The 72,089-nt window shown below is 37.3% G+C and overlaps 2 protein-coding genes across 2 annotated transcripts in view; both read right to left on the bottom strand.

The window, feature by feature from the left end:
• Nucleotides 1–658, bottom strand: part of LOC132279522 (stemmadenine O-acetyltransferase-like) — a 2,846-nt gene extending 2,188 nt beyond the window's left edge. Inside the window, exon 1 of the mRNA XM_059781517.1 lies at nucleotides 1–658. This exon is cut by the window's left edge and continues 2,188 nt beyond it. Coding sequence (XP_059637500.1) covers nucleotides 1–162 — 162 coding nt within the window. The 5' untranslated portion in view covers nucleotides 163–658.
• Nucleotides 659–28,680: 28,022 nt separating this feature from the next.
• On the bottom strand, nucleotides 28,681–42,473 carry LOC132275866 (uncharacterized). The gene is made up of 3 exons (XM_059777035.1): nucleotides 42,250–42,473; nucleotides 41,948–42,148; nucleotides 28,681–28,873 (listed from the first exon to the last, which is right to left on the bottom strand). The coding sequence occupies exons 1-3, from the start codon at nucleotides 42,471–42,473 to the stop codon at nucleotides 28,681–28,683; spliced, it is 618 nt and encodes a 205-aa protein (XP_059633018.1).
• Nucleotides 42,474–72,089: the final 29,616 nt, after the last annotated feature.

The following is a 72,089-nucleotide window of genomic DNA, read 5'->3' as shown; positions in this document are numbered from 1 at the left end:
ATTGGGATTGGGATTGGGATTGGGATTGGGATAGAATAGGAGAATTGGAGCATAGGGAGCAGGAATGAGGTGATCCAAGAGAGAGAGCTTCAAGGTTCTGAGGTGACAAGGTGTTGGGGAAGATGGTTTGATCCTCTCTTTCACTACTATTTTGACTTCCATCTATAATTTCAGTAGTATCTTAATTGGAAGTTGGTGGATGGTGCAAAAGAGGCTAAATGTTCAATGTCATTCACAAAGCTAGCTAATAACTGTGTAAGTATCAAAGCCTTGCATATATATATATATAACAATTAAGTGGGATAAAATCAAGATGGAGTACCTCTATAATTGGATGCTTTAAACCTCAGTCTTATTTGCAGTTTGTAACAAAAGGAATCTTAGGTAATAAACTGCCACTTGAATTGTCGCATGGGGAGCTGTCCTTTTCCAATTAATCATCAAAAACACCCATGCATCCTTTTATTCAGCTTAATATAATTTCGAGTATGTTTTTTTTTATTATGATTTTTATTATTATTTTTTTTATCAATAGTTATAATAATTTAATTAACTTCAACTTGGGTCATAATCATATATATATTACTATATGAGATAAGAAGGGATCGAAAAGTTGTTCAGCCGGCTGAAGCTTCTTTATGTTACAATAAGAAGCATGCTTTCATAGGTCTCTTAAACATGCAATTGCTTATGATAAGTTTTTGGATTTAGGTAAAGTACAACCATACCTTACCTAAGGTTTGGACACCTATACAAGTTGAATATTTTTTTTTTGGATAATGACACCCTTTTAAATAAAGACACTTCCATCCCACACATAATGAATTGATCTTATTGCCATTTGGCTTATAAATTTCCTAATTTAAATAATGAAATTACCTTTCTACCCTTGTATAATATTTATAAAAAAATAAAAAAAATCAAACATAAAAGCCCATAAATATACGTTTGTATATAAATATTATCAATGGACTATTTGTTGATCAAACATCAAACCCATCATAATTATCAATGAATGTTTCATCAAACTCATCCGCTGTGGAACTCTCACCCACTATCACAACCACCACTTCACCTCATCAAACTTGCTAACTGAGATGCGATTGGACTAGGCTACGATGAACTTCAAGCTGTCAACAACAATGTAATTAGGGCTAAAAGAAATCGAGGAGGATAAAATCAAACAGAAAGGATGATGCGAATTCAAAACCCAAATCTTCAAAAAACACACATACACACACAAATCTTCACACACACACACACACACACACACATATACCTCCAAGATCGTTGTGATGATCGTGTCATCTTTTTTTTTTTTTTTGGAATATTTTTTATTATTTATTATTTATTATTTATATTTATTTTATTATTTCTTTCTTTGTTGCCTTAGGGTTTTGAGAACTCGAGGTAGGGTTTTGGTGTCCGGGATTGGCTTCTGACACTTCATGCATACATGATAGTGTATTTCATTCTCATGGTATGACTCGTTTATATAGTAACACATACTTGTTCATTTTCATTTTCATAGGGGTATATGTGCTAACTTTGTTTTAGGACATTTTCATTTTTGTGGTCCTCTGTGTGATTATCTTTTGGAGATATTTTATTTTGGGGCATTAGTGCAATAATCTTGTTATATTTCAAGGAAGGACTTTTGTGCAACTAGGGAAAGGTTAGGACATGTGACGGCCCTAGTTTTTCAAGCCAGTGTATCCTGTGATGAACCGAAGATTGACCTGATAACGGATCCAAATGCGGAAGCGGAAACATAAAAACATTGAGAACAATGAGGAAACGAATGATCAAAAAGAAAAATTGAATAGGCCCCCAAGGGCAAAATAGTCTTTTCACATGGAAGCAATGTCTTTAGAATGTACATCATTCCTAAGACATGTCCATCACTTCCCATGAAGTCACAGGACTCAAAGAAAGTAGCGGAAACAAATAAAAAGAAATCCGGACAAATTTAGCCCTAAGGGCAAAATAGTCATTTTTGAAAATATAAAATCGGGTGCTACCGAGTACACCACCATGAAGACAGCAAAAAATGAACCAAGTTAGACCTAAGAATCACTTGATTCGGGGTTCGGATGAAGAAGATATGAAACTCCAAAGTTTCATAAAAATCAAACTTTGGGGTTCTGAAATTAGTGTGGCAAGGGTATTTTACAAGGGCTAAAATGGTCTTTTTAGACAAAACCAGATGCAAATGAGCATACTATTAGATATACAAGAAAAAAATAATGAATTTAGACTCAAAAATCACTTGATTCGGAGTTCAGATGAAGAAGATATGAAACGTCAAAGTTTCAAAAAAACTAACTTTTGGGTTTAAAATCAGTGCGGCAAGGGTATTTGACAAGGGGTAAAATGGTCTTTTAAAATATAATTGGATGCAACCATGCATAGCGTTGGATATACAAGCAAAAACTAATAAACTTAGACTCAAAAATCTCTTGATTTGGAGTCCGAATGAAGAAGATATGAAGCCTCAAAGTTTCAAAAAAATCAACTTATTTTCTAGGTAAAAATCTGGGCAGGAATAGTGTTTTGACAGAAAACATCGTTTGATTTTTTTCCCCACAACTGAGACTAAAGACGGACCCTTAAACGAACTTTTATGGAAAAACACGAAGAAGAAGAAACCCCCCTTAAAATCACATTTTCTACCTGGCCACATGGAAGAAAACAAAAAAAAAAACACACGGTAAAATCCCTAAAATTCCCCCTAGATCAGCATAGATCAAGAAGTCCAAAGAGCTGCTATAAGATTTTTTTTCAGAATCTATCCATAACTGAGAGCAAAAACGGGCTATCAAATGAATTTTTATGGCACTGTAAAATGCCTAAAATGCCCCTAGATCAGAAGATGGCTAAAAACTCAGAAAATGCAACTTTGCACCAAGTATGCATTTGACCCTAAATGCATTTCTAGGTTGAAACAAATGAGCACACAAGTGTAAATAGTGATTCCAAGCATGCGGGAATGGTCCGCGGCTTCCGAGAAGCCCCGACTCAAAATCTGACCCCCCGACGGCCAAAAATGAGAAAAATGGACTTGAAATGGAAAATTTGAAATCTAAAATTATAAAATGGAGTCAAATTACCATTTGGCCCTTTGCCACACTTGAAGCATGATTAATAAGATCCTATGAAAGAATAAAAATGGAATTCCCACACCCGATACAAACATGGTGAAGCAATGACTTGGCATTTTTCAATATTTTCATAATAAACCTTGAAAGTGAAAATGCATAGAATACAAATTAGATGTCATTGGTCTACAACCTCATCTCATACATGTCAAATACATTGTAAAGAGTGTACTTATATACACATTACATAAATATGATCAAATTTATACATTTTTGACATATAATGCTATAAATGGCATTTCAAGCCAACATTTACAAGAAATGAGAACTTCAAGTTTACAAATCATCCAAGAATGATGTGAATCCTGAACCTTGATCCCGGTACCTAAAAAATGTCCCCACTATGTGGATGAGTAACATAAAGCTACTCGTAGGAGATGAGCATGCAAGGACCTAACGTTTTACAAACCTATTAAGTTACTATAATTTAAGTCAAATGGTCATGCTACCTAGCGTCTATGTCAAATGTGAGACTCAGGGAGCATCGTAAGCTACTTTAGAGCATTTCTAGCATAAACCACATTATTCAAGCAATTTAAACAACATAGGAGCATGCGGTACAACGTAACAAAATAATTAATTTTCAAGTATACGTACACAAGTATACACTCGATATTGAAATGTATTTAAGACAAGTATACAAAACACAAGTATACTAGGTTAACTCAAAAGTAAATCATCAATATACAAGTATACACACTAAGTACGCTAAGCAATATTGAAATAGAAATGCAACATATATATTTAAGTATACATTTCTAAGTATACTAGGTAATGTTGACATACATGGCATACAAGTATACAAATTCAAGTATACTAAGCATTTTTGATATATAAGGCATACAAGTATACGAATCCTAGTATACTAAGTAAGAAATGAAGTATCATGCATCCAAGCACAAGTTAAAAGTAATCGACGATTATAACTAGAAATTGAATGCGAAATCAATAATTAGCGGAAAGACAAGGACATAAGGTCTCAATGACCAAGCAAGTGGTTTCGGGTTACTAGCCCGCAAGGTACTACCTAGTGCGCAACTAAACTCAGAATAAAACCGTTATATTGGTGATTTTGGGTTACCATCCCTCAGGGTACCACCCGGTGTGCACTATATGAAATAGAGGGAACTCTCATCTCCCGTACTAGAGCCATGCCCTAGCCGTAACAATTTTTAATGTCCATACAAGCCTTCCAAAAATCATCAAGTTGTGCAATAAGTGTATCACATATACATAATGCACCGAAATCAATCACCACGCACAACCAAGTCATGGACTACACACAAGCCATGCCCTAAGCATTCAAGCTACAATGACATATTAAATGTCATATAAGTAAAATGTGAATACTTACAAGTTAAATCATAACTTCAACTCATGGAATACTATCATGTAATCATATAACAAGTTCCAAACTACAAATTAAGCAAGAATACAACATCAATGCCTAATTACCTCAATGGAAGCAAAAAAGGGAATTTAATTCTCTTAAGTAATTAAATTCTCAAGATTTCAAAGCAACTCCAAATATTCTACAATTCAAATATGTTAAAGGTTCTATCAAGGCCTATTTCAATTTCATGATACAAGTTAATTCTACATTAGGCATCACTAGGTGAATTAAATTCCATACAAGGAAAATAATTAAACAAAGTATTAAAGGCTCATTCAAATATTCTCAATTTAGTATATATGATAGAACATGTCAAGCTCATCAACAATATCAAGTCAAAAATCCAATTAAGTGATTAGAACACTTTGAGTAAAATTAATTAATCTAATTAATTAATTTTCTCTAGATTTTAAAATAATTCCAAATGTCCTCAAATTCACATACGTTAAAGAACATACTAAGGCCTAATTTAATATCACATTACAAGTTGATTCCATACTAGTTACAACCATGTGAATTAAATTTTTATTCAAGTAAAGATTAATTAAAAGTTACATTACTTATTCAAATCCTCCCAATTTAATATATGTTAACAAGAATATCAAGATTTAATTTAATACCATGCCACAATTTAATTTAAAACTATATACAACAATAAGAATTAAATCTTAAATATAGAAAATAATTAAATTAAATTCTAGAATTAATACAAAGGCATGCTTACAAGTTGTATATGCTTATAAAACCATCAATACAATACATAATTAAACCTAAAACATCCCCTACCTCATTTTGTGATGAAATTACAAATCCCCACCGAAACGAAAACGCTCCGAATCTGACAATACTCCTAGGTTTTGTCGGGGACAACGCCGCGAACATTAAACTCCAAAGTGGACCTACCAAAATCCTAACTTGACCTCAAAACTGAACTCAAAAGCTGGCCAAAAACACGTTCTAATAAGGGGGAAAGATGCACGTCATCAAGGCCTTCGATAAACGCTAAGGCACTATGACATTTTACACGAGGGAAGAAGGTGGAAAAGAAGAAAAGAAGGTGGCAGCCATGGAAGGGCTGTGGAATCAGGTCCAGAACATGTGGAGAAGAAGAGGAAAATTATGTTTTAATTTTTAAAACCCCCTATTTATAGAAAATCTCAAAAAGTGCCCTGAACGGGTCTCGCCGGGCTTGGAAAAGTGGAATTTGAGTAGACGCACTCAAACGGCAAAACTCTATGAACAAAAAAGAACCAAAATAAGAAAAGATGAATAATGGAAGAAACGGTGTTGAAAGACGAGTCCCGAGCAGAGAGATATGCCCCAAACAAGTTTGGCACTAACTAGGGCCGAAAACCCGAAAACTGTTGGGGTTCGACCGCAAGACAATTCTAAGAGTATATGACTCGACGAAATTTGAAAATGAATCCTACATAAGGATTCAGGCTCAAAATGAGATATTTTGCAATAACTTTCGTTAATTGCACAATGGCCCCTGCAAAAAGGGATAATTACAAAATTGCCCAAATTGAAAATATTTTCCAAAATATATTTTCTTAAAAACCTTTGAATTAAAATATCTCCAAAAGATATTTACGAAAAACACCCCAAGAAACAAAAATGTTTCTGAAGAACTTTGCATCCATGCCCCTATGGACACCTAGAGCAACCAGAGTACTTTCCTACAAAAGTAAAGATACGTATTTTATGGAAACCACTTAGGATGAAGTTACATGAAGTCAAAACTCAACTCCGAACATGAAAAGTGAGGTTATGCCAACAAAGTGACAAACGGGAAAAAGGATGAAAAGTGCATAGTGTCAAAAAATGAAAAATGTGGAAATGACGCGGTCCTTTAAGAAAGTTGTCAATCCAAGGGAAAGAGTCTCAAAAACTATTTCCGAGGGCTCGCGACGACACTAATTTATGAGTAATCGTACTCAGAAAGGAAAAATCAACGGAAAAAATTTATTCGTAAAAATATGAGAAAAAGGAAAAGAAGGAAAATGATCGGGTCATTACAGGACAAGTGTCTCATTTTCAATAGACCATGTGTTAAGAGGGGATTAGTGGCATGTATAGGGCTTGGATGATACCAAGTGTGTGGTTGGATGTGTGTTTTGTGTGGAGGGTTTGGATGTTAGTGTGTGAGAAAGGTATTGTTAGGGTATGTGAAGTTGGTTTATATCATCACCTTTATACACTTTTTCTTCTTCCTTCTTCCCTTTTCTCTCTGCCTCCATTGATGCTTAACCTTAAGCTTAGTTTCCTCCACCTTCCTCTCACCTTTTGCTCACACCAAGGAAAGAGGAAGGCTTGGTAGCTCCTTGGTCTTTACCACCATTCTCTTGGATTTCTCATTACTCATCTTTCCTTTGGATTCTAGAGATGCTTTCTCTAATGAGGTATGGGTGTAGTATGATTGTAACCTAGGAGTTTTCATTGTGTTTTGTGATTTATTTTGAGTTATATGCATGTTGTGTGAGTTGTAGGAAGATTCATGAGATTTATCTTTCTTGACTTGAGCTTTTATATCGTTTCAAACCATGTACATATATATTGTCTTATAAGCTTGTTATTCACTTGGTAGAAGGATATGTTAATGCTAGTCTCATTGGGATATATTTATTATAGTCTTGTATTATTCTTGCCATTGTAACTTGCTAGAGAATTGTAAATTGCTTGTATAGTTGTGTAGTTAACATATTAGAGACCTTGAGATGCTATCATGAATTAATATTTTAAGTTGATTTCTTAATGTTAGCATATGCAATTATATACCTTGTTTGATATCATGCCATATTACCCTTGAGGACTTTGGACACGATATGCTTGATACTTGCATCTATAATGACTCGATCCCAGGGGTCTGAATCATTATTTGGGTCCTTACTCGAACCCGCAGTTATCTAAGAGCATAACAGTTATTTCGCATTAAATTAATACTTTAAGGCCCAATAAGGGCAGATTGGTCCTGTAACACACACACACACACACACACACACACACACACACACACACACACATAAAGTGGTTTTAAAGCCCAAAAAGGATAAAACGGTCCTTTACCAAGGTCTTCTAACGATTAGGATGAAGTCCAGGGATAATATGGTCATTCTCGTGGTAAAAAAATAATTAATGTGTTTTATTGGGCTTTATAGTGAATACTAGTAATGTTAAATGTGTAATAAAGGATAATAGAGGGAAATAAAACACAACCTTGAAAAAGCAGGAACAGGTCGACATATGAGAACTTCACGTCGACCAATTTGATATAATTGGTCGATATGTGGGTAATTCATGTCGACTAGTTTGGGTCATCTGGTTTGGGTTATCCATAGTGATATTGCTCACTGCCCAAAAAGAAGAGATATCGGTTGATGTGTGGGAAGCTACACGTCGACAAGTTCTCGCCAGTTATGTATTTATCCGTCTCTTTTTAGCCAAGCAATTCCACTCACCACCAAATTCACAATCACTAGAACTCCCACCAATACACTATAAATTGCTACTGAAACACTACATATATATTGTTGTGTCAGTTTTTACTTCAATAATAAACAACCACTCACAATATCACGAATCTTTGTAGGATAGTACTATAGAGAGGGTGTCGAACCCATAGGGAGATGAGTGTATTTTGTTTTGATATTAACTAATATTTATTGGTTTACAGGTAACTAGTTTAATTGATTGATTGGTCGTCACAATTATAAACTAAAATTAAACTGAAATTAAACTAAAATTATCAGAGAGAGAGGTCTTAGGGCTTTGACTTCACCACAACCTTCATACTATGGTTAACTATTTCAACTCTAGGGATTTAACAAATTATATTTCAAATGAATTAAACTCAATAACATTTGTCATTTGATTTTTTAAAGAAAGATATTTTATAAATTGCAATTAACTATAACTTATCTGCGGTTTGTCATTTGATTTTTTAAAGAAAGATATTTTATAAATTGTAGTTAACTATAACTTATCTATGGTTAGCATGGATTATCCACCTACCTACTCTAACTACTTTAACTAATTTTGTAAACAATCCATCTTTCCTAAGCATAGACTATGAAAATATTCATTTATAAAAAATAATAGAACACCATTACATGACCTCCATTCTTATGTTTGGCAGGGCTCTGCTAGATACCGTCCAACAAGATTGGGTTGAGAATAGAATACGAACAGTTATATCTAAGACAATGTAATAACAATTCGAAAACTATTTAAAATATTAAAATCCAATTGAGTCGTCTCAATTGCTCATAGGCATGTAATCTGAAACATAATATATATTAAAAATATCCCAGAGTTAAAACAATCAAACCATAGTACTAGATTGGGTTGCATCAGTGCCCTAATAGAGGAATTAGCTACTCATGACGATGCCAAATATCATCTGTGTTGTAGTCATCTTCATCATCACGGATGTCACTTCTTTTCTTAGGATCTTCACCTTTTAAGGTTATGAAAACCCTAAAAGCTGCCACCACAGTATCAGACTTCTGAATAATACAAGAAAAAGGGACTTCTTCTATCAAGGCATGTGCCTTATTTTATAGAAGAAAATAAAGGTTTGGTGGGCTTTTAGGTTTTCTGGCCCATTTGGAGTGAAATACGACTTAGAAAAGAATAATCCTGTAACTTTAAATCTGATCTGTCATGGAAGACTCGAGCTTAAGAAGTAGAGCTCGAGCTTTGGGGCTTAGGATTGAGCTTTGGGAACAAGGCTCGAGCTTCAATGATTTATTGCTCGAGCTTCAAAAGATGGTGCTCGATCTCCAATTTCATACTTCCTCAAATTTCTTCAACTATTTTTCGAAACGTCTTTTCCTTCAACACTTAGAATATTTTGGGATTCTCTTCATTTAACATTGCTTAATCCAAGCTTCATAGGGCTCGAGCTTTAGGTCCTAAGCTCGAGCTTTAGGTTCTTAAGGCTCGAGCTTTGAATGATGGTGCTCGATCCTTAAGGTCTTGCACGAGGCCTTGGGGGCTTGGTTTTTCCTTTAAAATCAAAACCTCAAATTCCGACGCCTAATGCTCGAGCTAGAGGGCCAAGGCTCGAGCATCCTGAGATTAGGCTCGAACACCACTGAGTAGGGCTCGAGCTTTAAAGGTACAAGGCTTGATCTTTAATGCCTTGTTGATTTTTCTTCTTTTTTTTTTTGGCAGGGCTCGAGCCTCAGGACTTAGGCTCAAGCTTTGGTACTTGAATTCTTTCAAACTTCACCATTTAAGCTTTTAACTTGCTTTGATTGACCGGCAACGAGTCAATAAGCTTCGATATCAGTCTTTTCATTATAAAGTCTTGGTTTTAACCTTTCATTGGGAAAGTACCTATAAACACACATTAAACATAAATTAGTCTAATAATGGATAGAAGTATCACTTTAGGCCTTAACATACGTATATTTAGGGGCTTGAATATGCAATATTCAGCGCTCATCACACCCCCAAACTTACATATTGCTAGTCCCGTAGCAATACAAAACTAAAGAGCCACTTTTGTGGGAATCACGGTTGTATGTAGCCTATGTGACAAGCCTTTAAACCCCTTGGTTACCCTTAGTGGACGAGTTGTAGCCTCATGAGGGTTTCCGGTGATGGTACCCACAAATTTCTAAATAGTGCCTTAATTGCACAATAGGCTCATTCAAGCCTGTTCTCAAATCATAATATCTCTGCAGTTCATCAATCAATCAAGTTTAGCAAGTACAACTAATTATGTTAATCAGAAAAACTTTCAACTTCCAATTTCAATTTAGCAGTCATAATCCCCATATGTCAGTTTAATTATTTATTCAGGAATCTCAATCTCCAAAACTTTTTAATAGTGAACTTAAAGTCAAACATGTGGCTTACTATCCATTCTTGTATTTATTCCTCGCTATTCCTTAACTTACTGGTAAACTTTTCAAATTCCAACTCTCAAGACATTATTATTTTTTTCTACTGTTATGCATTTTTTCAAAAAGGATACTGTGTAATGTTCAGGTCTATTAAGCTTTCTAAATCACCCATGTAATGAACTTTCGGCCAATCACTCCCAGACCAGACAGTCTTAGGGCATTAAGTGATAAAGCACCCCTCTGAACCTAATTGTTTAAGCAATCTAGGCAACCTAAACCCCTTATGTAACAAGGTTTTAGCCACTGACTCCCAGACCAAATGGTCTTAGGGCATTAGGTGTCAGAACACACCCCTAAAGACTTAATTGCTCCAGCAATCTAGGTACAGACCTAAACTTGATCCTTTTTTTTTTTTTTTTTTTTTTTTTGCTTCGGTTATCAAAATTATCAAATCCACCTGCTCATCTTATTTTAACTCAAAACAAAACAAGACTTCTAGTGTTTACCCCACAGAATTCATGCAAGTGTGAATATGTGCAAAGTGTAGCATTTCAGCGATTAATATCATCAACCAATAATCATCCTAGCAAAGTGGACCACAAGGCACCAACTGATTTCAAAAAATTTCAAGACTCCATTTTTACATTATATTGGCATACAAACCATTTCTAACCAACATCAGACTAGAAACAGAGTATATGAAAATCAACAGACTCAAAATCATACTTATAGCATCAAATTTCAGGATATTGTATTATTCCATAAATTTTTTTGAATTGAACCCTTACCCCCAAACATAGTGTGCACATTATCCTCAATATGTGAAAATAAAAGAGAGTTAGAAAGATATTACCATACAACCCAGACCAGCAAATATATACTAACATGAAGCATGGAAGGACAAATGAAAAGTCACGCCCAAACTTGATCTGTAGTACCTGGCAAAATCAGTAAACTCCAACACACATCAGAGTATCAAGTATAGGGAGTAATAATATAGATATATAACATGTAGCTCAAATATCAACACAAGGATAAGATAGGAAAAAAGTATGTATATAAATGATTATAATCAGTACAATGCTTTTAAATATCAGACTTAGGGCAGAAATACATCATAGAGAAATAAATACATTATAAATACTACCCTAGTCTCCAAAAGTGCCTACCTAATGAATCAAAATACAAAAAATCCCTAGACAGCTAATCTATATGAGGTGGAGGAAGATTGGTAGAAGTAGAAGCAGCAGACAGAATACGGCGTTAAAGCTCAATAAAAATTCTATATGGCTCCATCAGCATCTACCTTAGCACTGTCTATCCGTCTTGCAGCTCTGCCATTCGGCATGTAACTCTCTGATCTCAGCCTGAGAAGAACTCTTAGGCTGTGCTGTAGGAACTAGCCTCCAACTTAGTGGGGCCTGGCCATCAGAGGTATCCATCTCATCCTCTGTGGCCTCATCATCATCATCCTCCTCTTCCTTTGCAACCGCCGCATCTGTAGGATCGGTAGAAAGAATAGTAGGTGCAGGTGGATAAGGTGGTCCATTTAGCACATATGGCACCCCTCTAGCCTCAGTGTCCAATCACTAGGGATCTTCCCTGATATCATCATCCAGTCCCCACTCCCTGTATCTGGTCTTGGGTATATGGCCCCAAACATTGTTCCACTGAGTGAAACGATACTAAGTAAAGATTGTAATCGTCGCCTCATACGGGAGTAGTGGAACTCCCAAGATCTCCATCAGGCGAGTAATGAGTGTGACGGCCCTGGATTTTTACAAACCTAATGCGTCTTGTGATGACCCAAAACGGATCCAAAATAATGCGGAAGTAAGACATAAACAAGTCCATAGAGATATACTTCATCCCTAAGACATGAGGGTGGTCTTCCGAGGAGTACCGTGACTCAACGAAAGCGAGATCGAAGTTAGGGTTTCAAAACCCTCCAAGGAATGGACCAAGGGAAAATGGTCATTCTAAATTGAAATGGGTGCCATCGTGCACACCATTAGAAAAACAACGACAAATAAATGAAGTTAGACTCAAGAAGCACTTGATTCGGAGTCCGGACGAAGGAGATGATCAAAGAAAAAGAAAGAAAGGTTCTGAGGCATGGATGAGCGCATGCCAAAAGCCAAAGCACCGAGCGTCCAATTTGTACCCATCAGCACCGAGCGCTCATTCGGCACTCTTTAACACCAAGCACGCGTTCGGCACTCTTCGACACCGAGCGCTCGTTCGGCACTCTTCAACACTGAACGCTTGTTCGGCACTCTTCGACACTAAGTGCTTATTCGGCACTCTTCGACATTGAGCAGTCGTTTGGCACTCTTCGACACTGAGCGCTCGTTCAGCACTCTTTGACACTAAGCACTCGTTCGGCACTCTTCAACATTGAGTGCTCATTCGGCACCCTTCAACACTGAGCGCACGTTCGGCACTCTTACAAGGTCGGTAGTTCTGACCTACATGGTCAGGTGTTCTGACTTACTTGGTCAAGCGTTCAGACTTACATGGTTAGGCATTACCTATATGGTTAGGCGTTCTAACTTACTTGATCAAGCGTTCGGACTTACATAGTCAGGCATTCTGACTTACTTGGTCAAGCGTTCGGACTTACATGGTCAGGCGTTCTGACTTCTGAACAATGAAACAGAAAACAACAATCAGCCAAATGACGAAACAGAAAGAAAAAATCAGCCGAACGTCGAAACAGAAAGCAAGAATCAGTTGAACGACGAAACATAAAGCAAAAATCAGCCGAACGACGAAACAGAAAGCAACAAAAGCTACTGCTGCAATGCATGGTGAAGTACTAGGTCTAACCTTAAGGCTATATATGCATTCTAAATGATACGAAACAAGTTTAAAAACATTTTCTTGCCTCATACACAACATGTAAATCAAGAGGAAACTTTAAATCATTACCCAATGCATGAGTTTTGCATGAAATTCCAAAAACAACTATGAAAGTAAATTAGCATACATGTCATATAAATGTCTTAGGCCAGTGGCCTCATTACATACACAACCAATGAGTGACAAAAGGTGCACTTAAGCGAACATTACATAGTTTGAACAAAGCTTACAACTTTTGACATAATAAACCAAAATGAAGCATGATATGCTAACAAGTGCATATTCTAGAATAATAAAAATACTCTAAGTAGTCAAACAAGCCTAGGGGTGTTGTGCATCCCTTAATAATGTTTCTTTACCTAAAAAACAGCCCGATAACTTTGGGGTGAGTAAACAAGTTACTCGTAGGGAATGAGCATGCATAGACCTAACTTTATACAAACTTTATAATTCAATGTAAATCAATCCATAATGTTTAACCAACATTGGAACTTCCAACACACCGCAATAAGATATAAACTCACAAAGTTATCAACTTGTAATTTAAAATGCGAAACCAATCAAAAGTGGATACTCGGACATCACGCCGGATCAGACCGACAATGTGGTTACTTTAGGGTTACTAGCCCACGGGTAACCTCCCCATGTGCGCACTAGACTTATAGGGGGACAATCCCCCATACTAGAACCATGCCCTAGCCGTAGTCATAACAACAACATCCCAAGTTTCTAAAATCAACAAATTGTGCAAGTTGTTACACTTTATAACCGTATAATTCAATATTAAAAACATAATCTCACAACATAATACAAGTCTAAAATCCTAATTTAAACATGCAATCAATATAAAATACATACTCAAATCATTAATACAATAAGAATGGAAATTAATTAAATAAAATAATTAATTTCTCTAAATTTCATTTCTCATCCAAATGTCCTCAATTTAATATATGTTAAAGAACCTATCATGATCATTACATATATTACTTCAAAACTTGATTTAAATCATAGAAACATATAAATGAAAATTAATTAAATTAGTTAATTCATTTTCTCTAGATTTCAAAACAACCTTAAATGACTTCAAATTAATGTAAGTTATGAATCAAGTCAGGGCCTTTCCAAAAATCATGTCGTAGCTTAATTTCATTCAAGGTACCATTACTTACCAACTTAAAATTTAGATTAAAGGCATTTATTGAATTCAAACCAAGCTATAAAGTATACAAAACAACAAGAACATAAACTTAAATCATGCCTACCTCACAAGAGGATTGTTCCTCTTGAATTCAAGGAAATCAAAGAAATTTCAAGTTTTCCTTCTAGGATTATGAAGAGGAAAGTGAGGCAAAGCTTTTGTATTCCAAGCTTTATGGTCTAAGGTGAGTGGAAGGAGGCCAAAATGAAGTTAAGAGCTCTAAGCCAAGCTTTTCCTTCAATGGAGGCTAGGTTAAGATTTGAGAGCAAAGTGGTGAGGAAGATACAATAAAGTGAGGTGAGTAGAGGATTTAGCATTCCTCCACTCACTATGTGATCCTGCACCATGGTCTTCACACACACATAATGCAAGACCAAATATGAAGCCTACACTTGTCACAGATCCATGGCTCCTTCCTAAGCTAATCTTAAGCCTACACTTGTTAACTATCCAAGGCAACAAGTGCATCTATCCTAGGCCAACAAGTGGGTGAATCTCCACCCTCCATGTGTCATCATACTAAGCCTCCAATTGGTTCCACCACAATGTTAACAAGTGGCTCCATTGGAGTGTGACACTTGTCACATTTTCTGAAAATTGCAAAAAGGTCTTTGTCCAAAATATCTTCCAAATTAAATTACAAAGAGGTCCCTAAGATGAAAATTAATTACTTCATTTAATTACACTAAAACCCCAAATGTCATGAATATTATTAAAGAAACTATGCATCCATACCCTTCACAAGAAAAGTAAACATTTAGCATGCTTTTCTACAAAAGTAAAAATACACATATCATGGAAATTAAATATCATGGATGCATGCAAAGTTGGAATCAAATCCGACCACAAAAAGTGAGGTTATGCAAACTGTAATGACCAGGTCATTTTTCCTCATTTCCTTTTCTCAGATTTTCACAGATATTTTTTTTTTTTCCGTTAATATTTTCCTTTCTAAGTTCGGTTTCTCGTCACTTAGTGTCATCTTGAGTGCTCGGGAATGGTGCTACTTTTTGTGTTCGGATTTGATTCCGGATTTGCATGCATCCACGATATTTAAATTCCATGCCATGTGTATTTTTACTTTCTTAGAAAAGCATGTTAAGTGTTTACTTTTCTTGTAAAGGGTATGGATGCATAATTTTTTTGTAATATCTTTAACTTGTGGGGTTTTAGTGTAATTAAATAAAGTAATTATTTTTCATCTTAGGGACCATTTTGCAGTTTAATTTGGAAGATATTTTCAAAAAGGACTTTTTTGTAATTTTTGAAAAATGTGTCAAGTGTCACATTCTTATGGTGTTACTTGTTGGCTTTGGGGTGGAGTGACTTGGAAGCATGATCTCTTGACATTTGGAGGGTGGAGATTCACCTACTTGTTGGCCTAGGATTGGTGCACTTGTTGGCTTAGATGGTTGACAAGTGTAGGCTTGAGATTAAGCTTAGAAAGGAACCTTGGATTTATGACAAGTGTCGGTTCACAATTAAGTCTTGAAGTTATTTTTGGGCCACTTTGGGATTATGGTTTTAAAGAAGGGTTTCTTGTGTAATTGACCAAACTTGTGTGTGTTAACAATGGTGTAAGTTCACATAGTGAGTAGAGAATTTCTATTTCCTCCACTCACACTTCATTCATTGTTTTCATTATCTTCCTTACCAAAAACCCTAGCCTCCATGGATGAAGCTTAGAGCCTTAAGCTTTGACCTTGATTTTTGAGAGCCTTCCATTGATTTCCAAGCTTAACCTTGGGAATACTTTTTGTTCCCCTCATTCTCTTCTTCATAACCCTTGAAGGGTTTGCCATTTTGTGTTGATTTGACTTGGATTCAAGAGGAACAATCCTCTTGTGATGTAGGGGGTGTTATAATTTATTACCTAAGGGTATTCCTTGCTTTTGTAGTAATATATAAGTTGTATGCATATCTTTTGTTAAATTGAGAAATTAATGATGTATCATAACTTGCATATAACTTATTTTAGTCTTAGTATATGGCATGGCCATGACATGATTTTTGTTATATATTAAATTGGGATAATTTAAATGAGTTTTCAAATCTAGAGATTAAATGAATTTAATTTGATTTAAATTCTAGTTAATTGTGTTTTGCTTGTATTCCATTTTTGGCTTGATATATGGTATAACCATGACTTAGTGCTTGACATATATTAATTTGAGATCATTTGAACAACTTTTGAAATCTAGAGATTTAATTGATTTAAATTAATTAAATTCTATTTGATGATATCTTGCCCATTTTACACTTTTGATTTGAAATATGTAATGAGCATGCTATGTTGTTTAACATATATTAATTAGAGGTTATTTGAATTTGATTTGAAATTTAGAGAATTTAATTATTTTGTTTAATTAAATTCTATCTAGTGGCTCCATGGATCTATTTGTGTTTTAGAAGTTGTTTCTATATTCAAATCATGAATTTGGACTTGTTGTGTATTCACTTGGTTATGTTTTAAGTATTGGATAACATTGTTGTTATATTTATATTCATGAGAACATGTTTTCTTTATGGAATATATTGTTGCCTTGTGTAATGAATTGCACACTTTGTAATTAACATTATGTATGCCATTTTAGAATTGAAACTCTAAGGCATGGATTGTATGGTTTCAGCCTACTTGTGCATGAAAGGTGTTTTCGTGCATTATATAAATTATGTATAAGTTATGAACTTATTTGGTTTATTTTAGAGTCTTGGGACATTGTTGTTACAAGTGACATGGCTAGAGTTTGGCTCTAGTGCAGGAGGTATGAGTTTTTCCCAATTGGGATAGTGCGCATTAGGGTGGTCTTACCTACGGGTTAATGCCCGAAATAACTATTGAGGTCTCGACAGAATTCTGAGCTTGATGTCCAAGTCTTCCACTATTTGATTTCGCATTCAATTCCAAGTTGACAATTATGTTTAATTTTAACTTGTGGTTTTGGTTACTGGTAATTTTGATGTTGTTAAGTACATCTATGCTAAATTGTTATATTTAGTTGATCTCGCACTTTTAGATTTCAAGTTGATAACTTTGAGAATTTATGTCTTGATGCATTGTAATAGAAGTTCTAATTATGCTAAATGGTTATATTTAGTTGTTCTCGTACCTTAGATTTCAAGTTGATAACTTTGGGAACCTTTATCTTGTTGCTTGTATATCATGCTTTTATGTCATCTGGAATTGCATGAAGGATATGATATATGCTAGGAATGTTCTATGGTAGCTTAGGATGCTCTTTGAGTCTAACCTTTGACATAGACATTAGGTGGCATGACCCTTTTGAATTGTTTCATGTCAATGTAATAATCTCTAAAGAAATTAAGTCATGCATGCTCATTCTCTACGAGTAAACTTGTTTACTCACCCCGAAGTTACTGGGGGGGCTATTTTAGGTACTAAGATTTGGTTCGTGATGTTCATCATTACTTGGATGATTCTAGACTTGAAGGTTTTTAATTCTTGTAAAGGTTGGCTTGGAATGCCACTTATAGCCTTTTATGTCAAAATGTGTATATTTGATTCCAAATATGTAATGTGTACATGAGTACACTCTTTACAATGTATTTGACATGTATGAGATGAGGCCGGACGCCATTGACATGTAATTTGTATCCTATTCAATTTTTGACTTCACGGAATATTATAAAAATATTGAAAAATATTGAGTTATTACTTCACTATGTTTACATCGGGTGTGGGAATTCCATTTTGATTCTTCCATAGGGTCTCATTAATCATGTATGAAGTGTGGCCAAGGGCCAAATGGCATTTTGAGACCATTTCATAATTTTGGATTCCGAATTTTCATTCCAAGTTCCATTTTTGTCATTTTGGCCGTTGGGGGGTCGGATTTTGCATCAGTTGTATTTTTAAGCTGTGGACCATTGTAGCATATCCTATTAGGTAAGTTATGTCTGCATGCATGATCATTTCCGGGAAAAACTACTTCCTTTCTTGGTGAAATGAGCCTCTTATGGACTTACTTTGCGTCTTTATTATACAATTTTATTTAGGGGCATTCTAGACTTTACACTGTAGTTTTATTTTTCTTCTTTCAACATGGTTGAATAGAAAACATGATTTTGGGGGGGGGGGGGGGGGGGTTTCTTCATGTTTTTCCAGAAAATGTCGTCTTGGTACCGGAAATCATTCACGAAGTTCAGCTTTCAGTTTTGCATTTAGCAGCTTTTTGGACCCTCATGACCTGATTTCAAGGAGGGGCATTTTGGACATCTTAAGTGAGTTTTTCTTTATTCCTTCCAAGTTATCACGTAGAAAACGCAATTTTTAGGGGGTTTTCTTCTTTGTGTTTTTCCCAAAAATGTCATCTTGGCCCTCAAAAATCCAATTTTTGACAAAAAACCCCTTGCTGCCAGTTTTCTTTGTTGAACCTATTGTTTTTGCTTTCTAACCGGTTAGAAGGGGTCTCCTAAACGGTTAGATGTGCTTGGGCAGTGTTGTGGTCATGATTTTTGGCCCCCTAACCGGTTAGAAAGGTGTGGTAACCAGTTAGATGTTCTAGGGTTGGCTCATTTTGACCTTTTTGCCCCTTTTTCTTCCGTTAGCCATATCTTCTTCATCCGGACTCCAAATCAAGTGATTCTTGAGTCTAAGTTCACTAGTTTTTTGTTTTCTTTCTAATGATGTGCTTGGTAGAACTCACTTTCATGTTGGAAATGACCATTTTGGCCCTAGGTTCATTCTTGTCCATTTTTGAAATGCCGTTTCCGCATTTATTTCTTTTGGGTTTCGTGACCTCGTTGAGGGTCACATTAGTGTCTTAGAGACGTGCTGTATCTCTAGAGACCGTTATTTCATCTTTTGGTTCCACATTTTGGATCCAGTTTGGGTCATCACAGGATACACTGGGTTAAAAAATCTAGGGTCATTACACGAAAGAAAATGAGAACCGGGAAAAAGATGAAAATGGAAAAAAAAAAAAAAAAATGCCAAAAAAAGAAAGGAGTGAAATGATCGGGTCATTACAACCTCCTCACCTTAAAAGGATTTCATCCCCAAAATCAAGCTGTACCTGAAAGATAGAACAAATGGGGATACCGAGAGCGAACATCCTATTCGAGCTCCCAGGTAGCCTCCTCAATGCCATGATGTCTCCACAAGACCTTGACTAATGGAATGGTTTTGGTCTTCAAGACCTGCTCTTTTGAATCAAGAATCTGGACCGGACCTTCCTCGTAGGTCACGTTCTCATCAACAACCACATCAGTCCACCATAGAATATGCGATGGGTCCAGCTCGTACTTCCTTAGCATAGAAACATAAAAGACGTTGTGCACCCTACCTAGGTCTGGCGGAAATGCCAAACGATAAGTAACTTCATCGACGCGCTTCAAAATCTCAAATGGTCTAATGAACCTAAGGGACAACTTCCCTATCTATCGAAATCTTAGAAGTCCCTTGCGTGGAGAAATCTTAAGAAAGATATGGTCTACTACCTTAAAAGATAAGGATCGTTTCCTCCTACCAGCGTAACTCTTCTGTCTGCTTTGTGCGGTAGCTAACCGCTGTCGAATTAACTTAATTTTCTCTGTAGTCTCAATGACAATGTCAGGATCCAAGGGAACGGTATCACCGACCTTGGTCCAATAAACTGGAGATCTGCAAGGTTTGTCGTACAGTGCCTCAAAAGGTGTCATGCCAATACTACTGGTCTGGTAACTGTTGTTGTAGGCAAACTCAACCAAAGATAAGTAGTCCTCCTAACTACCCCTGAAATCCAAGATGCAAGCTCATAACATATCCTCCAATATCTGAATGGTATGTTCTGACTGACCATCGGTTAGAGGATGGAATGTCATACTGAAATGAAGCCCCGTATCAAGAGCCTCCTGAAAACTCTGCCAAAACTGAGATGTGAACCATGGATCCCTTTCCGAAACAATGGATATAAGAACTCCATGAAGCCTAACAATTTGCCTCACATATAGTTAACTCAGTCTCTCTACACTATCGGTCACTGCCATGGGCAAAAAGTGTACCGTCTTAGTCAACCTGTCAACTATGACCCAAATAGCATTATTTCTTTCTCGGGACCTCGGAAGTCCCGTTACAAAATCCATAGTGATATGGTCCCATTTCCACTCAGCCATTGGTAATGGTTCCAATAATCCTGTTGATCACTGATGCTCTGCCTTCACTTGCTGACAAGTAAATCATTGAGCCATAAACTGTGAGATGTCCTGTTTTATGCCCTGCCACCAAAACTATCGCCGCAAATTGTGATATATCTTAGTACCACCAGGATGAACAACGAGCCGAGAGTGGTGAAAATCCCTAAGAATGTCTTCACGATAACACAAAGGAACAAACATCATCCCCTTGTACCTGAGACCATCGTCTGAATGTAAGGTTTAACCCTCTACATTCTCACCGCCTAAAATCCGAATATAGATGGCCTTGATCTCCCCATCCTCAAACTATGCCTCAATAGCTCTATTAACAAGAACTGGTCAAGCCATAAGGCTAAAAAAAATAGCCAGTGAAACATCCTCATAAGACTATAAACCAAGATCTGCAAGCTCTTCTAGCATTTTCCATCTGTAAATGGAAATACTAGTAAGAGTTCCCCGTGACTTCTTACTCAATGCATCAGCCACCACATTGGCCTTACCTAGATGGTCCTGCAACTCAAAGTCATAATCCTCCATGAGAGAAGAGATACTTGAGACTCTTATGATCAGAAAAAACCTCAAACTTCTCACCGTACAAATAGTGTCTCCACCCTTTCAGCGCAAAGATAACTACTGCCAACTCCAAATCATTTGTCTGGTAGTTTAACTCGTAAGTCTTCAACTGTTGATACCCATAAGTAACCACTCACTTTGTCTGCATCAAGACACAACCTAAACCTTCCTACGAAGCATCGCAAAAGATCAGATAACCCAAACTACATTTAGGAATGATAAAAACTGGAGCCGATGTCAACCTGACCTTCAACTCCTGAAAAAAAAACTCACAAGCCTCGTTCCATACAAACTTGACCCCCTTGCAGGTAAGTTAAGTCATAGGTGCCGTTAAATGAGAGAAATCCCTAACAAATCTCCGGTTGTAGCCGCCTAGGCCAAGAAAATTCCGTATCTCAAACACAGTCTTTGGACACTCCCAATCCATCACTGATTCAATCTTCGACGGATCCATTGTAACACCACCCCTTGACACAACATATCCAAGGAACTTCACTTCCGGTAGCCAAAATTCGCATTTCTCGAACTTGGTGTACAACCGATTATCCCTAAGGATCTGCAACACTGTCCTCAAATAATACTTATGTTCCTCCACCGAAGCTGTGTACACGAGGATGTCATTGACAAAAACTATAATGAACTGATCAAGATAGTCACTGAATACACAGTTCATCAAGTCCATAAAAGCTGCTGGAGCATTGGTAAAACCAATGGCATCACCAGAAACTTATAATGGCTATACTGTGTCCGAAAGAGGTCTTGGATATATCCTCATCGTTAGCCCTCAACTGATACTAACCTGATCTCAAATCAATCTTCGAAAGACAAGTGGCTCCCTTCAACTGATCAAACAAGTCATCAATCCTAGGTAAATGATACCTGTTCTTGATCTTAACGTGGTTCAGCTTGCGATAATCGATGCAAAGTCTCAAAGACCCATCCTTCTTCTTTACAAAAAGAACCGGTCCTCCCCAAGATGAAGCACTAGGATGAACAAAGCATTTAGCTTTCAAATCATCCAATTGAGCTTTTAGCTCATCAAGCTTTGCCAGTGCCATGAGGTACGGTGCCATAGAGATGGGTGCAGTACCGGGAATGACATCAATGGCAAAAATAACTTCTCGAAGAGGAGGAAGCTCCGTTAACTCCTCTGAAAAGATGTCAAGAAACTCATCCAGAACTGCCAAAAAAACACAGCCCAAACTGTTATCCTCCTCAACTAAGAGACTGGCTAAGTAAGACCTATGGTGACTCCAATCACCAACACTAAAAGCAATCATCGGGTGGTTATCGCTCCGATTTCCCATGAAGTGAAAACAATCTCTCCTAGGAGTACAAACTGTGACGGCCCAAGTTTTTCAACCCGGTGCGTCAGTGATGAACCAAAAGTTGACCCAATAACGGATCCAAAATGCGGAAGTAAAAGATAAAACAATAGTCCCTAGAGGTACAACACGTCTCTAAGACCCTAATATGATCCTCAATGAGGTCACAAAACCAAATGAAAACAAGTGCGGAAATGACGCTTCAAAAATGCACTAAAAAGGGCCTAGGGGAAAAATGGTCATTTCCAACATAAAATTGAGTGTTACTGAGCATACCGTTCGAAAAACAATGAAAAATTAATCAATTTTAAAAAAAAATTCACTTGATTTGGATTCCGGATGAAGAAGTTATGGCTAACGGAAGAAGAAGGGGCAAAAAGGCCAAAAGTAGCTAACCCTAGGTCATCTAAACGTTTAGGAAGCCTTTCTAACCGGTTAGAAGGCTGAAAATCACATCCAACCCACTGCCCAAGCACATGTAACCATTTACATAGCCCCTTGTAACCGGTTACGAAGCAAAAAATAGAATAGGCAACAAGGAAAACTGGCAGCAAGGGTTTTTTGGTAAAAAATGTGATTTTGAGGGCAAAGATGACATTTTATGGAAAAATACAAAAAAGAAACCCCCCTCAAAATTGAGTTTTCTATGTGACAATAAAGAAAAAAAATGAAAAAAATGCATTTTGAAATACGCAAAATTCCCCTGGAACAGAATAGGGTCAAAACTAAAAAATATGCAACTTTAGGATTTTGTTTCATCAAGAAAGGTATTGTTTGCCAAAGTGAGTATGCAAGTGCATGCAATATGATAAAATAGATGTACCAACATAGCCTAAAGCCTCATTACATTCCATTAACAAGTTTTAGCATACAAACCTCAATTTCTCACAAACAAGCTACAATGGCAAAACTTGAGTTTTAAAGAAATATACTTGCAACCTTTCATGTTGATGGCTCTTGGCGTCATGTTATACATACAAAACAAGTATCAAAAAGAGTACTTAGATACACATTACACGAAGGAAGCCATCTTAGCTTCTAAAATACCATACATCCATGGTATGCAAAAGTATTACATCCAAAAGATAAAACATGCTAAACAAGTGCATGCTAATACACAAAAATACTTCAACTAGCTCAAAAGCTTCTAAGGATGATGGGCATCCATGAACATGGTTTCTTTACCTTAAAAATGACCCAAATCACTAGGGTGAGTAATCAAGTTACTCGTAGGAGAAGCATATGCGTATACCCTAAAGTTTCAATATCATTGCAAGATCAATATAGACGAATACAAGGGAGCATTCCACTTAACGTCTATGTTCAAGATGTTCTAAGGGATCATCTTAAACTTAATGCAATGATTCTATTGCAACACAATATCAAAAGGATGTACTTAACAACATCAAATCGCATGAAACAAAAATTACAAGTTACAACTTAAGCATTGATTGTCAACTTGGAATTGAATGCGAAATCAAAAGTGGAATCCTTGGACACCTAAGCTCGGAATTCTGCCAAGACCTCAACGGTTATTCCCGGCATCAACCCGCAGGGAAGACCACCCTAAGTGCGCACTATCTCAATTGGGGAGAACTCATACCTCCCGCACTAGAGCCAAACTCTAGCCATGTTACTAGTAGCTATGTCGCAAGAGATTCCAAAGTATATATCAAGTTCAAAACTTATATATAGATAACAAGGCATATAAACCACCTTCCATGCATAAGTACTTTCAAACCATACAAACCATGTCTTAGGGTTCCAAGTCTAGAATGGCATGCCAAATGACAATTCCTCATTATGGTACTATGCGCAATAAAATACCATTAACTTAACAACTTAGGTCATGCTTCAATAATAAGCTTCATATACTAAATATCAACATTATAGCAATAAGCTTCCAAATAATTACAATTAGTAATTCACAAGGACATAGAATTATTGTAACAACAAATATAGCAATTCATATCAATAGAAATTGCATATAACATCAATAATTCTACAAGTGTTCCATATCACTAACACATGTGAAATTTCTAGAATTTACATACTACTAAATTTAATAATCCTCTGCACATGGTTTATACATAACATACATGCTTAATCCAATAAACCATATGTCAAGAAGTGAGAGTTTCCTATAATATGCAAAACTGTCATATTAAAAACATGTACACAATATATATTAAACTCCAAGGATTATAAAACACTTAGAATATAAACATACTACCACCCCTACCTCAATAGAGAATTGTATCTCTATAATCCAAGCTACCAAGCACAAAATGGAAAATAAGTTTAGGGTTCTTAAAGTGGAGAATGAGAGGAAACTTTTCTCTCCCAAGGTTTTTAGTCTAAGGTGTATGGAAGTGAGCCAAATTGAAGGGGTAAGCTATGGACTAAGCTTTCCTCCAATGGTGGATTTGTTAGGGTTCATATGAGATAATGAAATGAAGAAGGTAAAGTGTAAAACATAGTGCGTGAAAGGGCTAGAGATCCTCCACTCACTATATGCTCTTAATCCTAAGCTTACATTTGTCACTAATCTAATGCCTCTTCCATGACTTAATCCTAAGCTTACACTTGTCAACAATCAATGGTTACATGTGCACCAATCCTAAGCCAACAAATGGATGACCCTTCACCTTCCAATTGTCAAGAAACTATGGTACCAAGTCTCTTCACCCAATTGCCAACAAGTGGCACCATGAGAATGTGACAGTTATCACATTTTCCAAAAATTGCAAAATAATCCTTTTCAAAATATCTTCCAAAATAAATTGCAAAAAGGTCCCTCAAACGAAAAATAATTATTTTACATAATTACACTAAAGTATGCATTCATGCCCTTTATGAAAAATAAAAGCAACTAGCATGCTTTTCAACAAAAATGAAAATACTAATGTCATGGAAATCAAGTATCATGAATGCATGCAAAACTGGAATCAAATCCGAACACTCGAAGTGAGGTTAAGCTAGGAAAAAAATGAAAAATGAGTAAAAGACGAAAAAAGAAAATCACAAAAATGAAAAAGGAGGAAAAATATCGGGTCATTACAACCTACCCTCCTTAAAAGGATTTCGTCCCCGAAATCAAGTCATACCTAAAAGACAGAACAAATGGGGATACCGAGAGCGAACCTCCTGCTCGAGCTCCCAGGTAGCCTCCTCAATGCCGTGGTGTCTTCACAAAACCTTAACCAATGGAATGGTTTTGGTCCGCAAGACTTGCTCCCGTGAATCAAGAATCTGGACTAGACCCTCCTCGTAGGTCACGTCCTCATCAACAACAACATCTGTCTACCGTAAAACATGCGATGGATCCGGCTCATACTTCCTCAACATAGATACATGAAAGATGTCATGAACTCTATCCAAGTCTGGCGGCAATGCCATACGATAAGCAACTTCACCGATGCGCTCCGAAATCTGAAATGGTCCTATGAACCTAGGTGACAACTTGCCCATCTGTCGAAATCTCAGAAGTCCTAGTCTACATCAGAACAAAACCCAAACCTTCTCGCGAAGAATCACAATAGACCACGTAACCCAAACCACGTTCAGGTCTGATTAAAACTGGAGCTGATGTCAACCTGACCTTCAACTCCTGAAAAACAAAATCACAAGCCTCATTCCATATGAACTTGACTCCCTTGCGAGTAAGTCGAGTCATAGGTGCCGCTAGACGAGAAAAATCCCGAACAAATCTCCTGTAATAGCCAGCTAGGCCAAGAAAGCTCCGAATCTCAAATACTGTTTTCGGACGCTCCCAATCCATCATAGACTCAATCTTTGATGGATCCACTGCAACACCGCCCCCTGACACGACGTGTCCAAGGAACTTTACCTCTGGTAGCCAAAATTCACATTTTTTGAACTTGGCATACAATTGGTTATACCTAAGGATCTGCAAAACTGCTCTTAAGTGATACTCATGCTCCTCCCTCGAAGCTGAGTACACGAGAATGTCATCAACAAACACCACCACAAACTTATCAAGATAGTCACTGAATACACGGTTCATTAAATCCATAAAAGCTGCTGGAGCATTGGTTAAATCAAATGGCATCACCAGAAACTCATAATGGCCATACCATGTGCGAAAAACGGTTTTGGATATATCCTCATCCTTAACTTGTAACTGATAGTAACCTGATCTCAAATCAATCTTCGAAAAGCATGTCGCTCCCTTCAACTAATCATATAAGTTATCAATCCTAGGCAAAGGATACCTGTTCTTGATCGTAGCTTGATTCAACTTGCGATAATCAACACAAAGTCTTAAAGACCCATCCTTCTTCTTTGCAAAAAGAACTGGTGCTCCCCATGGTGAAGCACTAGGACGAATAAAGCCCTTAGCTTTCAAATCATCCAACTGACTTTTCAGCTCGTCAAGCTCTGCTGGTGCCATACGGTATGGTACCATAGAGATGGGTGCTGTACCGGGAATGACATCGATGGCAAAAAAAACTTCCCTTAAAGGAGGTAACTCTGTCAGTTCCTCAAGAAAGACATCAACATAATCCTCAACAACTATCGGAAGAACATGGTCCGAACTGCTATCCTCGTCAACTATCAAACTAGCTAAGTAGGATCTGTGGCGACTCCAATCACCAATGCTGAAAACCATTGCCGGGTGGGAATCGTTCCAATCTCCCACAAAATGGAAACAATCTCCCTTGGGAGTGCAAACAGACACCCTCCCGCGGAAGCAATCGATCGTAGCCCGGAAGAATGACAACCAATCCATCCCAAGAATGACGTCAAAACCCGTCATGTCGAGAACAATAAAATCAAACTCCAAAGTCCATCTTGCTATCTCAATAGCGCAACCCCAACAAACACAATCCAAAGACACTGGACCCCCAACTGATGTGTCAACACAGAGAAAACTGTCTCGAAGTGTGACCTCTAGACCCAATGAATGTGCAAAAAATGCAGAAATAAAAGAATATGATGCACCCATGTCAACAAGAACTCGTGCCCAATAACTAAAAACTGGAAAGATACCTCAAACTAAAGAGGTGCCTGCGGAAGCAACCGCCTGTGGAAGAGCGTAGGCTTGTCCCTGAGTCCCTGAGCCTTGCTGTGAACTGCCCTGATAGCCTGACTGATGTGTAGAAGCAGTAGGTGTAGAACCTCTGGCTGGATAAGTGCCAACTGGCGCCACTGGCTGTGGTGCCTGAGGAACTCTGAAACCAGACTGAACCACTACAAACTGTGCCGGTACCGTCGGTGAATCTATGCCACTATGTGACTTATTCAACAATCCTTCCTGAGATGACCTGACCGTTTACAATAGAAGTAAGCTCCCTACCCTATCTTTATAGAAACTGAAGTCTGACTGGCCTGTGCTTGAAGCTGTGGGCAACGAGGCTTGATGTGCCCCGGCTGCTGATAATGGATAATAAACCATTCCTGGGGTTGATCCCGAAGATACAGGAACTATGGGTGCAGAACAATTCTGCTGTGATACCCCCTGTGAGTGAGTACCGTTCCCTGCCCTGGCCTTCTTCCACTGACTCCTAGAAGATGATGGATTATCTCCGCGAGGCTGCTTATGTGAACCCCTGATCCGTAACTGATCTCGTTCCTCTACCTCAGCTAGCATAGTCCTCTGGACCACTTCTCTGTAAGTCCTCAAATCAAGAATTGAGACTCGTGGCCTGATGTCAAGATGTAGCCCATCCTAAAACTTCATTGCCCTGGCCTCATTTGTTGCTACCATATCCTTGGCATAACGAGAAAGAGAAGTAAATCGTGTCTGATACTCAATAACACTCATAGTGCCCTGATAAAGACCTGCAAACTGTGTCCTCATCTCCTGCCTCATAGCTCTAGGAAAGAAACGCTCAAAGAACAAGCCACTGAACTCATCCCAAGTCATCAACTCAACATTTTGGATATTGGTCATAGACCTCCACCAAATATCTGCATCCCCCATGAACAAAGAAACAGTCAAGGAAATCCTCAACCTATCCGTGGGTACCACCATACTGTCTAACTTGCGAACCATAAGGTCCAACCAAGCTTCTGAGACTAGCGGATCTGAACTCCCCGCAAATGGATCAATCTTAACCCTCTGAAGTCGCATAAAGTACTCTAGTGCCTCATTGACTATCGGTGCCAGTGCCAGTGCTGGAATCTGTATCCCTGCCACCTGCCTGGGTATCCTCTCCTATAGGGATTCAGCAATTCCATAAGTTATACCCTGAGCCACTCGCTCCTCGTAAGTCGGTGCCTGTGGAGGATTAGCATCTACGCCACGAACTGGAATCCTGGGCCTTCCTGGACCCCATGTGAACTCGATTTCAGCCACCTGCTCCTTAGTGCCCTGACGTGAAGACTCTCCACGCGTAACAACCATGGTTCTAAACGTGTAAAAGAAAGGAGGTCAATAATAACACAAGTTATTATGACCAAGTGCAACTCACACTATGAATGCACAAGACACGAAGCAAGACAAGATATGCAACATACTGTCATGCTAAAGCAATCAAAGAAAGCTTTTAAAACAGTTAATCACTTAAAGCAAATAAGCAAACATGTCAAACTGAAATGCTCTTAACCACATAGGCATATAAGCACAAAGACATGTCATACTACCAAGCGTGTTATCAAGAAACACATAAACAGGTTATGATGCTGAAACATGTTATCAAGAGCATGTGAATGCATCAAAGTACATCAACAAAAGCTTGATATGCACCCAAAACCCATCGTCTAAAGGTGTTCAAACCTAGGAGCTCTGATAGCACTTGTGACGGCCCAAGTTTTTCAACCCGATGCGTCAGTGATGAATCGAAAGTTGACCAGATAACGGATCTGAAATGCGGAAGCAAAAGATAAAACAATAGTCCCTAGAGGTACAATACGTCTCTAAGACCCTAATATGATCCTCAATGAGGTCACAAAACCAAAAGAAAACAAGTGCGAAAGTGACGCTTCAAAAATGGACTAAAAGGGGCCTAGGGGTAAAATGGTCATTTACAACATAAAAGTGAGTGTTACCAAGCATACCGTTGGAAAGACAATGAAAAATTAATCAATTTCAAAAAAAAATTCACTTGATTTGGATTCCGGATGAAGCAGTTATGGGTAACGGAAGAAGAAGGGGCAAAAAGGTCAAAAGTAGCTAACCCCAGGTCATCTAAACATTTAGGAAGCCTTTCTAACCGGTTAAAAGGCTGAAAATCATATCCAACCCACTGCCCAAGCACATGTGACCATTTACATAGCCCCTTGTAACCGGTTACGAAGCAAAAAACAGAATAGGCAACAAGGAAAATTGGCAGAAAGGGTTTTTCGGCAAAAAATGTGATTTTGAGGGCAAAGATGACATTTTCTGGAAAAATACAAAAAAGAAACCCCCCTCAAAATTGAGTTTTCTATATGACTATAGAGAAAAAATAAAAAAAAACAAAATTTGAAATACCCAAAATTCCCCTGGAACAGAATAGGGTCAAAACTAAAGAATATGCTACTTTAGGATTTTGTTTCATCAAGAAACGTATTGTTTGCCAAAGTGAGTATGCAAGTGCATGCAATATGATAAAATAGATGTACCAACATGGCCTAAAGCCTCATTACATTCCATTAACAAGTTTTAGCATACAAACCTCAATTTCTCACAAACAAGCTACAATGGCAAAACTTGAGTTTTAAAGAAATATACTTGCAACCTTTCATGTTGATGGCTCTTGGCCTCATGTTATACATACAAAAAAAGTATCAAAAAGAGTACTTAGATACACATTACATGAAGGAAGCCATTGTAGCTTCTAAAATACCATACATCCATGCTATGCAAAAGTATTACATCCGAAAGATAAACCATGCTAAACAAGTGCATGCTAATACACAAAAATGCTTCAACTAGCTTAAAAGCTTCTAAGGATGATGAGCATCCATGAACATGGACTCTTTACCTGAAAACCAACCCAAACCACTAGGGTGAGTAATCAAGTTACTCGTAGGAGAAGTATATGCCTATACCCTAAAGTTTCAATATCATTGCAAGATCAATATAGACGAATACAAGGGAGCATTCCACTTAACGTCTATGTTCAAGGTGTTCTAAGGGATCATCTTAAACTTAATGCAATGATTTTGTTGCAACACAATATCAAAATGATGTACTTAATAACATCAAATCGCATGAAACAAAAATTACAAGTTACAACTTAAGCATTGATTGTCAACTTGGAATTGAATGCAAAATCAAAAGTGGAATCCTTCGACACCTAAGCTCGGAATTCTGTCGAGACCTCAACGGTTATTCCGGGCATTAACCCGCAGGAAAGACCACCATAAGTGCACACTATCTCAATTGGGGAGAACACATACCTCCCGCACTAGGGCCAAACTCTAGCCATGTTACAAGTAACCATGTCCCAAGAGAATCCAAAGTATATACCAAGTTCAAAACTTATATATAGATAACAAGGCATATAAACTGATGAGCACTGAAAAGTGCGCATTTAAACCCGTTAAGCTTAAGCATTCTACTATCTTTATCTATCTTACTTTGCCGTTTTAGACTTATTACGTGTTATTTATATTTTAAGGCACTAATCCAAAAATTGAGCTAACTCAGCCAAATAAGAGCTTAATTGAAGCAATCCCGAGATAAACCAAAGGAGGAGCAAAGTGGAGAAAGAACGGAGCAAAAAGGAATCAAGTTGTGCAGCTGAAAAGTTTGATCGATCCAACTTAGAGTTCGATTGATCGAACATCTATGATCGATCACAGTACTTCTCGATAGATCGAACCTTAGCCTTTGCTGAAATTCCAAGTTCGATCGATCGAACATCATCTATGATCGATCGAACCCTATTTTGTCCTATTCAAATGATTGATCTTATCCACAGCTGTACGCCTACCAACCACTTTTCTCTTTTTTCCCATAAATATCTTGAAAATATCTCAGCCTTGTCCTTATCTGGAGGAGTCAGACCACTTCGATCGATCCAAGATGCAGTTCGATCGATCAAACCCATTTTCGATCGATCCAAGTTAAGGTTCGATCGATCGAACTTCCTCCAGCGAGAAAAAGTTAAAGTCCAGCTCATTTATTCCGTCCTTCATCCAACGATTGGAGAATATGCCTTGCACGACCACAGCTCATCATGGGGTGTATTTGACCTACCTATATAAGGAATATGATATACTTTTGAGGGAGTCTCTAGAGTCTCTTGTCACACATTGAAAATCATCTTAGAGGCTATTCTTGGAGAGGAAGAAGGGAGGAAGCTAGAGCAACCTTTGGAGGAGATCTTCACCAACAAGGAGTAGCCATGGAGTTAGCCCTTGAGGGTTGGATCATCACTACCATGAGTGGCTAGACATCCTCTTGGGGCTAGAGTTAGCCCCAAGCATGCTTTCTATACTCTAATCTTGTGTATTATTGAGGGATTAGTGTTGTATGATACATCTTGATATTCATGTATATATAAATCTTGATTATTTCATGGTTTGTATGGTTTAATGCTTCCAATTGACTATTCTATTCTATCCATATGTCTATGTATACTAGAGTAGGATATTCATGTGCTTATCTCTAGATTTAGTATTTTTGATGCATGTCTATGTGTATTGATGCTATAGATCTAGAGATTATCAAGATGATATGCTTAATGGAATACTCTTGTTATGTCTTTTGATGGTTCATACTTATTCCTTGATGGATTGTACCTCTCCCTTAGTTTATTTTCATGCTAGTAGTGTAGTTGTAGTGTAGTGTTAGATGGGGGAGACAATTCATGCTTGTTCTTTGATGTTCCATGCTTTTGAATGCAAGAAGCATATGCTCTAATATTGTGGTGTATGTGGATTTTGAGCTTAATGAAGGATTAATGACTAGTTATAATATGTTGTATCTTTCACATGTGTTTAGACAATTTATTCCTCTCCCAATAGATATTTTGTACCTCTCACATGATGTTTAGATAATGCATGTTTAACTAAGTCATCCTTATGGATTGCTTGGACTATGAGCTTAATGAAAGGTTCAATGACTTGAATTGTTATTTTGTTATCTTCACATGATGTTTAGACAATATATTCCTCTACCAATAGATGTATTGTGGCGTCACACATGTTGATTGAGACAATTTGCACTTGTTGAGTCACCCTTACCAATTGAATGTCTTTTACACACACAACATTGTTGCAACACATTCATTTCCCTCATTAGTCACTTGATTATGGTTTGGAATAGTATTGCTTGGTGGTGATCTCTACACCCCAAGACCTCTCTCTCTCTCTTGTTTACTTCATATTATTTTATTTAGTTGAATTCAATTTAGCTTAATCAACCAACCCAACTCTCTTTTGCAATCATTTGGTACACTAGAGTCGAAGTTGAAATTCCAACACGTATGATCCCTTGGAACGATCCCTACTCACTCTTGCTACGTTAGTAGTGGTGCTGGTAGTGGTTTTTATAAATTTAAATTTGACATAAAAGGCTTTTCTTAAACCACACATTCACTACATTTAGTTTGGCGTATTGGAAGCGACCTCGTCATATTTTGGCGTCGTTGCCGGGGAGTAACGGTTTTGTTGGAATTAAACTAGACAATAGTGTTCATTAGATTGCTTCTATTTTTATTTTATTTTCCATTGTTTATTATTTTCTCTTGATTCTCATTATTATTTGTTCAATTAGGTACTTGACTACAAGGAAGGCGAACTTTGGAACTTAAAGCAATCATTGGAGCTTAAAAGCTAAATTTGGAGTTGAAGTGCTAAAGGACCGTTGTAAGCAATTCTTGGAACTCTTGTATTTTAATTGTTTCACTTCTTTGTATGCTTGTGATAGCCCTTGTTGAGGCTCATTTTATTGCTAAATTTTTGTCCAAGCATAGGCCCTTGTTGAGGCCAATTTTTTCTTGCATTTGGGTTTTAATTGTGAATGGAGGAATTGTTTGATCCAAGTTTGGGGGGGAATTACATCCCTTCACCTTATGCTCCTCCATCACATTTTAATCCTTATGAGATTAAGTCCAATTCATTTCATTCATCATCTTATTATGGACTTGATTACTCATTTAATCCTTCTTGTGACTATTACCCTCCCCTACCATTTTATGATGAATCAATTCCACCACCTTCTAAGTACTCACCCGGATTTGAAGAAAAAGTGTTAGCTTTACTTGATGTGCATATTTCACACACTTCACTTATTAATTCTCATTCTCAAGCTTTAGCCAACTTAGAAGCTCAAGTTGAGCAAATTGCAAGTACTCTTTCTCATCAAGAGGAGGAGGAAGAGGCAAATGAAAAAATGGCAAGAACTTCAATGTATATAGATGAGGATGATGAGAGTGAGGAGAATGAAACAAAGTGAGCTAATGCCTAGCACTCTATCTTCTATAGAGGAGGAAGTGGCAAGTGAGTTAGTGGCTAATCCAATAGAACATAACATGATTAATGAGGAATTTCCTTGTTTTGATTATGATTTTATCTCGGAGATGGCTACCCTAGAGAGTGAGGAGATGTTGACTACACTTGAGGTAGGAGAGAAGGAGGAGGAACTTGTTGAAGAGGGCCTTCCTTCTATTATCTCTAATGACCCTCTTGAGGAGTGTCTTTTGGAAATGTATAAAAATTGTGGTTTTGACTTTAAAAGCTCTAAAAATGAAATAAACTCTCTAATGGACTCCTTAGCTTACTTAGAATGTGAGGAAATGGTAATTTATGAGGAGGAGAAGAGGGATGAAGAGAGTGTGTTTCTTATTAATCCAAATGAGTCTTTGAAAGACAATGCCTCACCAATTATCAATATGGATGATCATTTGAATGTGTTTCAAGAACATAACAAAGAGGCAAGCCTAACCATAATTGATTTTGTTTTCAAGACCGTGGATGAAAGGAACAATATCATCTCTTTTATTTCTTTTCAAGTCATTCTTTTGGAGGATGATTTCATTGTCATAAGTGGGACATTAAATGAGAAAAGTGAAAAGAGGGTCAATAAGGATGTTTCATATCCAGTTTTTGATTCATTTGATTAGTGAGTTGACCTAACGTCTTACTAGAGACGTTAAACACTAGTATTCGTAGAGTTTCACAACTTTATTCCTCCCTCATTTCTTTTTATTTTCCATTCTTGTGTACATTCTTCCATCTATTTTTCAAATTTCCAGTCTTATTACCATCATTGGGGCTTAGCATAGGATTTTCTGCACTTTCAGTTCAAAATTAGGCATAATTTCGATCGATCCAAGTTTTGGTTCGATCGATCGAACATTGGTTCGATCGATCCAACTATGGACTCGATCGATCCAGCTCTCATTTTGTACCCAACACTTAGAAAAATTTTGGACCTGCATCCAAATTCCAAAATGCATGCTCTCGGGATCTCCAAATTTTGAAAAGTTCGATCGATCGTAAACCATTTCGATCGATCGAACTACCTTTCGATCGATCATGAGTCCCAACACTTAGAAAAATTTTCAGGCCTCATCCATTTTTCAAAAATGCATGCTCTCGGGACTTTTCAAAATTTTACATGTTCGATCGATCGAATTTCATCTCGGATCGATCACAGCTATGTTCGATCGATCGAATTTCATCTTCGATCGATCACAACTTTGCCCCTTTGACCCTTTCACTTTTTGACTTTTTCCTATTTTTATTTTATTTTATTTTATTTTTTTATTTTATTTTATTTCATTTAGTTACCTCTCTCTCTTGACTAAAAAAAAAAAAAGAAGTTTTTGGAAATTTGTTAAAAACACAAAAATATTTTTGTTAATTTTATTTTATTTTCAAAAATTCCAAAAAGATTTTTATTTTATTTTCATTTTTACTTTTATTTCCAACCTTTATTTTTATCTCAAATATTTAAAATTAAAAAAAAAAAATCAAAAACATTTTTCTTTTATTTTATTTTATTTCCTTTTATCTTATTTCCAAAAATCCAAAAATATTTTGTTTAACTTTAATTTTTAATTCTTCTAACTTATTAAAAAAAAAAAAAAAAAAATCTTTGCATTCCTTATTTTCTTACATTTTTGTTCACTTGCCTTTTTATTTTTATTTGTGTACATATTTGTTTTGTCTAAAAAAATAAAAAATAAAAAAATGAGACGATTTTTCAAAGAAGCATTCCGTCTTGCTAGAGACGTTAAACTTAGCACCCATTTTGCATATTTCTTACATTTTTCATTTTTCTTTGTATGTTTTCACATATATATATAAAAATAAAAAATAAAAAAAAAATGAAAAACAAAAAGTAAGAAAATTTTGTATATACTTGCATTGTACATATTCTTTCCATTTTTTTTGCATTGTACATGTTCCTTTTCATTTCTTGCATTGCACATATTGTTTTTCATTTCTTACATTGAACATATTCTTTCATTACATTTTGCCTTATTTAATTTTCTTTTTATATTTTGTTCATGCATTTTATTCTTTATTTTTCTTGCATTTTGTATATACTTGCTTTTATTAAATGAAAAATATAAAAAGATTCATCATTGTGCCCTTATGTGTAGTCATGTATACTTTATGCTTTAGTTAGGGTTTGATCTTATATCTCTCTTGCATCATGTGTTACATTGCCTTAGAATGCTTGATTTGATTATTCTTATCCCATTTGATATTTGATGTGAGTTTGCTAGTGTGGTTATTCAAGTAGATTGTTGATTCCAAGTTTGGGGGAGACGTCTTTCGAATTGGATCACTACCGGGTTTCATGTCTACACCACCACGGTATACTCTTTCCATCTTTTCCATTGTTCTCATTGCACATTGAGGACAATGTGCGGTTTAAATTTGGGGGTAAGGTGTCTTGTTGCATTCTACTTAAGATTTAAGTTTTAAATGCATGATTGAGATTTGAGATCCATGTTAGCGATGATTTTGATCTTTTGAGGACTATATTGCTTAAAATTTAAAAATTGCTTGATTTGAGAGTTCAATACTCCTTGTATGCCTTGTGGATGCCATTTAGGAGTAAATTTTTCGAAAGATTGATATCTTACTTGCATTTGTGGTCCGCATCATCCTGAATTTGTGATTATTTTGAGATTCATTCTAGGATTCTACACTAGCACTGGTGCACGCTAGCATTCAATTGTAGGGTACATGCTTTGTTGATTATTGAATTGGTTATATCCCAATTGGGCTAGTAGTGCATTGAAAGCTTTTATTCTTGATAAAGGTGGATAACGACCCCTTTTCATTGAGTAGCCGGGATTCTTGCCTCATTACGCAGTGAACTTCTCGCGCCGAAAGGTGGAGGGCCCAAACTCTAGGTTAATAATTGATAAAAAAAAAAAAAAAAAAAAAAAAAAAAAAAAAAAAGAAGAGAAAAAAGTTGCAAAAGTAATAAAAGTGACGACTTCTCCCAAAAGGTGAGAAGTAGGAAATGATTAGGTGGTTGTTGTCTTGATTTGTAGCCTAGTTGATTTGAGTTTGTAAGTCCGTAGGGGTGTCTTAACACCTAATGCCCTAAAGCCATCTGGTTTGGGAGTCATTGACCTAAAGCTCGCTACATGAATCTTCTAGAAAGCTTAAGAGATCAACACATTGCACAATATTTCCATCTTTGATCCTCAATAAAAAAAATATAAAAAAAATAAAAAAAATGGAGTGAAAAGAATAAGCGCACCTAGAACAATAAAGCTTTAATAAAAGGTCCACTCTCTTATCTTGATGATCGGTACTAGATTTGTGTGCTAGTTTGAGGGTAAGGATGTGATTACTTCTCTAGTTTGCTAAGATAGCAACACACTTGATGCCGGACCTCTCACATGGATTCTAGACTTGTTTCGATTTTCATGATCATTTTCTTGATATGTGGAGGACCATACTTGCTTGCTTGATATTGAAATTTTGGGAGATTGCTTAGAAACGGTTGAAAAATTGCATACTTGAGGTAGTTTTCTCCCAATGCTTGTTTGCAATATTGGTGCCTCTTTTGAAAGAATGAGCTTAATGTTTGTGGGTACCATTTCTGGAAACCCTCACGAGACTTTACTCGTCCACTAGGGGTAACCTAGGGGTTTAAAAGGCTTGTTACATATGCTAAATGCAATCGTGTTCCCAACGAAAATGGTGTTATCATTTTACTTGCTTTCCAGTTTATACTTGTATAGTTGTTTATTTCATTCCTTTACTTCTTAGTTCATTGCTAGGGACTAGCAATATTTAAGTTTGGGGGTGTGATGAGCACTAAAAAGTGCACATTTAAACCCGTTAAGCTTAAGCATTCTAGTATCTTTATCTATCTTACTTTGCCGTTTTAGACTTATTACGTGTTATTTATATTTTCAGGCACTAATCCCAAAATTGAGCTAACTCAGCAAAATAAAAGCTTAATTGAAGCAATCCTGAGATAAACCAAATGAGGGAGCAAAGTGGAGAAAGAAAGGAGCAAAAAGGAATCAAGTTGTGCAGCTGAAAAGTTCGATCGATCCAACTTAGAGTTCGATCGATCAAACATCTATGATCGATCACAGTACTTCTCGATAGATTGAACCTTGGCCTTTGCTGAAATTCCAAGTTCGATCGATCGAACATCATCTATGATCGATCAAACCCTATTTTGTCCAATTCAAATGATTGATCTTATCCACAGCTGTACGCCTACCAACCACTTTTGTCTTTTTCCCCATAAATATCTTGAAAATATCTCAGCCTTGTCCTTATCTGGAAGAGTCAAACCACTTCGATCGATCTAAGATGCAGTTCGATCGATCGAACCCATTTTCGATCGATCCAAGTTAAGGTTCGATCGATCGAACTTCCTCCAGCGAGAAAAAGTTAAAGTCCAGCTCATTTATTCCGTCCTTCATCCAATGATTGGAGAATATGCCTTGCATGACCACAGCTCATCATGGGGTGTATTTGACCTACCTATATAAGGAATATGATACACTTTTTGAGGGGGTCTCTAGAGTCTCTTGTCACACATTGAAAATCATCGTAGAGGCTATTCTTGGAGAGGAAGAAGGGAGGAAGCTAGAGCAACCTTTGGAGGAGATCTTCACCAACAAGGATCAGCCATGGAGTTAGCCCTTGAGGGTTGGATCATCACTACCATGAGTGGCTAGACATCCTCTTGGGGCTAGAGTTAGCCCCAAGCATGCTTTCTATACTCTAATCTTGTGTATTATTGAGGGATTAGTGTTGTATGATACATCTTAATATTCATGTATATATAAATCTTGATTATTTCATGGTTTGTATGGTTTAATGCTTCCAATTGACTATTCTATTCTATCCATATGTCTATGTATGCTAGAGTAGGATATTCATTTGCTTATCTCTAGATTTAGTGTTTTTGATGCATGTCTATGTGTATTGATGCTATAGATCTAGAGATTATTAAGATGATATGCTTAATGGAATGCTCTTGTTATGTCTTTTGATGGTTCATACTTATTCCTTGATGGATTGTAACTCTCCCTTAGTTTATTTTCATGCTAGTAGTGTAGTTGTAGTGTAGTGTTAGATGGGGAAGACAATTCATGCTTGTTCTTTGATGTTCCATGCTTTTGAATGCAAGAAGCATATGCTCTAATATTGTGGTGTATGTGGATTTTGAGCTTAATGAAGGATTAATGACTAGTTATGATATGTTGTATCTTTCACATGTGTTTAGACAATTTATTCCTCTCCCAATAGATATTTTGTACCTCTCACATGATGTTTAGATAATGCATGTTTAACTAAGTCATCCTTATGGATTGCTTGGACTATGAGCTTAATGAAAGGTTCAATGACTTGAATTGTTATTTTGTTATCTTCACCTGATGTTTAGATAATATATTCCTCCACCAATAGATGTATTGTGGCGTCACACATGTTGATTGAGACAATTTGCACTTGTTGAGTCACCCTTACCAATTGAATGTCTTTTACACACACAACATTGTTGCAACACATTCATTTCCCTCATTAGTCACTTGATTATGGTTTGGAATAGTATTGCTTGGTGGTGATCTCTACACCCCAAGACCTCTCTCTCTCTCTTGTTTACTTCATATTATTTTATTTAGTTGAATTCAATTTAGCTTAATCAACCAACCCAACTCTCTTTTGCAATCATTTGGTACGCTAGAGTCGAAGTTGAAATTCCAACACGTATGATCCCTTGGGACGATCCCTACTCACTCTTGCTACGTTAGTAGTGGTGTTGGTAGTGGTTTTTATAAATTTAAATTTGACATAAAAGGCTTTTCTTGAACCACACATTCACTGCATTTAGTTTGGAGTATTGGAAGCGACCTCGTCATAAACCACCTTCTATGCACAAGTACTTTAAAACTATACAAACTATGTCTTTGGGTTCCAAGTCTAGAATGGCATGCCAAATGACAATTCCTCATTTTAGTACTATACACAATAAAATACCATTAACTTAACAACTTAGGTCATGCCTAACAATAAGCTTCATATACTAAATATCAATATTATAGCAATAAGCTTCCAAATAATTACAATTAGTAATTCACAAGGACATAGAATTATTGTAACAACAAATATAGCAATTCATATCAATAGAGATTGTATATAACATCAATAATTCTACAAGTGTTCCATATCATTAACACATGTGAAATTTCTAGAATTTACATACTACTAAATTTTATAATCCTCTACACATGGTTTATACATAACATACATGCTTAATCCAATAAACCATATGTCAAGAAGTGAGGGTTTCCTATAATATGCAAAACTATCATATTAAAAGCATGTACACAATATATATTAAACTCCAAGGATTATAAAACACTTAGAATATAAACATACTACCACCCCTACCTCAATAGAGAATTATATCTCTATAATCCAAGCTACCAAGCACAAAATTATGAAACATCCCGTTTCATGCCCTACCACCAAAACTGCCACCGCAGATTGTAATACATCTTTATACCACCTGGGTGAACTGTGAGCCAAGAGTGGTGAAAATCCCGAAGAATATCTTCTTGACAAGACAAAGGAACAAACATCATCCTTTTGTACCTGAGACCACCGTCTGAATGTAAGGTCCAACCCTCTACATTCTCGCCACCTGAAATCCGAACATGGATGGCCTTCATCTCCCTAACCTCCAACTGTGCCGCAATAACTCTACTAACAAGTGCCAGTTGAGCCACAAGGCTAAACAAAATAGCCAGTGCAACATCCTCATAACAACGTAAACCAAGATCTGTAGGCTCTTCTACCATCTTCCATCTATGAATGGAAATGCAAGCAAGAGTTCCCCGCGACTTCCTACTCAATGCATCGGCCACCACATTGGCCTTACCCGGATGATACTGTAATTCAAAGTCATAATCCTCCATGAGCTCAACCCAACTGCGCTGTCTCAAGTTCAAATCCTTCTGAGAGAAGAGATACTTGAGACTCTTGTGGTCGGAGAAAACTTCAAACAATTCCTTGTACAAATAGTGTCTCCACCCCTTCAGGGCAAAGATAACTGCTGCCAACTCTAAATCATGTGTCGAATAGTTCAACTCATGAGTCTTCAACTGTCAAGACCCATAAGCAACCACCCGTTCTGTCTACATCATGACATAACCCAAACCTTCTCGCAAAGCATCACAAAAGATCGCATAACCAAAACCACATTCAGGAATGATCAAAACCAGAGCCGAAGTCAACCCGACCTTTAACTCCTGAAAACCAACCTCACATGACTCGATCCATACGAACTTGACCCCCTTGACGGTAAGTCGAGTCATAGTTGCCGCTAAACGAAAGAATTCTTGAACAAATCTCCGGTAGTAGCTAGCTAGGCCAAGAAAACTCCGAATCTAGAACACTGTCTTCGGATGCTCCCAATCCATCACTGACTCAATCTTCTTTGGATCCACTACAACACCACCTCTTAACACAACATGTCCAAGGAACTTCACTTCCGGTAGCCAAAATTCGCATTTCTCGAACTTGGCATACAATTGATTATCCCTAAGGATCTGTAACACTGTCCTCAAATGATACTCATGCTCCTCCACCTTAGCTGAGTATACGAGAATGTCATCAACAAAAACCACAACGAACTGATCAAGATAGTCACTGAATACAAGTTTCATCAAGTCCATAAAAGCTGCTGGAGCGTTGGTCAAACTAAATGGCATCACTAGAAACTCGTAACGGCCATACTGTGTAAGGAAAACTGTCTTAGATATATCCTCATCCATAACCCTCAATTGATAGTAACTCGATCTCAAATCAATCTTCGAAAAATAAGTGGCTCCCTTTAACTGATCAAACAAGTCATCAAAGGATACCTGTTCTTGATCGTAGCATGGTTCAGCTTGCGATAATCGATGCAAAGTCTTAAAGACCCATCCTTTTTCTTCACAAAAAGAACCGGTGCTCCCTAGGGTAAAGCAATTGGATGAATAAAGCCCTTATCTTTCAAATCCTCCAATTGAGCTTTCAGCTCATCAAGCTCTGCCGGTGCCATGCGATACGGTGCCATAGAGATAGGTGCACTACTGGGAATGACATCAATGGCAAAGACAACCTCCCGAAAAGGATAAAGTTCCATCAACTCCTCTAGAAATTCATCCTGAAACTCGTCTACAACTGCCGGAAAAACATAGCCTAAGCTGCAATCCTCCTCAGCTAACAGGCTAGCCAAGTAACACTTGTGGCGACTCCAGTCACCAATACTGAAAATCATCATCGAGTGGTAATCACTTTGATCCCCCACGAAGTGAAAATAGTCACCCTTCCACGGAAGTAATCGATCGTAGCACGAAAGAAAGACAACCAGTCCATCCCGAGAATGACGTCAAAGCCCGTCAGGTCGAAGACAACAAAATCAAACTCTAAGGTCCACCCAGCTATTTCAATAGCACAACCCTGACAAAGATGGCCTAAAGATACTGGACCCCCTACTGGTGTATCAACACAAAAGAGACAATCTCGTTGCGTGACCTCAAGAACCAAAGAATGTGCAAATGAAGCAGAAATAAATGAATGCGACGCACCCATGTCAACAAGAACACTAGCCTAAGAACTAAAAACTAGAAGGATACCTCGAACTGTAGAAGTCCATACGAAGGTATCATCCTGTGGTAGTGTGTAAGCTCATCCCTGAGCCCTTGAATTCTGAGAATTGCCCTGGTCGCCTGACAGATGTCCGGAAGCAGTGGGCGTACAACCCCTACCCGGATAAGAACCAACTGACGGTGCCACTGGCTGTGGTGCCTGAGGCACCTTAAAACCTAACTGAACATTTGCAGACTGTGCCGGTGTAGCCTGTGAACCAGTGCCACTCTGTGCTTTGTTCTGTGGCGTGGACACTCCCTCTTGAAATATCCGGGCTGCTTGTAATAATTACAAACCTCCTGAAGTCCCTGTGTCGAAGCAGAAGACTTACCTGTCTGAAAACGACTGCCCTGAGGCTGCAACTGCAGGTAATGAGGCTTGATGTGCCCTGGTTGCTGACAATGGTGACAAATTAACTTCCCCGAAGGAATAGGAACTGTGGGTGTAGACTGAGCCTACTATGACTGTCCCTGAACACGAGAACTGTCCCCGACTTTAGCCTTCTTCCACTGACCCCCAATAGATACCGATGAAGCCTCTCCACGAGACTACTTATATGATCCCTTGATTCTGTGCTGATCTCGGTCCTCTGCCTCAACCATCGTAGCCCTCTATACAACCTCTCCGTAGGTCCTCAAGTCCAACACTGAAATCCATGGCCTAATATCAAGATGTAACCCATCCTAAAATTTCTTTGCCCTGAGCTCATCGGTAGCTACCATCTCCGATGTATAGCGGGAAAGAGAAGTGAAGAGTGTCTCATACTCAATAACACTCATCATGCCCTAATAAAGACCTATAAACTACGCTCTCATGTCCTGCCTCATAGCCCTCAGAAAGAAGTAGTCGAAGAATAATGTCCTGAACTCCTCCCAAGTCATCACCTCCACATCATGAATATTGGTCATAGACTTCCACCAGATATCGACATCTCCCATTAACATAGAAGCTGTCAAGGAGATCCTCATTTGGTCTGTAGGCATTGCCATGCTATCAGGCCTGCGTACCGTGAGGTCAAGCCATGCCTCTGAAGCAAGCGGATCCACACTCCCTGCACATTGGTCGATCTTAACCGTCTATAACTTCATGGAGTAGTCCAAGGCCTCATTAACAACTGGTGTTGGTGCTGGTGTTGGTACCGGTACTGGGATTTGCATCCCTGTAATATGCTGATGAAATATCTGCTGAATGGACTCTAACATCCTAGAGCCACTCCCTGTGCGATCTGCCTCTTATAAGTTGGCGCTCATGGTGGATTAGGACCCATGCCACGAACTGGAATCCTGGGCCTTCCCGGACCCCTCGTAAACTCAATGTCATCAACCTACTCCTCAACACACTAACATGAAGACTCTCCACGCATGACAACCATAATGCTAAATGTACATAAGGAAAGAGGTAAACAATAACACAAGCTGTTATGACCGAGTGCAACTCACACTATAAAGGCATGTAACATGAAGTAAGACAAGGTAAACAAACTATGGTCATGCTAAAGCAATTAAGGAAACCTCTTTAAACAACTAAGCACTGAAGCAAATATGCATAAAGACATGTTATAATACCAAACATATTGCCAAGAAACACATAAACATGTTACAATGCCAAAACATGCTATCAAAAGCATATGTATTTATCAAAGTAGATCAACAGAAGCATGATATGCACCCAAAACCCATTATCCTAAGATTTTTAAACCTAGGAGCTCTGATACCACCTGTGACGGCCCTGGTTTTTAGGCCAGTGCGTCCTAAGATGAACGGAGCGTAAATCCAATGATGAATCCAGAATGCGAAAGCAAAAGGTATAACAAAGGTTTTTAGAGATACTACAAATTTATAAGACACCAACGTGACCCTCAATGAAGTCACGAGACCCAAGGAAAACAAATGTGGAAACGACGACTCAAAAATGGACAAGAATGAACCTAGGGGCAAAATGGTCATTTCATAGAAAAATGGATGCTACCAAGCATACCATTGGAAGGACAACAAAACATTAATGAATTTAGACTCAAGAATCACCCGATTCGGAGTCCAGACAGAAAAGATATGAAATTAGAACGAAGTGGCATCGTCCGTCTAAGAGATAGCACAACCCTATCTTACTAAAACTACTATAACTCTCACTACGATAAGAGTTTTTTAGTGTATTTGGTATCATTGGAATGCTGACTTCAGGATCTTGAGTTTAGGCTCAAGAATAACCTAATTTGGATTAGAAATGAAGGAGTTATAGCCCACTGAAGTTAACCCAAGAAATCTGAGATACTAAAACGAAACTATGCTTCAGGGGGGATCAGCCGGCTGAACCCCCATCATCAGCCAACTAAAACTCAATGATCAGCTGGCTGAAACTCCAATTTTTACAAAAAAGGCTACTGAAATGGTGCGAAACATTCATCAGCCGACTAATGATTGCCATCAGCAGACTGATAGGCTTAGCAGTAGCAAAAAAAGCTGTTGTAACCTGCTGTGATCCATGGGAAACATGCTTGGCTTGGTTTAAAGGCTAAGCATGCTTCCTAAATGATCCAAACAAGTCTCAAAACACTTCTTAGTCTCATGCAAGCATCTAAAACATGTTAAATCAAAACGAAGCTTCGAATGATACTCCAATGCATGTATTTTGCTTAAATTTGCATAATTCATCCATAAATAGTTCAAAAGTTAGAGTTTAAGAGTTTTATGAAATTTAAACATGCACGCATACGTAAAATGGTGAAGTAGACACGTTATAATAGCCTACGGCCACATGGGACGTCAGATGCAAAATATGACCCTTCAATGGATGAAATCCCCTAAATTTCACATACAAACTACAAAGATAAAGTAGCATACATATCATATAAGTATCTTTGGCCCTTGGCCTCCTTACATACACAATTAGGGTGTATCAAAAGGTACACTTAAGTGTACATTATATAGTTTGAACATTAAATACATATTTTGTCAAAATAAATAAGAATGGAGCATGATATGCTAACAAGTGCATATTCTAACATACAAAAATACTCCAAGTAGTCAAGCATTCCTAAGAGTGTTGAGCATCCCACAATAATGCCTCTTTACCTGAAAAACACCCAGTAACTTTGGGCTGAATAAACAAGCTTACTCGCAGGGAATGTGTATACATAGGTTTAACTTATTACATAGTTTGCAATTTAATAAAGTTTAGTCCATGCTATTAAAATGACATTAGAACTTTTCACATGGCACAATGAGATGCAATATCACATAGCTATCAAATTTGGAATTTAAAATGCGAAATCAAACCAAAGTGGATACTTCGACAACACGCCGGATCAGGCCAACACCATGGTTACTTTAGGGTTACAAGCCTATGGGTAACCTCCCTATGTGCACACTAGACTTGTAGAGGGACAATCCCCCATACTAGAACCATGCCCTAGCCTTTGTCATTACAGCGACATCCCAAGTTTCTAAAATCAACAACTTGTGTAACAACATATATGTATTAACATAACATATATATATATATATACAATGTAAAGCCATCAACCATGCACAAACCAATTTAGAAACACAATACATGCCCTAAGTTCAACTATAATGGCATGAAGAATGTTGAATAACCATTATACAACTTGTTACTCTTTATAACAATGTCCATCAATATTAGGAATATAATCCCACAATTATAGTACAAGTCTAGAATTATGATTTAAACATGCCATTAGCATACAATACATACTCAAATCATTAATACAAGAAGGATATAAATTAATTAAACAAAACAATTAATTTATCTAATTTTTATTTCTCATCCAAACATGCTCAATTTAATCTATGTTCAAGAACCTATCATGATTATTACATATATCACTTCAAAACTTGATTTAAGTCATAAGAACACTTAAATGAAAAATAATTAAATTAATTAACTAATTCCTCTAGATTTCAAAACAACCCTAAATGACTTCAAATTAACATAAGTTATGAATCAAGTCATGGCCTTTCCAAAAATCATGTCCTAGCTAAATTTCATGCAAGATATAATTAACAACTCATTTAAATTTTTTATTAGAGACATGTATTCCATTTGTACCAAAATATTAAAACATAAAAAGCATCAAAGACATAATTTAGAACACCCCCTACCTCACAAGAGGATTTTTCCTCTTGAATCCAAAGAAAGCAAAGGAATTTCAAGTTTTCCTCCTAGGGTTATGAAGAGGAAGATGAGGCAAGGCTTTTGTATTCCAAGCTCAATGATCTAAGGTGAGTGGAGGGTGGTCAAAAATGAAGTCAAAGCCTCGAACCAAGCTTGTCTTCAATGGTGGCTAGGTTAGGGTTCTTGAGAGGAAAGAGATGAAATGTAAAATGAAATGAAAACCCTAAGTTAAATTTGGTGGGATTCTCCACTCACTAGGTGCTCTTGCACTACCTCTCTCACACACACACTTGTAAGACTAAAGGTGAGTCCTACACTTGTCATGAATCTATGTAAGCTTCCTAGATTAAATCCTAAGCCTACACTTGTCAACCATCGAGGCTAACAAGTGGTCCAATCGTAGGTCAACAAATAGGTGAATCTCCACCCTCCATGTGTCAAGAGATTAAGCCTCCAAGTGGTTCCTCCACAATATCAACAAGCGGCACCTTAGGAATGTGACACTTATCACATTTTCCAATAATTGCAAAACGGTCCTTTTTGAAAATGTCTTCCAAAATAAATTACAAAATGGTCCCTGAGATGAAAAATAATTACTTTATTTAATTACGCAAAAACCCCTCAAGTTTAGAGTAATTTCCAAAAGTGATACATTCATGCCCTTTACAAGAAAAGTAAACATTTAACATGTTTTTTTGCAAAAGTGAAAATGTAGATATCATGGAATTGAAATATCATGGATGTATGCAAAGCAAGAATCAAATCCGAGTGCAAAAAGTGAGGTTATGCAAAGAAATATGAAAAATGACTAAAGGTCGAAATAGGGAAAAGAAGAAAAAAGAAAATTACCAAAAAAAGAAAGGAAGTAAATTAACTGTGTCATTACAACCTACCCTCCTTAAAGGGATTTCTTCCCCGAAATCGAATCATACCTAAAAGAGAAAACAAATGGGGATACCGAGAGCGAACCTCTTGTTTAAGCTCCCGGGTAGCCTCCTCAATGCTACGGTGTCTCCACAAGACCTTAACCAGTGGAATGGTCTTGGTCCGCAAGACCTGCTCCCGTGAATCAAGAATCTGAAATGGACCTTTCTTGTAGGTCACGTCCTTATCAACAACCACATCCGTCCTCCGTAGAACATGCGATGGTTCCGGCTCGTACTTCCTCGACATGGAGACATGAAAGACGTCGTGAACCCTATCCAAGTCTGGCGATAATGCCAAACGATAAGCAACTTCACCGACGCACTCCAAAATCTCAAATGGTTCAATGAATCTAGGAGACAACTTGCCAGTCTGTCAAAATCTCAGAAGCCCCTTGCGCGGAGAAATCTTAAGAAAGATATGGTCGCCTACCTCAAAAAACAAGGATCGTCTCCTCCTGTCAACGTAACTCTTCTTTCTGCTCTGTGCGGTAGCCAATCACTACCAAATCAACCTAATTTTCTCTATAGTATCAATGACAATGTTAGGACCCAAGGCAATGGTATCACCGACCTCGGTCTAATAAATTGGAGATCTGCAAGGTCTGCCATACAATGCCTCAAAAAGTGCCATTCCAATACTAGTCTAGTAATTCTTGTTGTAGGCAAACTCAACCAAAGGCAAGTAGTCCTCCCAACTACCCCCAAAATCCAAGATGCAAGCCCGTAACATATCCTCCAATATCTGAATGGTGCGCTCTGACTGACCGTCAGTCTGAGGATGGAATGCCGTGCTAAAATGAAGCCCCGTATCAAGAGCCTCCTGAAAACTCTACTAAAAATGAGACGTGAACCTCGGATCCCTATCCGAAATGATGGATACAGGAACTCCGTGAAGCCTCACAATCTGCCTCACATACAGTAGACTTAATCTCTCTGCACAGTCTGTCATTTCCACGGGTAAGAAGTGTGTCATCTTAGTCAACCTGTTAACTATGACCCAAACGGCATCATTCCCTGCCTAAGACCTCAGAAGTCCCATTCTGAAATCCATAGTGATATGCTCCCATTTCCACTCAGCTATTGGTAATGGTTGTAATAACCCTACCGGTCTCTGATGCTCTGTATTCACTTGCTGACAAGTAAGGCATCGAGCCACAAATTGTGAAACATCCCGCTTCATGCCTTGCCACCAAAACTGCCGCCACAGATTGTGATACATCTTTGTACCACCAGGGTGAACCGCGAGCTGAGAGTGATGAAAATCTTGAAGAACATCTTCTCGACAAGACAAAGGAACAAACATCATCCCCTTGTACCTGAGACCACCGTCTGAATATAAGGTCCAACCCTCTACATTCTTGCCACTTGAAATCCGAATGTGGATGGCCTTCATCTCCCCATCCTCTAACTGTGCCTTAATAACTCTACTAACAAGTGCCGGTTGAGCCACAAGGCTAAACAAAATAGCCGGTGCAACATCCTCATAACAATGTAAACCAAGATCTGCAAGCTCTTCTAACATCTTCCATCTGTGAATGGAAATGCTAGCAAGAGTTCCTCGCGACTTCCTACTCAATGCATTGGCCACCACATTGGCCTTACCCAGATGATACTGTAATTCAAAGTCATAATCCTCCATGAACTCAACCCATCTGCGTTGTCTCAAGTTCAAATCCTTCTGAGAGAAGAGATACTTGAGACTCTTCTGGTCGGAGAAAATTTCAAACTTTTCCCCGTACAAATAGTGTCTCTACCCCTTCTGGGCAAAGATAACTCCTGCCAACTCTAAATTATGTGTCGGATAGTTTAACTCATGAGTCTTCAACTGTCAAGACCCATAAGCAACCACCCGTTCTGTCTGCATCAAGACACAACCCAAACCTTCTCGCGAAGCATCACAAAAGAACACATAACCTAAACCACGTTCTGGAATGATCCAAACTAGAGCTGAAGTTAACCTAACCTTCAACTCCAGAAAAGCAACCTCACATGCATCATTCTATATGAACTTAACCCCCTTGCGGGTAAGTCGAGTCATAGGTGCTGCTAAATGAGAGAAATCCTGAACAAATCTCCGGTAGTAGCCAGCTAGGCCAAGAAAACTCTAAATCTCGAACACTGTCTTTGGACACTCCCAATCCATTACTAACTCAATCTTCATTGGATCCACTACAACACCACCCCTTGACACAACATGTCCAAGGAACTTCACTTCCGGTAGCCAAAATTCGCATTTCTAGAACTTGGCATACAACTGATTATCCCTAAGGATCTGTAACACTGTCCTCAAATGATACTCATGCTCCTCCACTGTAGCTAAGTATACGAGAATGTCATCAACAAAAACCACAACAAACTGATCATGATAGTCACTGAATACATGGTTCATCAAGTCCACGAAAGTTGCTGCAGCATTGGTTAAACCAAATAGCATCACCAGAAACTCGTAATGGCCATACCGTGTACGAAAAACAGTCTTAGATATATCCTCATCCTTAACACTCAACTGATAGTAACCTGATCTCATATCAATCTTTGAAAAACAAGTGGCTAGCTTTAACTTATCAAATAAGTCATCAAAGGATACCTGTTCTTGATTGTAGCATGGTTCAGCATGCGATAATCGATGCAAAGTCTTAAACACCCATCCTTCTTCTTCGCAAAAAGAACCGGTGCTCCCTAGGGCGAAACACTAAGACGAATAAAGCCCTTAGTTTTCAAATCATCCAATTGGGCTTTCAGCTCATCAAACTCTGCTGGTGCCATGCGGTACGGTGCCATAGAGATAGGTGCACTACCAAGAATGACATCAATGGCAAAGACACCTTCCAAAAAGGAAGAAGTTCCATCAACTCCTCTGGAAAGACATCCTAAAACTCGTCTACAACTGCCGGAAAAACATGGCCTAAGCTACTATCCTCCTCAACTATCAGGCTAGCCAAGTAAGACCTGTGGTGACTCCAGTCAGCAATACTGAAAATCATCGTCGAGTGGGAATCACTTCGCACGAAGTGAAATCAGTCTCCCTCGGGAGTGCATACAGTCACCCTCCCACGGAAGCAATCGATCGTAGCACGAAAGAAAGACAACCAGTCCATCCCGAGAATGACGTCAAAGCTCGTCATATCGAAGACAACAAAATCAAACTCTAAGGTCCACCCAGCTATTTCAATAGCACAACCCCGATAAACACGGCCCAAAGACACTGGACCCCCTACTGGTGTGTTAACACAAAAGAGACAATCTCGTTGCGTGACCTCTAATCCCAAAGAATGTGCAAATGAAGCAGAAATGAATGAATGTGATGCACTCATGTCAACAAGAACTCTAGCCTAAAAACTAAAAACTAGAAAGATACCTCGAACTGTAGAAGTTACTGCGGAGGTATCGGCCTGTGGTTGTGCGTAAGCTCGTCCCTAAGCCCCTAATTCCTGAGAACTGCCTTGGTGGCCTGACTGATGTCTAGAAGCAGTGGGCGTAGAACCCCTACCTGGATAAGAACCAACTGATGGTGCCACTGGCTGTGGTGCCTAAGGCACCCTAAAACCCGACTGATCATTTGCAGACTGTGCCGGTGTGGCCTGTGAACCAGTGCCATTCTGTTCTCTGTTCTGTAGGTGTGGACACTCCCTCTTGAAATGTCCAGGCTACTTATAGTAATTACAAACCCCCTGAAGTCCCTGTGTCAAAGTTGAAGACTTACCCATTGAAGAAGGACTGCCCTGAGGCTGCAACTGCGGGCAATGAGGCTTGATGTGTCCCGTCTGCTGACAATGGTGACAAATCAACTTCCCTGAAGGAATAGGAACTGTAGGTGCAGACTGAGCTTGCTGTAACTGTCCTTGAACATGAGAACTGTCTCTGACTTTAGCCTTCTTCCACTGACTCCCAACAGATACCGATGAAGCCTCTCCACTAGATTGCTTATATCATCCCTTGATTCTGCGCTAATCTCATTCCTCTGCCTCAACCATCATAGCCCTCTGGACCACTTCTTCGTAGGTCCTCAAGTCCAACACTGAAATTCGTAGCCTAATATCAAGAATTAACCCATCCTAAAATTTCTTCACCCTGAGCTCATCGGTAGCTACCATCTCCGGTGTATAGCAGACCTGTAATAGAGACCTGTAAACTGCACTCTCATGTCCTGCCTCATAGCCCTCGAAAGGAAGCGATCAAAGAATAATTTCCTGAACTCCTCCCAAGTCATCACCTCCACATCGTGAATATTGGTCATGAACCTCCACCAGATATTGCTATCTCCCATTAACATAGAGGCTGTCAAGGAGATCATTAATCGGTCTATAGGCACTGCCATGCTATCGAGCCTGCGTACCATGAGGTCAAGCCATGCTTCTGAAGCTAACGGATCCATACTCCCTGTAAATTGGTCGATCTTAACCTTCTGTAACTTCATGAAGTAGTCCAAGGCCTCATTAACAACTGGCGCCGGTGCTGGTGCTGGTACATATACTGGGATTTGCATCCCCCCAAATGCTGACGAAACATCTGTTGAATGGACTCTAACATCCCTAGAGCCACTCCCTATGCGATCTGCTCCTCATAAGTTGGCGCTTGTGGTAGATTAGGACCCATGCCACGAACTGGAATCCTGGGCCTTCCCGGACCCCTCATAAACTCAGTGTCGTCAGCCTACTCCTCAACACATTGACATGAAGACTCTCCACGCGTGACAACCATAGGTAAACAATAACACAAGCTGTTATGACCGAGTGCAACTCACACTATAAAGGCATGTAACACGAAGCAAGACAAGGTAAACAAACTATGGTCATGCTAAAGCAACTAAGGAAATCTCTTTAAACAACTAAGCACTTAAGCAAATAAGCATAAAGACATGTTATAATACCAAGCATGTCGCTAAGAAACACATAAATATGTTACAATGCCAAACATGTTATCAAAAGCATATGTATTTATCAAAATAGATCAACAGAAGCATGATATGCACCCAAAACCCGTCATCCTAAGGTTTTTGAACCTAGGAGCTCTGATACCACCTGTGACGGCCCTGGTTTTTAGGCCAGTGCGTCCTAAGATGAACGGAACATAAATCCAATGATGAATCCAGAATGCAAAGCAAAAGGTATAACAAAGGCTTTTAGAGATACTACATATTTAGAAGACACCAACATGATCCTTAATGAAGTCACGAGACCTAAGGAAAACAAATGTGGAAACTACGACTCAAAAATGGACAAGAATGAACCTAGGGGCAAAATGGTCATTTCATAGAGAAATGAATGCTACCAAGCATACCATTGGAAATACAACAAAAGATTAATGAATTTAGACTCAAGAATCACCCGATTCGGAGTCCGGATGGAAAAGATATGAATGTAGAACGAAGTGGCATCATCCGTTTAAGAGACAGGACGACCTTATCTTACTAAAACTGATACAACTCTCACTACGGTTAGATTTTTTGAGTGTAATTGGTATCATTGGAACGCTACTTCAAGAACTTGAGTTTAGGCTCAAGAATGACCTAATTTGGATTAGAAATGAAAGAGTTATGGCCCTCTGAAGTTGACCTAAGAAATCTGTCCGAGATGCTGAAAGGAAACTATGCTTCAGGTAGGATCAGCCGGCTGAACCCCTATAATCAGCCGACCAAAACTCAATGATCAGCCGGCTGAAACTCCAATTTTTACAAAAAAAGGCTACTAGAATGGTGCGAAACATTCATCAGCCGATTGATGGGCTTAACAGCTGCAAAAAAAGCTGCTGTAACCTGCTATGATCCATGGGAAAGATGCTTGGCTTGGTTATAAGGCTAAGCATGCTTTCTAAATGATCCAAGCAAGTCTCAAAACACTTCCTAGGCTCACGCAAGCATCTAAAACATGCTAAGTCAAAACGAAGCTTCGAATGATACTCCAGTGCATGTATTTTGCTTAAATTTGCATAATTCATCCATAAATAGTTCAAAAATTGGAGTTTAAGAGTTTTGTGAAATTTAAACATGCACGCATACGTAAAATGGTGAAGTAGATGTGCTACAATGGCCTACGGTCTCATGGGACGTCATATGCAAAATATGACCCTTCAATGGATGAAATCCCCTAAATTCCACATACAAACTATAAAGGTAAAGTAGCATACATAGCATATGAGTATCTTTGGCCCTTAGCCTCCTTACATACACAATTAGGGTTTATCAAAAGGTACACTTAAGTTTACATTACATAGTTTGAACATTAAATACATGTTTTGTCAAAATAAACAAGAATGGGGCATGATATGCTAACAAGTACATATTCTAACATACAAAAATACTCCAAGTAGTCAAGCAATCCTAAGAGTGTTGAGCATCCCACAATAATGCTTCTTTACCTGAAAAACACCCAGTAACTTCGGGGTGAGTAAACAAGTTTACTCGTAGGGAATGTGTATACATAGGTTTAACTTATTACATAGTTTGCAATTTAATAAAGTTTAGTCCATGCTATTAAAATGACATTAGAACTTTTCACATGGCACAATGAGATGCAATATCACATAGCTATCAAATTTGGAATTTAAAATGCGAAATCAAACCAAAGTGGATATTTGGACTGTGACGACCCTAGATTTTTCAACCCAGTGTGTCCTGTGATGACCCAAAACGGATCCAAAATGCTGAAGCAAAAGATAGAAAAATGGTCTCTAGAGATACAACACTCCTCTAAGACACCAATGTGGCCCTCAACGAGATCACGAAACCCAAAGGAATAAAATATGGAAGCAACGTTTCAAAAATAGATAAGAATGAACTTAGGGTAAAAATGGTCATTCCACACTGAAATGGGTGCCACTGTGCACACCATTGGAAAGACAACAAAAAATTAATAAAGATAGACTCAAGAATCACTTGATTCGGAGCCCGGACGACAAAGATATCAAGTTCTGAAGTCGAAGGAAGGGAAACCCTATCCTGGTTCGAACCAAAAACAGACACTACCTTACTAAAACTTGAATAAATTGAGCCATAAGTAGAATCTGAAACTATAATTAGTACCATTGGAAATCTTATTTCGACGCGGTTAATTTAGACTCAAGAACGGACTAATACGGAGTTAAAACGAAGAAGATATGATCATTTGAAGTAGGAGGTGCAGTGCTGAACCAAGACACACATACACCCATGAACAGTGCCTCGAGCGCTCGAGCAAGGGCTTAGAGCACTCGAAAATTGCCCCAAGAGTTCTGCCCAAAGTTAGAGCTCTCGAACCCCACCTTTAGAGCGCTCGAACTGCTAAAAGCTTAGCAGAAATCTGAGTTTGAAATGTGATTTTGAGGACTTTCTGGGCGTTTTTGAAAAAAAACATAAAGAAGAAACTACCCTCAAAATCATGTTTTCTAGCCAACCATACCAAAAGAAAACTTTATTTTTCATGTGAAAACCCCAAAATGTCCTTATGCTCAGTTTAGGCTCAAAACGGCAAAAAATGTGAATTTGCATCAAACATACATTTGACCCCAAATGCACTTCTAGGTTGAAACGAATATGCACGCAAACATATTATATCTATTTAGACATGTGCCAATGGTTCATGGCCTCCGTAAACACTCAATGCAAAAAATGACCCTCCAAACCTCCATTTCACAAGAATTTGTCTAAAAACATAAAATATGGAGACTAAGAGCATATGTAAAATTTGGTAAGGTGTTTGGCGCTTGGCCACACCTCGAATAAAGTAAATAGACCTCAAAGGAAAACTCATAACCTAAAAATACCTCCCAATGCAAAAATGACACCTAAAAACCTTAGGTTTCTCTATTGTCCCCTTTAAAAGCAATTTTCCATGAATAATGCATAAAGGTGAATCTAAATATAAATTAGCTCTTGGCCACATATTACACATTCAAAATAAGTACCAAAAGGTGCACTTAAGTGCACATTACATGACTTGAACAATAAACACAAGTGTTTGACATAGTAAGCAAAATGGAACAAGATATGCTAACATGTGCATATTCTAACGTAGCCAAAAAAATACTCCAAGTAGTCTAGCAAGTCTAAGATTGTTGTGCATCCCACATTATGGCTTCTTTACCTGAAAAACACCCCGTAACTTAGGGGTGAGTAAACAAGTTTACTCGTAGGGAATGCATGGGTTTATCTTTGTACCAAGTTTGTAATTCAATATAATGTAATTCATGCTATCAAAGTGACATTAGAACTTTCAACATAACACAATGTGATGTGAAGTCACAAAGTTAACAACTTGGAATTTAAATGCGAAATCAAGCCAAAGTAGATACTTGGATATTGTCCGGATTAAAATCGTACTTTTGAGATCATTTTAGGGCTATTAACCCATGGGTACCTTCCCCTAGTGCGCACTATAGTTGTAGAGGGACAATCCCCCGTAGTAGAACCAAGTCCTAGGCTAGTCATGTTCTTGATAATATCCTAAGTTTCCAAAATCAAGAAGTAGAGCAACAAGTCATGACATGTGATAAAACACAATGAGTTGAATGGATTACATGACTAAATCATTAGTTTAACATGGTAGAAATTAAGTAGACTAACTAGGTAATTTCTCTAGATTTCAAGAATTGTCCAAATAATTCCAATTTAATATATGACATGGAGTAATTCATGGCCATGCTTTATATCAAGTCACAAATGAAGTACAAGCATGGTATGATTAATTTGAATTTAAATCAACATAAATCAATTAATCCTCTAGATTTAAAAGCTCATTTAAATCATGCCAAATTAATACACAACAAGGATTAAGTCATGGTCATGCCATTTATCAAGTCTAAAGTGAATTTTATACAAGTTACCATTAGTCATTTATTTCTTATTTCAATACAAGACATGCATATAACTTGGATATCACTATAAGAACAATTAAATTACTTGGAAGATAAATGATAACACCCCCTACCTCACTAGAGAAGTGTCTGTCTAGAATCCAAGACAAAATCAATACACAAAATGGCAAACCATTCTAGGGTTATGAAGAGGAAGATGAGGGGAACAAAATGTATTCCCAAGTTCAAGCTTGGAAATCAATGGAAGGCTCTCAAAAATCAAGGTCAAAGCTTAAGGGTTTAGGCTCCATCCATGGAGGCTAGGGTTTTCTTTACAAGAGAGGGAGGAAATGGAAAATGATCAAAATGAAATGTGAGTGGAGGGGATAGAGATCCTCCACTCACTATGTGCTCTTACACTACCTCTCACACACACACTAATGCAAGATCAAATTGTGAGCCTACACTTGTCACTCATCCAAGCATCCATTGTAGGCTTAATCCTAAGCCTACACTTGCCAACCATCCAAGCCAACAAGTGCACCAATCCTATGCTAACAAGTGGGTGAATCTTCACCCTCCATGTGTCATCATCCAAGGCTTCAAAGTGTTTCCACATACATGTCAACAAGTGGACCAATGAGAGTGTGACACTTGTCACACTTCCCAAAAATTGCAAAAAAGTCCTTTTTGAAAATATCTTTCAAATTAAATTGCAAAATGGTCCCTAAGATGATAGATAATTACTTTACAATAATTACACAAAAACCACAAAAGTTAGGAAAACTACAAAAAAGTTATGCGTCTATACCCTTTACAAGAAAAGTAAGCACTTAGCATGCTTTTCCACAAAAGTGAAAATACACATAGTATAGAATTTAAATATCGTGGATGCATGCAAAACCGGAATCAAATCCAAACACGAAAAGTGAGGTTATGCTAACAAAGTGACAACCGAGAAAAAGACGAAAGTGAATAGTGTCCAAAAGTGAAAATATAAAAATCATTCGGTCCTCAAAGGAAGTTGTCAATCCAAGGAAAAGAGTCTCGGAAACCATCCCCGAGCACTCACAATGACACTAAGTGACGAGAAACTGAACTCTGAAAGGAAAAGATCAACGGAAAAAAAAAATATCCATGAAAATCTAAGAAAATGAAAGGAAACAAAATGACCGGGTCATTACATGGACAACACGCCGGATCAGGCCGACAGCATTGGTTACTTTAGGGTTACTAGCCCATGGGTAACCTCCCTATGTGCGCACTAGACTTGTACAGGGACAATCCCCCATACTAGAACTATGCCCCAGCCTTAGTCATAACAATGACATCCCAAGTTTCCAAAATCAACAACTTGTGCAACAACATATATATATTAACATAACATATATATATATATATATATATACACACAATGTAAAGCCATCAATCATGCACAAACCAATTTTAGAAACACAATACATGCCTTAAGTTCACAACTATAATAGCATGAAGAATGTTGAATAACCATTATGCAACTTGTTACTCTTTATAACAATGTCCATCAATATTAAGAATATAATCCCACAATTATAGTACAAGTCTAAAATTATGATTTAAACATGCAATTAGCATACAATACATACTTAAATCATTAAAACAACAAAGATAGAAATTAATTAAATAAAACTATTAATTTATCTAATTTTCAATTCTCATCCAAACATGCTCAATTTAATCTATGTTCAAGAACCTATCATGATCATTACATATATCACTTCAAAACTTGATTTAAGTTATAAGAACACTTAAATGAAAAATAATTAAATTAATTAACTAATTCCTCTAGATTTCAAAACAACCCTAAATGACTTCAAATTAACATAAGTTATGAATCAAGTCGTGGCCTTCCTAAAAATCATGTCCTAGCTAAATTTCATGCAAGATATAATTAACAACTCATTTAAATTTTTTATTAGAGATATATATTCCATTTGCAAAATATTAAAACATATAAAGCATCAAAGACATAATTTAGAACACCCCCTACCACACAAGAAGATTGTTCATCTTGAATCCAAGGAAAGAAATGGAATTTCAAGTTTTCCTCCTAGAGTTATGAAGAAGAAAATGAGGCAAGGCTTTTGTATTCCAAGCTCAATGATCTAAGGTGAGTGGAGGGTGGTAAAAAAGGAAGTCAAAGCCTTGAACCAAGCTTGTCTTCAATGGTGGCTAGGTTAGGGTTCTTAAGAGGAAAGAGATGAAAGGTAAAATAAAATGAAAACCCTAAGTTAAATTTGGTGGGATTCTCCACTCACTGGTGCTCTTATACTACCTCTCTCACACACACACTTGCAAGACTAAAGGTGAGTCCTACACTTGTCAACCATCTAGGCTAACAAGTGGTCCAATCCTAGGCCAACAAATGGGTGAATCTCCACTCTCCATGTGTCAGGAGATTAAGCCTCCAAGTGGTTCCTCCACAATATCAACAAGAGGCACCTTAGGAATGTGACACTTGTCACATTTTCTAATAATTGCAAAAAGGTCCTTTTTAAAAATATCTTCCAAAATAAATTACAAAATGGTCCCTAAAACGAAAGATAATTACTTTATTTAATTATGCAAAAACCCCTCAAGTTTAGAGTAATTACCAAAAGTGATGCATTCATGCCCTTTACAAGAAAAGTAAACATTTAACATGTTTTTTTTTATAAAAGTGAAACTGTAGATATCATGAAAATGAAATATCATGGATGTATGCTAAGCCAAAATCAAATCCGAGTGCAACAAGTGAGGTTATGCAAAGAAAAATGAAAAACAACTAAAGGATGAAAAAGGAAAAAGAAGAAAAAGAAAATTACAAAAAAAAAAAGAAAGGAAGTAAACTGACCGAGTCATTACACGTAACGACCCGAGTTTTTATTCAACCCGGTGCGTCAGTGATGAACCAAAGATTGACCTGGTAGCGGATCCAGATACAGAAGCGAGAAACAAGACGACGGTCTCCCAAGGCATAACACACCTTTAAGACCCTAAGATGACCTTCCATGAGGTCATGGAACCCAAGGTAAGCAAATGTGGAAGCAAAAGATAAACCAAAGTCTTAAGAGATATAGATCATCTCTTAGACGCCAATGTGACCTTCCATGAAGTCACGGAACCCAAGAAAATAGCCGGAAGCGGAAACTAGAATAAGAAGGTTAAATGGTACCCTATAGCACCAATGACAACCGAAGGAATGAGATCTAGTTCAAACTAGACAATGTACGCCAATAAATGGCTTGAACAAGATCAACAAGGTCAAGTGGAAATGAACAGATAAAGTTAACCTGTCTAGGCAATAAACCAAACAAAACCCACAAGGTAGCTCCATTTCGGTTGACCGAAATGAAGCTTCGGTCTGTCGAAATGAGCCAGGAAAAGAAATTAATGAGACTTCATTTTGGTCGACCGAAATGCCAAACCGGTCGACCGGTTTGTGGCTCGAGATAAAAAAAAAAAAAACTACAGGAAATGAGAAAAGACTGTTCAAACCAAATTAAAGAAAGAACTGGTCGACCAAAACAGGTCAAAAATATGCAAATGTCTACTGGAAAGTGTGTTTTCAATGTACAAATGAATTGAACCAAGAACCGGTCGACCGAAACAAGCCACCGATCGAGCAAAACAGGTCGAAAAACTAAAAATCTGGCCTGTTATTCACCAAATGATAAAAGTCTATTTGGAATCCCCTATAGCATGATCAATTCACATTATAAGCTATTGTGTGATGATGTGAACATATACACAAGTGCAATATGACATTTTTAAACATGTTACAATGGCCTACGGCCTCATTACATTCCATTTACAAAATCTTACATGGCAAACCTCTAAGGTAGATTAAAATACATTTCAAAACAAAATGTAGAACCAAATGAGTATAAGTGTAAATATAAAATGCTTGGCCCTTGGCCTCATGTCGTATATTTCAATTACATTGAAAAGAGTGTACTTATGTACACTTTATATATGCGGAATCAAAGAATACAAGTTGATACATAAGGCTACGACAATGGTATTTCATGCTAACACTTGCATGGAATAGAAACTTTAAAAGCTATAAGCCATTCCAATGAACGACAAACGTTACGAACCAAGTCTTTGTACCTGAACAAATCCCCCAGTAACTTCGGGGTGAGTAAACAAGTTTACTCGTAGAGAATGAGCATGCATCGATTCGATTTCTTTCAGATTTTTATAATAACATAAAATAGTTCATAAGGGTCGTGCCACCTAACGTCTATGTCAAAATGAGACTCATAGATTATCCTAAGCTACCATAGAGTATAAACACAAAAATCATGATATATATATGTGTGTGAAATAAGTCAAGATTTGGATAATCCAAGGAACACGACAAGAAGGATGCTTGAAAATAGATCAACATGAATTGCATTATCGATACAATTAAGCAAGGTTGGGAATAATCTATACAACACGACAAGAAAATGCTAGATTACGAGGATTACATTATCAATGCAATTTATATGATTGGAACATACTGGTTAACACGACAAAAGGGATACTCGGATATAAGTTAACAAGAATTACATTATCAATATAATTAACATGATTGGAACATACCAATTAACACGATAAGAAGTATACTCGGATATAAGATAACAAGAATTACATTATCAATGCAGTTAACACGATTGGAGCATTCCAATTAACACGATAGGAGTAATACACGAAATCAAAGACAAGGCATAATATCTATGTAACAAACAAGATTGGTGCATTTCACATAACACGATAAGTTTTAAATCTTCAAGGAATAGCAACTTGAAATTTAAAGAGTGAAATCAACCAATGTGGAAACTCGGATATCGCCCGAATTAAAACCGTACTCTTGGGATCACTTTAGGGCTACTAACCCATGGGTACCTTCCCCTAGTGTGCACTATAGTGTAGGGAGCTCTCTATCTCCCGTACTAGAACCAAGTCCTAGCCACGTCAATTCTTGATTGATATTCCAAGTCCTAAAATCAACAAGTTGTGTAAGTCAAGATTGTATCAAATACAAGAAATGCATTAACCACGTTTCATGCACAACAAAGATTTTGGAACACACAAGTCATGCCCTAAGTTCTCAACTATAATGGCATATGAAATGTCAAGAAATCATAGTGTGCATCTATATAGAATAGAACCGAGATATATATAACACATGGAATCCATTGAAGTAAATATATCACAAGTATAAGATACATGATAAAAAGCTAAAAGCTATACGAAATACAAGTTCAATTCATGAGTTAAACAAGGATTCAATATCAAGGCATACTTAACTCGATAGAAGCATAAATGGAACTTTAATTTACTTAAGGGATTAAATTATCAAGATTACAATGCAAGTCCAAATATTCTACGAACAAGTTATGTCAAGGATTATGTCAAGTTACATGTTCATTACATACACGACACAACCATGTGAGTTAAGTTCCATACAAAGGAAACAAGTAAATGTGAGTCTCAAAACTTATCCGATTATTCTCAATTTGATACATGTGAAGGAACTTGTCAAGGAAAACATGAATACAAAATTAGACACTTAATCATGCTCATGGAACCATTGAATGAATTTTAATTAATTCATTTAATTAAATCTCTAGACTTTGAAATTCATCTAAATGATCTCAATTTAATGTATGTTATACAACATGTCAAGACTTGATTTAATAGCCTATTACAAGCAAATTCTATGCAAGGTACAACTATGACTATTAAACTTTAATACTAGAAAATAATTAAATGAAAGGTTTCAAAACCTAATCAAATGTTCCCGATTTAATATATGTGAAAGTATATGGCATGCATATCAATAAAATGAAGCCGAAAATCCAATGGAGTGAATAGTGCACTCGAAATAAATTAATTAAATATTCTCTAGATTTTAAAACATTTCCGATTTCTCTCAAATTCACCTACGTTGAAGAGCATGTTAGGGCCTAATATATTATGCTAACACATGTTGAATTCAAGCTAGTAAAGGCCACATGAATTAAATATTTACTTAAGATAAATATTAAATAAAAAATTTAATACTTATCCAAATGCTCTCAATTTAATATAAGTCAATGAACATATCAAGGGGTAATATTCTATAATGCCACATGTTTAAACCAAGCTACGAGTAACCAGGAAAATTAAATCTTACACAAAGAAATAATTAATTAATATTTCTAGATTTGATACAAAGGCATGTAAATGAGTTGTATAAGTATCAATAGCATGCAATATAACAAGAATATAAATTATAACACCCCCTACCTTGATTTGAGATGAAAATCTGAAAAAGCCACCAAATGAAAACTGCTCCGAATCCGACAATACCGCAAGGTTTTGTTGGGGAAAACACGATGAACATAACCCCCAAGGAAGCCCCATCAAAATCACAAGTTGATTTCAGACCCAAACTCGAAAAATGGCCAAAACGAGATTCCAATCGGTGGAATCGAAGGCCTTGCCAAGGCGAACATAAAACGCTAAGGCACTACGGCGTTTTACACGAGGGAAGTGGCCGGAAAAGAAGAACAAGGGTGGCAGCCCCTTGGCTGCCACAACTACCGGCCAAGAGAGAGGAGAGAGAGAAAAATTTGACTTTTTCTCTTAAGACCTCCTATTTATAGAAAATTTCAGAAAGTGCCCCTAAAGGGTCCCGCCAGGTTCGGAAAAGTGGAATTTGAGCAGGCGCGCTCAAACGGCGAAACTCCATGAACAAAAAAGATTCAAAATGAGAAAATATGAACAATGGAAGAAACAGTGTCAAAAACTGGGTTCCGAGCAAAGAGATATGCCCCGAACAAGTTCAGCGACAACCAAGGTCAGAAACTCTGAAACTGGAGAAAAACGATCAGAATGAAATTCTAAAAGTACATTACTTGACAAAATGTGAAAATAAATACCGTACGAGGATCTAGGCTTTAGACGAGGTATTTTGCAATAACTTTCGTTAATTGCACAATGGCCACTCCAAAAAGTGAAAACTGCATTAATGCCACAAAATGAAAATATTTTCTCAAAAATCCCTGAAATAAAATATCTTCAAAAAATATTTACAAAAAACACCCCAAGAAAAGAAAAAGATTCTGAAGAACTATGCATCCAAGCCCCTATGGACAGCTGGAGCAACTAGAGTACTTTCTTGCAAAAGTAAAGATACGTATTTCGTGGAAATCACTTAAACTGAAGATACATGAAGTCAAAAACTAACTTCGAGCACGAAAAGTGAGGTTGTGCCAAAAAGTGAAAAACGGGAAAAAGGCAGAATATAGAAAAGGACGAAATAAGGAAAATGACGAAAAGTGAATAGTGTCAAAAAATGAAAAATGTGAAAATGACTCGGTCCTTAAAAGAAGTTGTCAATCCGAACGAAAGAGTCTCAGAAACCATTTCCGAGCACTCGAGACGACACTCAGTGATGAGAAACAGAACTCAGAAAAGAAAATTAAACAAAAAAAAAAAAATTCCATAAAATTTGAGAAAAAAGAAAGGGAGGAAAATGACCGGGTCATTACATTAATCAAGTTCATAGAACCATTGAATAGATTTTTAATTAATTCACTTAATTAAAATCTCTAAATTTTGAAACTCATCCAAATGTTTTCAAATTAAAGTATGTTATTAAACATGTCAAGACTTAATTTAATGGCATAATACAAGTGAGTTTTGTGCAAGATACAACCTTGAGGATTAAACCTTCGTACAGGAAAATAATTAAATGAACGTTTTCAAAACCTAATCAAATATTCTCGATTTAATATATATGAAAGTATATGGCATGCTCATCAACAATATCAAGTCAAAAATCCAATGAAGTGAATAGTACACTTGCAATAAAATCAATTAATCAAATTAAATAATCATTACTAGATTTTAAACATCTCCGAATACTCTCGAATTCACATACGTTAAAGAGTATGCTAGGGCCAAATTTAACATCACATTACATGTTGATTTCAAGCTAGGTACAACCATATGAATTAAATTTTCATTCAAGAAAATAATGAAATAAAAGCTTCAATACTTGTCCAAATGCTCCCAATTTAATATATATCAATGAACATATCAATGTCTAATTTAATAGCATGCCACAAGTTTAATCCAAGTTATAATCAACCAGGAGAATTAAATCTTACACAAATAAATAATTAATTAAAGTTTTTAGATTTGATACAAAGGCATGTAAATAGATTGTATAAGCTTGAAATACATTCAATACAACAAACATATGAACCTAAGACATCCCCTACCTTAATTTGAGATAAAATCTCAAATCTCCATCGAAAGAAAAGTGCCTCGAATCTGATGATACTCCTAGGTTTTGTCGGGGACAATGAGGGAAGCAACTTTAACCTTTGAGGCAGCATAAAAATCCAAACTTGAACTCAAAAATGTTCAGAAGTGCTTTCTAATAAGGGGGAATGGTGCGCCTTGCCAAGGCCTTTGATAAATACTAAGGCCCGAGGCAAATAACAAAGGGAAATGAGTGGAGAAGAAGAAAGAGGGTGGCAGCCGGCCAAAGAGGGAAGAAAAAGGGTCAAAAATTCTGATTTTGACTTTAGGGCAACCTATTTATAGTAAAACACTAAAGGTGCCTCGAAAGGGCCCCACCGGGTCTGAAAAAGTAAAATTTGCGCAAACGTGCTCAAACGGTAAAACACCGTGAACAAAAAAGAACCGAAATGAAAAAAAAAAAATGAACAACAGAAGAACTGGCACAAAAAACCGAGTCTCGTGCAGAAAGATATACCTCGAACAAGTCCGGCAGCAGTCGGGGCCAAAAACCCTAAAACTGGGGAAAACAACCGAAAAGAAATTCTAAGAGTACACGACTCAATGAAAACTGAAAATGAATCCCGTACAAGGATCCAGGCTCAAAACGAAACATTTTGCAATAATTTTCGTTCATTGCACCATGGCCCCTACAAAAAGGCATAACTACAAACTGCCCCAAATGAAAATATCTTCCAAAAGATATTTTCTTAAAAACCCCTAATCAAAATATCTCAAAAAGATATTTATGAAAAACACCCCAAGAAATATCAATGTTTCGGAATAATCATTTCATCCACACCCCTACGGGAGAAAGAAACAACCGGCGAGCTTTTCTCTAAAAGAAAAGCTACGCGTTTCGAGGAGATCAACTAGAGTGAAAACTCATAAAGTCAGAACTCAACTCTGAACACGAAAAGTGAGGTTGTGCCAACAAAGTGACAAACGGGAAAAGGACAAATAGTGAATAGTGTCAAAAAATGAAAATGTGGAAATGACTCGGTCCTTAAAGGAAGTTGTCAATCCGAAGGAAAGAGTCGGAAACTATTTCCGAACACTCGAGATGACACTAAGTGATGAGTAACAGAACTCAGAAAAGAAAATTCAACGAAAAAATTTTATCTATAAAATTTCAGGAAAAGGAAAGGAAGGAAAATGATCGGGTCATTACAACATACCCTCCTTAAGGAAATTTCGTCCCTGAAATTAGAAACATCTTGAGGAAAACCGAACAAGGACCGAACACAAGGTCACACCAAGGAGAAGATCTTAAGGAACTAAAGGACAACTCTAGAAGCCTTAAGATCCAACTGAAGGAATGCAAAACAACGAACCGAAGGACAACTCCTCAAACGAATCGGCATGTCGAATCAATTTCAACGACCGAGAGAATCCCAAGACAACAAAACTTTGAAACACGAAAAAAGGCTAAAAATGACATGGCAGTACGAATAACAACCAGAATCCACCCACGACGTACTCAAATGTGTTGTAGTAATGACAGTGCCTAGTGCTAGCCCACACTTACTCTTCAATAAGGTAGCATTAACGGCAACTTACACTCGCCCACAACACACAACATTGTACAGTAGCATGACAGCATAAGGCACTAGTTTATAACCTGCCTCAACAGGTTAACCCGAAAAAATTTATCAATACGATTGACGTCAATGTCGAAAAAGATCATTACCGAAAGCACTACAGGTACCAGGTATCTTGTGAGAGTTGGGGTAACTAATCCTAAAGCTCTGACAACAATGTCATAGGCACCGTTATGCTTAAGGTCTTAAATCCTCAGTGCAAAATCCCTAAGGAAGGACTCGAGTCAAGCCCAACTCATCGTCCCATACGCTTGAAACGAGACTCCAATCACATGATCACCTCAAGGTCAACACGAAACCCCAAGAGATGAAACCAACACCCCGGCCACTCCCTAACCACGTCGTGAAGCCACGAAGGGAAAGGAAATGAAATGATGCCTCCCTGGCCCACTTCTCACTCCACCAGATAATGTCTGTAATTCTACGTTATGAGCCTTACTTGCATCAACTGTCAAACTAAGGTCTTGAAACACCCAACTGACAAAATAGATAAGAAGGTTCCCGATATAGGTCCTTACAAAATGAATTTCTCTTATCTAAGGAAGAAACTTCATAATATAAGAATGTATCCAAGGGATACGACAGACCCTAAGAGACAATGCCCTGCAATCAATCTCAACAAACCAAGCTAGGATAACATACAATGTTAAAATCAGATATAAAAGTAAACAACTAGCATATAACATAGCAACCGACTACCTACTCACATAAGTAGTAAAACTCATGTAAGACATGTTAGTATATGCTGGAGAAGGACAAAAAGTATAATGATATGCCGCATATAATCATGTCTAGATAAACAAGTGCACACAGCATACTAAAGCAAACATGCATATACAACATGCTAAGCAGATAAACGTAAATGACATGCTAAGATAGATAGGCTTATATAGACAAGCTTATACCATGTGCTAAGGTAATCGAGCATACATCATATGCTAAGGTAGATAAAGTAAGCTTTTAAGCAAGTTTCCACATAAGCAATCAGACATGTTATCAAATTAAGACATGTGATCAAGAAGCAATTAAACACATAAATACTAAGGCTTGAGGCAAATAACAAAGGGAAATGAGTGGAGAAGAAGAAAGAAGGTGGCAGCCCAAGGGACTGCCATGGCTGCTGGCCAAAGAGTGAAGAAAAAGGGTTAAAAATTATGAATTTGACTTTAGGGCAACCTATTTATAGTAAAACCCTAAAAGTGCCTCGAACGGGCCCCGCTGGGCCGAAAAAGTAGAATTTACGCAGACATGCTCAAACGGTAAAACACCGTGAACAAAAAGAACCTAAATGAAAAAAAATTGAATAACAAAAGAAATAGTGTCAAAAATTGAGTCCTGTGCAGAAAGATCTACCCAGAACAAGTCCGGCAGCAACTGGGGCCGAAAGCCCTAAAACTAGGAAAAATAACCGAAAAGAAATTCTAAAAGTACACGACTCGATGAAAAGTGAAAATGAATTCCATATGAGGATCTAGGCTCAAAACGAGACATTTTGAAATAACTTTCATTAATTACACAGTGGCCCCTACAAAAAGGGATAACTACGAAATTGCCCGGAATGAAAATATCTTCTAAAAGATATTTTTAAAAAAAACCCCTAATCAAAATATCTTCAAAAGATATTTATGAAAAACACCCAAAGAAACATCAATGTTTCTGAAGAATCCTTTCATCCACGCCCCTATGGGAGAAAGAAATAACCAGCGAGCTTTTCTCCAAAAGTAAAGCTATGCAAGGGTGGGGCAGGTAAAGAGGTTCTTTCTCCTAGCCGCTGTCTGCCATTTTGAGGAAATCAACTAGAGTGAAAACTCATGAATTCAAAACTCAACTCTAAACATGGAAAGTGTGGTTGTGCCAACAAAGTGACAAACGAGAAAAGAACGAAAAATTAATAGTGTCAAAAAAATTAAAATGTGGAAATGACTCGGTCATTAAAAAAAGTTGTTAATCCAAAGGAAAGAATCTCGGAAACCATTTCTAAGCACACAAGACGACACTAAGTGATGAGTAACCGAACTCAGAAAAGAAAATTCAAAGGAAAAAATTTATCCGTAAAATTTCAGAAAAAGGAAAGGAAGGAAAATAACCAGGTCATTACATTGATAGGTTGTTCTACAATTTAATTCATGCTTGTAGGCAGGTAGACAATCTTTACTTGATTTGATATTCCATGGCTTATTATTACAAATTCCATGATTCTCTAGATTAATGTGTGCTACAATTTTGACTAGTTTGATGGGTCATGCTTAGAATTGATGGGTTATTCTACATTTAGTTAATTATTGGTTAGGTAGGCAATTCATTATTGAATTTGACGGTCCATGTTTAATATTGCAATTGGTAGTCGCATTTTGTTCACAAGAATGATTTCCCCAAATTAGTTAAAAGTGTGTGGTTTAGTGAACGAGTGGCAATTCCAATGCACCCCAACACCTCACTTCTCATCACTTAAATTTCAAACTCAACTTAGTTTATTTTAATTGCATTTTAATTTCCTTGCATCTTAGTTTAATCAACCAATCTCTCTCTTTTGCAATCAATTGATACATTAGAGACGAAATTAAACTCCAACATGTATAATCTCTGGGATGATCCCTACTCGCTATACTTCATTAGTTGTAGTAATGGTTTTTATAAATGTAAATTTGACTAGAAAGGCTTCTGAGACCACATTTATATTTTGACCTTGTGAAGTGACCTCTCACATTACAAAGTCCGTTTTCTAAACACTTAGAAAGGGGCTCGTCAGGTTGATTCCTGAACTGAGGTGGACGATAAATAGTAGATTAATTGAAAGAATTATTTTGTGGCAAAAGATTGGATGAATTTTGGTACTGTCCCTGTGATTGTGGAACAGTGGCTCCTTGACTTTGATTACGCCATGATAGATTTGGATGATCTCTGTGACGGCCCAAGTTTTTCAGCCCGGTGCATCAGTGATGAACCGAAAGTTAACCTGATAAAGGATCCGAAATGCGGAAGCGAAACCAAAAACAAGACCTGTAGAGACATCAATCATCCCTAAGACACCCAAATGACTTTCCATGAAGTCATGAAACTAAAAGAAATAACCAGAAGCGGAACTAGAATAAAAAGGTCAAATGATAGCCTATAGCACCCATGACGACCAAAGGAACGTGATCTAGTTCAAACTAGACTACGTACACCATTAAATCGGTTAAATGAGATCGACAAGGTTATGTTGGAACAAACAAATAAAGCCAACTAGCCGAAATAACTGACCAAGGAAAACCCACAAAACAGCTCCATTTTAGTCAACCGAAATGGAGCTTCGGTCTGCCGAAATGGACCAGGAAGAGAAGAGAAATGAGCCTTCATTTCGGTCGACCGAAATGACAAACTGATCGATCGGTTTATGGCTCGAAGTGAAAAATGGCTACTGTAATTGGACTGTTACAGTTAAATTGAAATTTAAAGGCCATCGGTCGACCGAAATAAGCCACTGGTCGATCGAAATAGTAGAAATGCAAAGAATGAACCTGTTAAACACCAAAACTAAAAAGAAATTCCGAAGTCTCAAATGGATCCCCCATTGCATGATCAAAATGAATTGTATGCAAGTGTGTGATGATGTGAACATACACGTCAGTGTAAAATAACATTTTAAACATGCTGAAATGGCCTATGGCCTTATTATAATTCATTTACAACATTTGACATGTCAAACCTCCAAGTTAGAAAAATCACATTTTATAGGCAAAACTTAAACATGCTAACACTTGCATGTGAACAAGAATGCTTCTAAAGAAACTTCAATTCTGCAAATCACCAAAGCAAATGCAAAACTCCAAACTTGTATCCTGTACCTGAAATATGCACTAGTAACTTTGGGGTGAGCAACATAAAGCTACTCGTAGAAATGAGCATACATCAACCTAAGGTTTTATAATTTTATCACCTTAAGGTGAATCATGCTAAAGAGGCTCATGCCACCTAGCGTCTATGTCAAGATGAGACTCAGGGAGCATCCTAAGCTACCCTAGATCATTTCTAGCATCAATCACATCATCCATGCAATTCAAACCACATAGGAGCAAGTTATACAAAGCAACATGATATAGATTCTCAAAGTTACCAACTTGAAATCTAAAGTGCGAAAACAACCAAAGTGGATCATACCACCTAACGTCTATATTCTAAATGACTCTATAGGATCACTCCTAAACTACATTTGAACAACAAAACACAATCACAATATCTACGCAATTTAATCAGCATAGAAGTATGCTATCCCAAGGAATAAGATACAGATTCTCTAAGTCATCAACTTGAAATCTAAAAGTGCGAAATCAACTAACCTAGTGAATCTATGTCTTGATGTGTGGTATTAGATATTCTAATTATACTAAATATAGCAATTTAGTATAATAGGAATATCTAATACCACACATCAAGACATAGATTCTCTAGGTTATCAACTAGAAATCTAAAAGTGCGAAATCAATTAGTGGAACACTTAGACATCTAAGCTTGGAATTCTGCCGAGACCTCAACGGCTATTACGGGAACTAACCTGCTGGTAATACCACCCTTAGTGCGCACTATCTCTACGGGGAGAACTCATACCTCCCGCACTAGAGCCAAACTCTAGCCATGTCATAGTAACCATGTCCCAAGTGACTCCAAAATAAATAAGTTAACAACTTATATATGTATAAATGGTACATAAGACTACCTTCATGGACAAGTAGGTTGAAACTGTGCAATACATGCTTTAAATCCACAACTACTATAGGATGACAAATGTCGAATCTTCAAAGCATTATTTGTTATGCGCTATAATAACATCACATGTCGAATCTTCAGTGTGCGATTCGTTACATGCTCTAACAATATAATTCAATATTGAAAGTATAACTTATAAATCCATTACAAGTCTAAAATCATGCTTCAAACATACCACCAATGTTATATACATGATTAAATCTTCAACGCAATAGAGACAAAAATTAATTACATAACCTAATTAATTGCTGTAAGTTTCAAGTCTCGATTTAATGATCCTTAATTAACACATGTTATACAAAATAGCTTGGTCATTACATATACCACATGAAAAACTTAATTAGGTCATTAAAACAATATGATGGAATTTAATTAAAACAAGATAATTAAATTCCTAGATTCTAAAACAACATCGAATTGTCCCAATTTAACATATGCTAGTGTACAAGTCCTAGTCATCACAAATATTAAGTTAAAAACTTAATTAAGCCAACGGAACCTTTAAATAGATTTTAATTAATCATTTTAATTAAAATCTCTAGATTCTCATACTTAACTAAATGCTCTTAAATTAATGTATGTTAAACAACATGCCAAGACTTAATTTAAAAGCATGCTACAAGTTAATCTCATGCAAGGCACGTCCATGATAATTAAACTTTCACAAAAGATAATTATTAAATAAAAAGTGCAATTCATATTCAAATAATTCCAATTTAATATATGTTAACAAACGTATCAAAACTTAATTTTCTTGGATGCCACAATTTAATTCTAAGTCATATAACATCATGAGAATTAAATCTTACCCATTGAAATTAATTAAATTAAATTCTAGATTTTAAACAAAAGTATGTATACAAGTTGTATAATCATGGAAAACACTCCATACAACACATAAAATCCTAAAACATCCCCTACCTCAATTTAAGATGAAAATTTCAAAAGTCCACTGAAAAAAAAGTGCTCTGAATCCGACGATACCAAAGGGTTTTGTCGGGGACAATACGATCTACATGAACCCCCAAGAATCCCCATCAAAATTACAACTTTACTTTAAACCCAAACTCAAAATTTGGTCA

This window comes from Cornus florida, unplaced genomic scaffold, assembly GCF_030987335.1.
Source record: "Cornus florida cultivar Cherokee Brave unplaced genomic scaffold, ASM3098733v1 CherokeeBrave_3.0.0_Hap2_Chr10, whole genome shotgun sequence".
Taxonomy (NCBI): Eukaryota; Viridiplantae; Streptophyta; class Magnoliopsida; order Cornales; family Cornaceae; genus Cornus; species Cornus florida.
Note: the sequence above shows the minus strand (reverse complement) of the source record. Positions and strands in the feature narration are given on the sequence as shown.

What these genes read in the sequence shown, in the direction of transcription:
- LOC132275866 (XM_059777035.1), bottom strand. Translation starts at nt 42,473, where the DNA reads ATGGGTGCGTCGCATTCATTTATTTCTGCTTCATTTGCACATTCTTTG. An exon ending in GTCATTCTCGGGATGGACTG is followed by an intron (nt 42,149 to 42,249) that starts GTTGTCTTTCTT and finishes GATGATTTTCAG; the next exon opens with TATTGGTGACTGGAGTCGCC. An exon ending in GCACCTATCTCTATGGCACC is followed by an intron (nt 28,874 to 41,947) that starts GTATCGCATGGC and finishes TTACACGTTTAG; the next exon opens with AACCATGGTTGTTACGCGTG.